Source organism: Rutilus rutilus, assembly GCF_951802725.1.
Source record: "Rutilus rutilus genome assembly, chromosome: 7".
In the NCBI taxonomy this organism is placed as follows: Eukaryota; Metazoa; Chordata; class Actinopteri; order Cypriniformes; family Leuciscidae; genus Rutilus; species Rutilus rutilus.
Window position 1 is genome coordinate 5,780,262 of NC_140221.1, and position 72,089 is coordinate 5,852,350.

Below are 72,089 nucleotides of genomic sequence, written 5' to 3' on the forward strand. Positions count from 1 at the left end.
TTCAACTCCTATTAAACATTTATGTTTTTAAATCGCTTATTACTAGAATGGTAGGGTACACAATGTAGCCTTTAGAAAATTCATAACAACACTTGTTTCAACTGTTACATAAAGATAAATGCATATGCTAAATATGGCCAGGATAGAATAGACAAAAAGTAACATTAAGATTAGATCAAAAGTAGTTTTTACTGTCATAAAAATGTGTTTGAAACAAAAAAAGCATGCTTGAATTGCAAAAATACAACCTGTAATATTTGACATGCAGGCAATTTTCGGTCCATTTTATTTCGCTTTACAAATTCGCTTCCACAAATTCAGTGGATCAAATTCGAGTACATTTACACTTCAAGTACATTTAGAGCAATTTAAGTCTATTTCTGTACAGTTCATTTAAAATATACTTTCATACTTTTTAAAATAGTTAGAATATATTTGAAGCTTAATTTTAATGTGCTTCAAGAACATTTCATAATAGAATTTGAGCTCATTAGAAATGTATTAGCATTACACTACTAGTTTATTATAAAGCTGGTTTTTTTTTTTTTTTTTTTTTTTTAATGGTATATTAAAAGTGCAATAATAATTTAATATAGATTGAGAACGACTCGCATTTTCCACAACTGAGGGCTTGTGGTTCAGATACTGTAGTATTTGAAGACTGCTTTGTCGTAGGATCTGTGAAAGGGAAGAAGAATTTATATCAAATTAAACAATGATTAAAATTTTTGTATCCATGTTTGAATATGTGTTCTTTTATCCTCGTCTGTCGTCACTATACAGCACTCTATGAGTTACATTGAACATAAGATTAAAAGAAGCCCAACACAACTTACAGTAAGCAGAGTTCAATAAAAGTCACTGATAGTTTTTTTTGCTGCAATAAAGCAATTCCCTTTTTCAATAGTACATTGCAAATATACTAAGAAAAAATGTTCACAATACAACTTTTAACACACTTTAAAATAATTGTACTTTAGTATATTTTCTACAAATATTTTAGAAAAATATACTTGAAGTGAAAATTCAGTTTATTTTTTAAAAGTCTATTTATTTGCACTTTATTAAAATTATATTTTAGGTATATTTTAACTGTTGGAAAGGATCATTGTAACAATGCATTGAAAGTATACTTTCAAAATACATTATAGTATACAATAGTATTTTGTACAAAGTATAGCTAAGTTTTATTTGTCTAATAATGTACATTTGTTATTGAAGACAAAGTACGCAATTTGTAGTATTTGGAATAAGCCAAAGGTATTAATGAGCCTAAACTTTTTACTCAAATATATCACACCACGATAGCCTCGTGGGCAAGTGCGCCGACATGTGCTTCGGGAGACCCGTCCCGGCTTGTGGACCTTTCCTTCTCTCTCTCCTTCTCTCTCTCTCTCTCTCTCTCTCTCTCTCTCTCTCTCTCTCTCTCTCTCTCTCTCTCTCTCTCTCCCACCTCACTTCCTGTCTAGATACTGTCCTATCCTAATAAAAGGCGAAAACACCAAACAAATATATATATATATATATATATATATATATATATATATATATATTAAATAAAAATAAATAATATATATAAATACACTTAAGGTATATTGCTTCTATGTTTCGAAGACACTCGAAATTAATTTGTAATGTACTTGTAACATAAATAAAGTACACTTTAATATCACTAATCAAGCATGTAATTAGTCCCTACACAGGCTACTTAAAGTATACTAATTATACTTGAAGTTGGTCCAATTTAGTACACAAAAGTACACAAAATACACTTAAAGTTATGCTTTACTACAATTTAATTACAACTAAAATATACTTAGTACAAAATTAGTTGTTTCAAAATAGCACATTTCAAGTTAACTAATCATTAACACACTTGAAGTATACTGATAATTAGTCTGGCTGCAAGTATACTTAGCATATTTTTTTCCACCAGGGTATGTTGTATATGTTATATGTTGTATATTGATTGTGGTTCATTTAAACCTAGGTTATTTCCCAGGAATGTGTCTACTGTGGTAAAAAGTGGTAAATCTCTGTTAAAAAGATTTAATGAAATTATAAATTGTGCAAAATATTGTATGCCAGGACAACTAGGACAGTGACTTGCAGCTTTACAAAAAAAAAAAAAAAATTAAATAAACAGATTTTTACAAGAATGACTCAAAGGAAGCACAAATTAACCACCTGAAATGGACACATTGCTACCATTTTCCTACCAAGACTGACCGAATCACCTTCCATTAGGCCTGATTCAAAAATCTTTACTTACATACTTACTTTAGATTAAACCATACTTACTTTCTTCTTTGCTTGTCTCTGCACTCAGATTTCAGTTTTTCTTCTATAGCAGCTGGTCTGAAAAACAACAAACATTAATATTTCACAAGAAAAAAACATAAATTATGAGTTTTATATATATATATATATGTATATATATATTTATGTTTTATATATATATATATATATATATATATATATATATATATATGTGTGTTTTTTTTCTTTCTTTTTTTTCTTCTTTCTTCAAACAAAGATAATTTACATCATAACAATAAAGCCAAATTGTTCAGGAAATCATAAATAAATACACAGCTTCATTTTGCAAATAAAAAGAATGTTAATGTAATGTTGTACATGTTATAATAACTAATTGTGTTTCAGATGCATTGGACAAAGTTTTATAGTTGTTTTAAGACAAGACAAATGTCTCCACATAGATTTAAACTGATTTATCAAAGTTTTTAGACCTATATAGGAAAAAACTAAACAGTGCTATTGTCACGTTTCCGTTCATGTTTGGACTGTGTTGTCTTTGTCATTAATTCATCTGTCTCACCTGTGCCCTGTTAATCACCTCATTTAGTTATCTCGTTTGTTTTGCCCCAGCTGTGTCTTATTTCCCTGATCTGTTTCCTTGTGTATTTAAGTCCTGTGTGTTCCTTCAGTCCTTGTCGGTTATTGTTTGTGCACCAGCACACTGTTTCATGTTTTTGTTTGGAGTTATCGCTTGTAAATAAACCTGTTATTTTGGTACTTCGCTTGGCTTGTCTCCTTCCTCACCCGGACCCTGACAGAATAACCGACCTTAAAAAGGAAAAAGATGGAGATATGTAGGCAGGCCTTTGTGGGAACCCGCCAAGCTGTGTTCCGGGGTATCCGTGGAGGTCACAGGGGAGGATATGGGCGATATGGGTCCAGACAACTTTTTCAGCACCAACATCCCCACATCCAGCCAGATCCTCATCCCATCAGTCCAGTAAAGCCAGAACCTGAGCCAGTCATCTGCACAATCGAACATATCTCCAGAGATGATGACTTCTCTGATCTCCCTCCTCTCATCAGTCCAGCCGAGCCTGCACTTGACGCCAGTCCAGCCGAGCCCGCACTTCACGCCAGATCTGCCGAAGCTAAGGCAGTTCGCGTCATGCCCGCCGCGCCTGAGATTGAGAGCGTCATACCCGCCGAGCCTGAGCCAGTTGTTGGCCCAGAGAGGCCAGATCCAGTTCCGAGTCCAGTTTCGAGTCCAGCCGAGCCCGCATTTCACGCCAGATCTGCCGAAGCCAAGGCAGTTCGCGTCATGCCCGCCGAGCCTGAGACAGTTGTTGGCCCAGAGAGGCCAGATCCAGTTCCGAGTCCAGTTCCGAGTCCAGCCGAGCCCGCATTTCACGCCAGATCTGCCGAAGCCAAGGCAGTTCGCGTCATGCCCGCCGAGCCTGAGACAGTTGTTGGCCCAGAGAGGCCAGATCCAGTTCCGAGTCCAGTTTCGAGTCCAGCCAAGCCCGCATTTCACACCAGATCTGCCGAAGCCAAGGCAGTTCGCGTCATGCCCGCCGAGCCTGAGACAGTCGTTGGCCCAGAGAGGCCAGATCCAGTTCCGAGTCCAGATCCGAGTCCAGCCGAGCCCGCATTTCACGCCAGATCTGCCGAAGCCAAGGCAGTTCGCGTCATGCCCGCTGAGCCTGAGACAGTCGTTGGCCCAGAGAGGCCAGATCCAGTTCCGAGTCCAGTTCCGAGTCCAGCCGAGCCCGCATTTCACGCCAGATCTGCCGAAGCCAAGGCAGTTCGCGTCATGCCCGCCGAGCCTGAAACAGTTGTTGGCCCAGAGAGGCCAGATCCAGTTCCGAGTCCAGTTTCGAGTCCAGCCGAGCCCGCATTTCACACCAGATCTGCCGAAGCCAAGGCAGTTCGCGTCATGCCCGCCGAGCCTGAGACAGTCGTTGGCCCAGAGAGGCCAGATCCAGTTCCGAGTCCAGTTCCGAGTCCAGTTCCGAGTCTAGTTCCGAGTCTTGTTCCGAGTCGGGGGGTCGGCTGCCCGGTCGAGCAAGAGCCAGAGCCAGTCTTCGAGCAAGAGCCAGAGCCAGTCTTCCCAAAGGCGTTTTCACCGCTGGTCCTGTCCAGCTCAGAGCCCTCTTCGCGGCTGGTCCTGTCCAGCCCAGAGCCGCCTTCATCACTGGTCCTGTCCAGCCCAGAGCCGCTTTTGCCCCCTGCCTCTTCCTGTCCGGTGTTAAAACCCTGGACTTTCCCCAAGTATTTTTTTTTGGGGGGGGGGGGGGGCATAGAGCTCCATCCTGGCCACTCGAGGGGCCACGGTCACCCAGAAGGGTCTTCACCGCCATGGCCGCCCGAAGGGTCTTCTCCGCTATGGATGCCCGAGGGTCCGACAGCTCCGCCGTGGCCACGCCCACAGCCTGCTCTACCCTGGTTCCCGAGCAGCCAGCTCCGCCCTGGAGGCTTCTTGTCTTGGGCAACCATGCCTTCATCTGCCTCCGGGGTCTTCTCCGCTATGGATGCCCGAGGGTCTGACAGCTTCGCCGTGGCCACGCCCACAGCCTGTTCTGCCCTGGTCCCCCGAGCAGCCAGCTCCGCCCTGGAGGCTTCCTGTCCTGGGCAACCACGCCTTCATCTGCCTCCAGGGCGCCCATCCTCCCACCCCTTAGGATGTTATACAGCGCGAGGACGCGCCTTCGGGGAGGGAGGGAGTACTGTCACGTTTCCGTTCATGTTTGGACTGTGTTGTCTTTGTCATTAATTCATCTGTCTCACCTGTGCCCTGTTAATCACCTCATTTAGTTATCTCGTTTGTTTTGCCCCAGCTGTGTCTTATTTCCCTGATCTGTTTCCTTGTGTATTTAAGTCCTGTGTGTTCCTTCAGTCCTTGTCGGTTATTGTTTGTGCACCAGCACACTGTTTCATGTTTTTGTTTGGAGTTATCGCTTGTAAATAAACCTGTTATTTTGGTACTTCGCTTGGCTTGTCTCCTTCCTCACCCGGACCCTGACAGCTATTTATTTATGCAAACAGCGACTAAAACTTACCAGTAACTGAGGGCAGTATCTTCAATTATTCGAGTCTGCTTCGACTTAGACTTGAAAAGCTCTCTGATTGGTCAAATTGAATGTAGCTTAACTGAAAAAGACGTGCTGTTACACTTCGTGTCAAAAATACGACTGGCACAGACAAGTACGTAAATTTAATACAAATCTTGCCTAGAATCACAAAAAAATGAGGTTCCAAAATTCACACGCCATGCAAACTTGACGAAGAAAAGTAAAAAAGGTAAAAAGGTTTTCTATTAATTACTTCCCTCCAAAAAAAACTCTGTCATCACTTACACTTAAGTAGTTCCAAACCATTTAAGACTTTTGTTCATCTTCGAAAGAAAAACTGAGATATTTTATTGAAACCTGAGTGATTTATATCCCTCCGATGAATGGTTCACCAAGTTCAAAAAGTTCATTGCAAAAAACATCACCTAATCCATATGAATCGTGTTGTTTCCTCCAAGTCCTCTAAAGAGACATGATCGCTCTATATAATTTAACAGTTTAAATTTATACTTCTAAATCTAATCACATTCAAGTAACATACGATGGCGATATCATAAGAACCAATCAGAGCCGTTCAACGTTCAATGTACTTCGAGTACACTTTTTAGAAATATATTAAAAGTGTGCTTATGTTTAGCATATTTCTTAAAAGTGTAACTAAGAATATATTTATTACCAATGTACTTGTAGTAGGGGAGAGCCGGGACAATTGAAATGCAGGACGGCTGAACCATTGAGATTTCCTGGAAAACCACACACGACATGTACGTTAAATTCCGTTAGCACGTACAGCATGCAATGCCTACCAGACCCGCAAAAACATTTCTTCTTTACGTCATGTCGTTTTGGAGTTAGGCCGCGGGGTTTTTTTCACGCAGCTAGCGTGTTTTATTCAATTGTTTTCAATGGGAGCGCCGCGTTTTTTTCACACTGAAACGCTGAGCGCTTGGCGTTTTTTATAGGTCACCGATAGTTGAAGAATGTTCAACTTTGGGTAAAACGCAGCACTCATCACTGTCAGTTTTACCCAACCATCCAATCACAGTGGAGGAGGGGCCGGACTAATACCACACCGACCAACCGCCACATTCTGCTTGTACAACTTCAACAACAACTATAATAACGGAACAAAATCATTTAGAACAAGAGCCAGAGAAAATATGTTACATTGTATCGACATTTTAATATAGAATCAACACAGAAACAAAATATGTGTGAAATGAGATACTAGTAACACTTTTGCGGATATTCCGTATCATAACAAGCAAAGTGTCTCAACTGAAAAAAAATGCTGCGCACTCTCAAGCGCCCATAGCTAGGTGTTTTCAGCAGAGCGCCCAGCGTTTTGAGCTGGCTAAAAACGCTTTGGTGGACACACGGCCTTAAAGCCGCAAAGCTATTTTTGAGCTCAGTAAGTGAATTCTTTCGTGCGGTAGCCTACTTTTTTTTGACTAACAAGTTGTATTCATGTGCCATTGTAATGATAATACGGCAAGTGTATACTGCAATCAGGGCCGTTTCTAGCCTTTTTGGCACACTAGGCGAGATTACTATTGAACGTGATTTTAAATCACGCAGCACAAACAGAATGTCTACTTAATTAAAGTCTTGTGCTATTTTATAAAGGCACAAAGCCTTATCACGGTTTTGATTTTAGTTCGTTGGCAAAATATAACGCTAGAGACCTTTATGCTAGGCTATACATTTGCAAACGGCGGATTCGAAATCGGGTCGAACGCGTCAAAAGCTACTTTCAAACACCTCACGCCCTAAGACCTATGCCACTGTAGATATTTAGAGGCGGGTGTCTTTTTGCCAAAAAGACAGGCACTTAGTGCAAATATAATATAATAGTAATAATAATAAAATATATATATATATATATAAAAAAAAAACCTCTTGGTTTGGTGGGGGCTCTCACTTTGCCTATGCCTAGAAACGGCCCCGACCGAGTTTTTTAGTTTAAGGGCAAAACAGGTTTAACTGGCAGGAGGCGCTGTCGGGACGGTTGAAACAGTCCCGACAGCGCCTCCTGCCAGTTAAACCTGGTCATAGCCTATACTGTTCATAGATTCATATACTGTTCCTAGACTTGTTTCTTTTATGCAAATTAATTTTCAATTACGCAACACGTTATCTCTTTAATAATCATCAATTGTCCAATCTTCAATCTTCAATAAATGTAATTTATCGTCTTCCGGTTGACCTCGTTTTCTTCATAATATGACTCAAGGAAGAAATGTAAGAAAATTAATTGTAAACGGATTTGTCTGTCTTCGTCAAAATAGCCTATGCACATAGGCTTATCGCCTATTGTTTATTAAACAAAAATGGTTAATATGAACCTTTAAATTAAACTAAAATAAAAAAATATATGTTTGTAACAATATGTACATAAGTTACTTGTCAAGTATTGTTCATAAAAACAAGCTTTAGATGAATAGTTGCCGTTCATACTGTTATGTTTCATCCATCCCACCCCTGTGTTTCAATCAAAGCACAACTACCGTTCAAAGTAAATTTTTACTTAAATCATTCTATATTTGTACCGAATAACACATGATACCAAGAGAACACATATGTAAGTTGTTGATAAAAAAAAATAAAAAAAATAAAAAACACTATTTGTAACCTTATCTTAGAAACCGACATTTATCTGAAAAGTGTTTCAACTGTCCCGGCTCTCCCCTGTACTTTTTAGAAATATATTATTAAAATATATTAAAGGGGTCATATAATGGTACATGCACTTTTACAAGTTGATTGTACTGAAATGTGTGTTGGCAGTGCCTGTACACAACCATCATAAAAAGATAAAAATCCATCCAGTGTTTTTTTTTTAAATCTCCTTATATGTTTTACCCATAGACTGTAAAAAAATATGGACGTAGTGTCCGTGACGTCACCCGTAGGTTTCTGAAGAGCATTTTTGAAGCCTAAAGTAGGCGGAGTCGGCCGTCACCATCTTGGCCTCGCGTCACCTTGCGTCACTCTCGGGGCGTGAGTGGAGCTGGAGGAGCCTGGCTATCTGAAACCACGCGCACCGCTCGACGTGATCGAGTTAGCTCCATAGGTTAGCTCAGGCTTGGGAGGTAATGCTATATGCTACTGAAAGTACCCTATGGAAAGTACCAAGTCTGCGACTGCACAGGGCCTCGCGCTAAAGTGACAGTTGATGATGTAAAGCCAATTAAAAGTTCCTGTTTTTGCCCTTTGAAATATTATTAAAAGACATGGCTACAAGTGAGACTGTGTATCGTGATTCTGTACTATTCTGCTAGTTGAAAATGTATTATGCAGTAATTATTACTCTGAGAGAGTGTGTGTGACAGTGATTTATGTGCATAATAGTTGGTCCTTCAGCGCGGCATCGCTCGTCAAGTTCATAGAGAGCTTATTCAGTCCATTTTAAATTCAGATTTTGGCCGCCTCTCAAACGGGTTAAACCATAGATATTACCTATGAAGTTCAAGTAAATGCGCTAGAAATCCGCGCTCATTCAATGATGTGCATTTATTGCATGGACAGAGAAAGCGCCGACACCTGCAGGATTTCATCTGACGGTACATAAGCATATTATAATCTATCTGTTCCGTGAGAGCAGAACGAACGAGCCTTTATATCTATAAACGTTTTTAAATCTGAAAACTCCAAAAACCAACGAAATTGTCAGACATCCATTAGAGCATGTTCACAGAGGAAAGCAACTGAAATATAGCGCTGATTGTTCTCTCGAACGATACTCGACGACAACAACGGAATCCTAAGCCGTGGGCGAAGTAATGGGTGTATTAAATTGTATGAAATAATCCCGAAAAAAGCACAAACACTGCAGAGGTGGCAAGTTCAGCAGCTAAAATCTGCAGAGGTGAAGTGACGCGGCTAACAGCAGACAAACGGCTAGCATTGACATCAGCAGGAATCCACCTGTCACTCAAAAGTGGACACACCCTTAATTATGCAGAACTTTAAATATTAATCAACTAAACGGTTGAGTTATAAAAAAATTCACCCCCCTCACAGTTGTTATGAAGGGCAAAATTAGCTGTATAGACCAAAGCCACATAGAGAACCAGGCTGTAAACATGCTTTTTTCTGCTGTAAAGTTGGTAATTTTAACATGGGGGAGATACAGATTTGACTCACTTCTGCAGCCAGCCTCAAGCGGCCAGTCAATGAATTGAAGTTTAACTCACTTCCGTGTTGGTTTCAAGAGAGAGATGGGGAGGTTGCCGCTTGGTTTTACCAGAGAATGTCTAATATGGCGAGAAGTTTCACTCTCACTACACTTCCGGCTTCTGAACTGGTTGCAGTTCCACTCTGATTCCATATGAGGGCGCTCACAGGACGAGTGCAGAATGAATGGAGGTCTATGGCGGTATACCCCTCAAAATCCACTTTTCTCAGGATATAATTTTTTGTCTAGTAATTTGAATGTTGTATTCGAAAGGAGATGCAAAGAAATTACACATTGCTGGGTGTTAGATTTTTTAGAGCCACTTATTTGCTTTAAAAAAGTCTTTCAAAATGTCAATGACGTCAGAATGCTGACGTCATTAGCAGAATGCTAGCGTGTTATGGGCAACAACAACTCAACCTGTAAGAAATCAAAACGACATAAGTACTCGTTCATTCAACTTTCGACCTAAAACCCATGTTGAACTTGCAAAACCTACAATCAAATCTGAGATTTCTCAACGGCAATCGGGTGAAAGAGACAAATTTAGCCGTCTAGCCCCATTGACTCCCATTCATTTTGCACTCATGGCGAGCGCCCCCCAGTGGAACTCTGGTGGTACTACAACCAAAATTCGGTACAATAGGGCTTAATAGGGAGTGGACAGGCTCTCCGTAGACGGGCTCTGGTTTTACCCTCTCTCAAATTAAGCCGTTCGACCTAGTGACGTCACACGGTCGGACGCCCCTCCCACGACTGTTGATTGACAGCAGCGTTTCAACACAGACCCGCCCTCGCTCGTGAGCGAGCTGTCTGTCATCAGAGTCCGCAGGTCATTGTTGCTACCCTCACTGGAGCACTGTCTATGAGCAGAATGGCGTCTGCGATTGTGGTGTTCTGTTCTTGGGTGTAATAAGGAACACAGCAGTCATTTTGATGTTCCTAAATCCGAACCATTGAAGACACAGTGGCTGAGTTTTGTTTTTGAAGGGAAAATGCCCAAAGCATTGATGCGGGGATTCCCTCGTGGGGATTCCCCACGACCAACCTCCATGCTTTCATGTTTGCGCGAATCATTTCACACCAGACAGCTTTACAAACGAGAAAAAAAGGGTCGGTACCAACGTGTTCCTGCTGAACCTCCAGAAGAAGTGAGTGTAATGTTTTATTAACCTTTAAATTAATCTTTGCATATCGCTTGCACGCTTCAAGATGAATGCATCTAAGGTTTACACTCAGGGTACATTACATGTTTTCTATGTACGACGTTCTCAATATAATTCATAATCCCACGTTTATAATGAACAACCAGTTATGGTTATTGTGTTATTATTACAAACGGTGTACGCACAGAACAGAGGGGCGGGGTGAGCAAAGCGCATTATCATTTAAAGACACATGCACTGAAATGGCGTGCTGAAAAGAGAGCTGTTTTTGACCAGGTAAAATTAGTGTTTTCTTACAATACTAATGAGAATTTTTAATTAAAGTATATTACAAACTTTTAATTTAGACCCTAAAGAATCATATGAGCTTGTACAAAAATGGCATTATATGACCCCTTTAATATTAATATATTAATTCAATATATTTTAATGCACTTCAAATAAGCATGTTGGGAATACAAATGTATTATAAACATACTACTTGAATTTCAAGTGTATTTTTAATACATTTAAGTCTTTTTCACCTGGGGTAGTACCAGGGTTTCCCTCAATATGTCATACTTCAGGATTCCCCTGTCGTCGGGACATTAAAACGCTTAATGTAGATTAACGGACTAAAACAGTGATATAAAAGACCAAAATAACTCAAACCTTATTGGTGATGTAGGCTATACTATATAGGCTACAGGCAAGCAGATAGACTCAGAATATGAACGTAACACACAAAATTTCACGCAAAGCGTTTCCCAGCGCTTCTGCCTCTCCCGTCTCCCTGGAACCCTAAAAAACGGGTTGGAATTGTAACCAGAGAAATTCCATTTTTCAAAGCACAAATGGTTCATATTTACTCTTCAAACCTCTGGAAATATGTCAGTAAACTGTGCAGGGTGGGGTCTGACATGCAGAGGAGGAGAATAGATGTTTAAACTGTGTAACCAGCAGATCTTTTGGCTCTGGAGTTTTAAATGAAACTTTTCTTAGGCTTTGATCCAAAGAGGGGTATTTCTTTACAGGTCAGCTGCACCGTTCCCCCACTTTTGAGACAAGAAGCCTGTGTCCAATTGGTCTGATCCTCTTGAACTTTGACCCTTGCCAGAGGAGAGACAGAGAGGCCATAGTTGTAAGTCCGTATTTGTTTGGAACTCCGGTCTGACTTTTTTTCTTCTTCTTTTTTTTTTTTTTTTTTTTGGGAGAGAAGAACATTTTTAAAGGCTTGAACATTTTCCACATGCGTAAGTAATTAAGCTCTGTGATGGACTCCTCCAAAGGGAGACAAATCCAACTAGATCTCTTCAGATTCTTCTCACACACAGCACATGTGTGCATGCATACTTCTTTTCTCTTCTTCCATTAATGCATAAAAGGGTAGAAAAATCTGTATTTCTGGTTTTTACATTTTCAGTTTACTATCCCATGCTCAGTGCACAATAACCACACAAGACAAGCTTTCTATGGATGTTTCTTGCTTTATTTTCTTTTGGGGGCCAAGACCCAAAGGCTAATTTTTGGTGGTCCTCAAAAGTAATTTGACCAATTTTGGGCTCTCTAGGTCTATATCCTCAGCACCAGTTTAAAAAATCACTTTTCTATTGCTTATAACTCTTGAACCCTTTGTTCACCTGATTACTCTTCTCATGATGATCCCAACTAATATCTTACATTAATACTTGGCTCAAATGGACTGTATGGACTCAGCTGCACATAAATGACTGAACCGAATTTTGATATTCATCTTGGTTCAAAAGTTATGATGACGCAAACAACTATTTCGACCCAAAATTGGATGAGAGATTGTATCTCGGCAAAACTGTGGTCTATCAAAACGAGACTTTACAGGTCATGAGATCTGAAAAATTGCTCCTGTTGATCATAGCTTGTGAAATGAATGCCCGAAAAGTATGGTCTCTGTGTCTATGAATTCCTTGGATCATGCTGAATCAATACCAATTTTCACACGAACTGCCTATCTGCCATTTCAAAATTTGTCATAAGTTGCAATGTCTTTTGAATGATTTATCATATCGGCAAAAAATTTGGTAAAGATAATTGACTCCATGCACTGAAGGTACCTGAGAATTTAAAAACAGCACTACCTGTTCCTGAGATATAAGGATTTTTACCAAAACACAACTTTCGAAAGCTTTGTCCAAAAATTAATTTCTATGTGTCATTACATTCCTTGTTTATGGCAGTTCTGATGATATATCATTTGTCATGGTCCTTCATTTTGAAGTAAATGAAAAACAGTTAATTTTTAAACTTTTACAAATCTGGTCCAATTTTGTCCAAAATCGACTCAGATCAGCTCAGAAATAAAAAGATTTCTGATATTCACTATCGTTCCTGATAAATACCTTTATGAAGTTGGCCATGCCTGCATTTGTTGTCCTGTGTTAATTAGTTAATTGGTTACCATGCTAAGCATGCTTGTTCCTTTTAACCTTTGAAGGTCTCCTTGGCATCAGGTCAAAAGTGTGTCTTATGTGGCACAGTGTGACAAGTGGTGAGCACTCAACCAGAAGGCTGCAACTTTCATGTTATGCATCTTTGTAACCGTGCATGTCATGTTGTATCAATTCTGTTCATAGTGCTAATAGTTTAGTTATTAGAATACAAAATGCAAATAGGCCTAAATGCTTCTGTCCGCTACCTGTTGCTTACACTTCTTAGTGATGTCCTGCAGGAGTACATCCATCTTTATCAAAACACACCAATGCCCTGAAACATGAAGAAGAGATTTCACAATGAAAAGATTAGAGTTAGAGAATATATCCGGATGGGGATTCAATTCTTGTGTTCATTAATTCCCAATCCTGCACACCATTTGCTGCTCTAATAAATCGGTCCAGAGTTTGCTGAGCAAGCAGTCTATGTGCCATTAATGCTCGCTGACCACTGCTCATGCATGGCATTAACAATTCTAGTTAATTAGTAAGAGTGATGTGTGTAGCACAGGCAAAAGCATTTAAAAGGAGAAACATTTTGCAAAGAAGGCAAGGTTTGTATACACTTAGTGCTTTTTGTGACAAAACAATTTATGCAAACTTACCTATTAAGGTATGCATGAATGCATGGGTAAAAGTTAAACATTTCACTTACTGTGAACTTTAAACTATGGAGAAGAGTGGGTTATACTGTGGACCCCTCTGACATCAACTCAAAACCTGATTTTACCAAGTGCATGGTAACATCTTTGTTAATTCAGGAACAACATTCCAATCAATCAATCAGATTTGAGGGACAAGTTTACAGTTTGTCAAGTTTAGGCTTACAACCAGGGGTAGGTGCTTCTACATCAGTGTTATTCACCTGTCATTTCCCTCTGATTATAGGGATAACTTATGGGTAGTGTTAGGTTTAGGGGTAGAGATATGGATAGAATTAAATTTTCAGACAGGAATGTTGTTGCTGGATCAAAAAAATATGGTGACCCAGGAACATATACTAACTGCAAAATCAAGACATCAACAGCCAATCATGTCACTGGATCCGAAACACACCAATTTTGAAATCCCTCATGCTCAGGGAGGATTAAAAGTCTCTCTCTCTGAAACAAAAGTGTGCTCTTATGTTAACAAAGTGAAAAAGAAATATAAAAGAGAGTTCTGAACACAAAGAGTCGCTCTGAAGGAAGCAAGTTCAGAAACAGCTACAGCAACAAAAACCTAGAACTTATACTGTAGGGCATTTTACATTCTGAACTAATCCTGAACTAATTTTGGCTTTAAGTATTAGTATTATAAGTATTAGAAAATCATAGAGATTTGGGAGTGGGCATTTTGTCTTGCCTCCTAACCACCGATCAAGTCAATGGCCCTAAGACTGCAGGAGCAATCTGTACACTATAAAAATCATTGTCTTTGGAAAGTCCCCATAAAACATGAAAACACAACGTGTGTGTGTTTGTGTGTGTGCGTGCATGCGCGTGGGTATGGTCACTTGTAACAGCCCTTAATCCAATTTTTCCATATAAAGCTCTATTTCAAACACTCACGGAGGACTATAATCTTCTGCCTCATTTATAATCCTAACCGCTACCTAACTGCGCCCCCCCCCCCCCCCCCCCCCAACCCCCTGCCCCTGCCCCCTGCCCCCTCCTCCTCCCCCCTCCTAATTGGAGTGACTGTGTGTGCACATTTTGGTTTGGTGTGGCATGTGTGTGAGAAAGAGAGTTGGTGGGAACCTTTTCTCATTTTGTGAGAGCCTGTTGTGCTTTTATCAGCCCCAAAAGTGAAAATACAGTCATCATTTACAATCCAAACCCCCTTTTTTAAAATTCCATGGAAAAGAAAATACTATATATGTATTAGTGCTGTCAATCGAGAAAAAAAAGAAAAGAACTAGATTAATCACACATTTTTCTGTGATTAATGGCGATTGATCACAATTAAAAACACTTAAGTTTTTAATATAAGTTATTATACGTTTTAATACTTTGTAGTGATTTATGTTAGCGGAAGTAAAGATTTTCTGTAAATAACACATTTTTCGTAAATAGCATAATTCTCAAAAACTACCTTTATGAAACTTTTATGAAAGGTGTTTTTTTTTTTTTTTTTTTTTTTTTTGGTTGCTTGGCCACCTCAGTTTCTATTCACTAACATCATAGTGACAATAATAATAAAATATATATAAATATCAGATAATCAACTTATTTTGTGTTTCACTCAAAGAACATCAAATTGATTTGGAACCACATGATAATAAATAAATGTATTTATACATAGTATAATAGTAGTATAGTATAATACTATAATAGCACATAGTAAATAAATGATGACAATTTGGTAATACTTTATTTCTATGGTACACTTTAGACATTTTCCTAACTATAAGTAACTTTGCAACTAAATGTCAACTAACTCTCATTAGAGTATTACTAGACTGTCTGCTTAATATCTGCTAACACTTTTTGATGGTCCCCCAACAGACATTCTACTGACTATAAGTAACTTTGCAACTACAACTCATTCCACTAAGCTGAACCCTAACCCTATCCTTACAGTCTACTACAGCCTACAAATTCTCTAATGAGAGTTAGTTGACATGTAGTTGCAAAGTTACTTATAGTTAGTAAAAGATCTAAAGTGGACCATAGAAATAAAGTATAACCCAGAATTTGTATTATTGAGAGAACTATTGCTTTAATACTTTCCATATAGTGGATAAATATTATTATAAACATTATACTGTACATTTATAGGTTTCCTTTTCTCATTTCAAATGATATTGTTACTATTTAAGACCATGCCTGGTTTCCCCTAAAAGTATAATGCTTTTGAATAATTGTACTCTTAGTCTTTTTACATTATTGCTGCAGGCAAATTATACTCAAACTGTCTTTCTCTGATCTGAACCAGTGCCAAATTCTCTGCATCAGAGCTACCCCTGCATCAATAACCCCTCATCTCTTCTAATCTCTTCTCACTGTCTCCTTCTGTGTCTCTTTCTCTCGATGTAATTATCAGTCAGGGTCGTGGGTTTGAAACACCCATGCTGCCCAGAATTACTTACAGGTCTTTAAGGAAAAGCTAAACCCTAAAATAAAAAATAAAATAAAAAAATCGTATTTTTTATCACAGAGCTACTTATTTTTGTCATATGGAGATTGATTAACTGAGGATGGGGTTCCTCTGAAGGGTCTTTCCATTCAATACCTATCTTATTATAATTTTTTTAAACAGTTCTCCTGTTAAACAATGACACACATTTTCTGTACATCTGCTTTGAATACATCTGTACATCTGCTGGAATCCTCATGCTTCTCTGGTCCTTCTCTTGTCCAACATGCTGTAGACCCATATGATTTGGGAGTTACTGGAGAGAGGAACGAAAAAAAAAAAGAAAAAAAAAAAAAAACCTGTAGGTCTATCCATGTAGCTAAAATATTTTTTTGGCTTATAGAACAGTTGCTTCCATGTCAAGAGTAGAAAGCCCTCCAACCCTTTATTTTTCTTCTGATTTTGAGCCAAATAGGCACAGTGGTCTAATTGTTAAGGAATTCACAGGGGTAGCTCCATGATCAGTAGGGGGCTTTGGGTCAATTTCCTGATGCTTTCCTTTCCAAATAAACACAGATGACTGACCTGGCAAGCAGAGGTCCTCAGAACTCTGAAACATTCCACGTAGTGTAAACCTGTGTGTGTGCTCGCATATGGCAGTGAATGGGGGAAAAGGAAGGTCCCCCTTTGCTTATTTACACAAAATAGTTTGTGATAGCTGCATGTAAACCAGAAATTCTCATAGACATTTGTTTCTAAATAAGCATCTGTTTTTCTTTAGGTCTGTAGTCTTTGGTTTGTCAGATAAGCTTTTCTATCCTGATGATGGTATAGCTGGGATGCACACATTTTATTTATTTTCATAGTCCTGACCAAAAGTTAGTGATTATATGTATATCATCTGTTTTTTGCTTTGTTTGGTTTTTTCTGGTTACAAAACAGTGGTTTTCAGCTGACTTTGCCTCAAATACTAGATTGTACACTGGACATCAAATTGAATCCCAACCAGTGTTTGAGTTAACTTTATCAAATTTGTGACAGTGACGGATAATTTAAAAGAATTTTCATCATTTTAACGATTAGACTAAGGTATTTGTTCTATAGCAATTCCTTACTTTTCTTTACTTTAAAGATCTAGTAAGAAAAAAAAAAAGTCTAAATGTAGGCCTAAATGTGAACAACTCTTTATTAAGAAATTATCCCATAACAGTTACTGTTATAAAAATGTAGTATCTTGCATACATATTATAAATCATGAATATGGATATTTTTAATTATTCAACTGGGGTTGTATTGACTACCATCATGTTGACTTTGTGTGGTTGTTGAAGCCTCAACTTGTGTGTTCCTTTACACTTGCATTACATTGACTCATGGATAATAAAAAAATAATATTTGTGTTCATTTAAAAAAAAGAAAAGAAAGAAAGTCATATACATCTAATACAGAGTAAATACAGTAAACAGGGTGAGTAAAAAAAAGAATAATCACCGGCATGCCGACGTGGTCATGTTCCCATGCGAAAAAGTCACAGTGGTACCCAAATTCTCAACAAAAAAAAAAGAGCAGTTCCTCTATCCCTGGGTCTGAAGAGGGCCCGGAGAGTAGTGGGAGGAGAGAATCCTCACCACTCTCATCCGCCTCTTCTATCGCCAGCGGGCAGCAGTGTGCGGTTCGAGAAAGCAACCAAGCCGCCTCCTGCACCACCTGCCCCATGGAACCAGGTAAGTGTTGCTCAGTACACTCAGACTCCGCTACGGGCCGCCTCCCAGAGAGAGCCTCCCGAGCCGAATCCCTGTGTTCCACCTCTCTGCCCCACTGCGGGTACGGCTACGATCCCTTTGGTCCCGCTTGTACGGTCTCTGCGAGCCTGGTTAGCGCTCCCCAGTCTGTCTTGCTGGCTCTTCCGGACCATCAGGCTCGGCTAAGCGACTCAGTTCACCCAGCATCCCCCCAAGTTTCGGGCCATCCACTCCATTACAGTGAGAGCAGCCAATGCCCATGTCTTGCGGGCGGAGATCGCAGTCCTACTGGCAAAAGAAGGCGATAGAGCTGGTCCCTCCAGCCAGTATGAGGTCAGGGCACCACAGTTTCTACTTCATTGTACCCAAAGAAAGTCATATACACCTATAGTTTCACTCGAAGTAGATTGGGCTCTCTAGCGAGATTCCTATCCGTCGGTCACAACGTACATCTCCGTTCCCTCCTTCAGAGAACGAGGGTTACCATATGTAACCGAGACGTTATTACTAGTGCATGTAACAAATGTAACAAGGACACTGTAAAATAAAGTGTTACCCAAAATGGATGTGTTTGTGCAAAAGATGAACAACTTCAAGGAATAACATCCAAATAATATATCATGTTCAAAGTAAAGCTCAATAAACAGCATTTGTAGCAATGTTGTTTTACAAAACGTAAAAAAAAATATATATATTTATTCTTTAAAAACAAAACGCTGGTTTACAGTAAAGCCACGTTCACACTGTTTTGGTCACGATTTGGCTGTCTGAGACAAATGTTGAGAATTTTAAAAGATTCCTCTGATCCTAGGCCAACATCTTAAGTCTTTGATCGCTAGTTTGACATGTTCGCCAACCGCTGGTAAAGACCGCTGCAATCAAATTTGACCTCAGATCAAATTCTGTCAGTGTCAGAAGTTTTGAGGCACCGCACTGCAGCGTGGGTTCTCCTACGACAACCGTCAAATCCAAAACCAATATGAGTGCCGAACCTGATGATGCAATAAGTGAGACAACAACCATCACGTGCTCCACACACATTGTCTTTTTTTTTGATAAGTCATAATCAAAATGAACGTTAGTGATTGTTTTTTTGTTTGTTTGCTTGCCACCATTTTTATTCCACACGTAAATTCAGCTCACACAGTCTCTGAACGTGTCACGGATTGATGATGAAAACTCCTCCTTGCATGCGTCTGTTTTTAACGCGTCTTGACTGCCATACAGTCTGACATTGACACCTGAGATCCTATGTGACATGGCTTACAGCGGGGATCTGACAAGCAACCGTCTTAAAGGACGATTATAAATCGTACAGTGTGCACCGGGCTTAAGGCACTTAATGGAAGTAAATGGGGGAACATTTTGGAGGGTATAGGGTCGGCCATCATCTATTGACTTGGATGAGGTCCAAAATGAAACCGTTTAAACACAAATCAGTCTGAGATCCCATGCCATGACTACTTAAGTAGACCAAAGAAGGATCTGAGTCCTCTTTCAGGGACAGGGACAGTGTGAATGTAAAGAGAACTGGCTTTGTGTAGTAAGCCTCGATCTCCTTCATCCAGCCCTATCAGAGGTATCTCTTTAAGAAACACTTTTTATCTGATGTGAGGAAAGTTTTTTTATTTTAAATACATTTCTGTATACAAATGCACACTGCACAAACTCAACCACTTTTAAAAACACACACATAAAACTAGACAGACTTCATGTCAGATCTCACTGAGCGGGCTCATGGAGGTCAGCGGTTGACTCCCACTGGGCATATATGTTCAATCTTTTGACCTACTTCAACCGCATTTAGAGCCAGAAACCAACTGTTAAACCCTGCATTTGTAAGGAGTAACCATGAAACCAAAATGTATGTTTTCCTTGCTTGTGGCCGATCCATTTACTGCAAAGCCTCTTAGATTCAAACCTTCGCTGGATATTATTCCCTGCTTTTGTTAGATGCTTTTTTGGAATAAAAAAGAAATTAAGAAAAAGCGTGTTTCAATATTTTTTTAAATGTTATTTTAATAGTTCAAGAATAATGATTTCATTACACTTTAATTACAAAGTGACCTAATAGCTTTCCAGGCTAAGGCCACTTTTTTTTTTTTTTTTTTGGCAAAACATGGAAAGCAGCCTCAGTAGGATGGAAAAGAAGTTATTTTCCTTGGCATCCTACACTCCGCTTCCACTGTCATTTATCCCGTAAAGGATGCCTTGCAAAAAAAAAAAAAACATGCCTTGTCTTTTTTTTAACACCTATTTCTTAATCATGATTTGCTGGGAAATGTGCCAGGTGTGCAATGTGTCTGAAGAAAATTGTGTGTTTATATCTTTTTACAGTGCAAGCCACAGTCGCATCATTGCATGTTATATAAAGTTGTAGTTGTAGTGTGTTGTTATGCGGTCGCTATGCTTGTTCTGGGTGGTTCATAGGGGATTTCTAGGTGGTTTCTTAATGGATGCTTACTGGTCCAAATCAAAAGGCCTCACTCCCAAGTCTTTAACTTCTGGTCTTTACATATGGCTTGTTTCCCTCCTTCAATGTGGCTGAAGCCATTCAATAACTGTGTAAATTTATTGTTGTTATTCAATAATAACCTTCCCCTCTAGAGAACTTTTACTCACTGTGACCAGACCTTTGTGTCAAACAGTTGATGCCATGATTTTCATATCGGATCAGATTTTCCTTTTCAGAAGCTGACTGGAAAGTCAGGTGGAACACTTTTATGATACTTTGGTGCTTTGGGAGCTTGACAAACCTAGTTCTCATTTACTATCATAATGTGGAGAGAAGGAAATATAGGCAAAGATATTCTTACAAATTTAAAACAACGTCATAGAGGTTTGGAATGAAATGAGGTTGAGTAAATAATCAAAGATGTGTTTTTTTTTTTTTTTTTTGGGTGAAGCTTAGCACACCACTTGCATCCCTCTCAAAGCAACGTGTGAATAATTAGCTTATTTAGTGTTAGGTTATTTACAAGGACCACAATCATGTTACAAGATTTTCTCTCATGCTACTCACACACACATGCAAAGCTATATAATTGTGTGCCAGTGAACCCCCAAATCCCTCAAGCTATACTTTCTCACTGGCTAGATGTAATATTTACATATCATTCTGTGCCAGTTTAAACATCCAGTCTTTGCCAATACAGAATCAAAATAAAAGGAGCTGTTTTTCTTGACTAAAACTCCTTACTAGTCACTGATGTCCCCACCAGAAAGAAAAAAAGAAGAAAAAAAAAAAAGAAAGAAAAGAAGGTGGAGTGGGGAAAGCCTTGGCAATAAAATTTGTGGTTAACACTGCTGTGTGGGATCATACAGCGTGTATATGCGCTCGCGTGAGTGTGTTTTAAGAAATTTGAGACCCTGCAATTCAGATCATTTCTAAAAACTTACATTGACTTCTAAGGTAATAATGAGCTTTAGAGCTCACAGAGTTTTTAACTTTAGCTTTCTTTTTGTCCAGACATTCTTTAGATTACCAGCTGTTTCACATAAATGTACTGGAACAAAGGTGATTTTAACACAGTCCAGTTGATGTGATATGTGATACCAGGCATCATGTCCACTGGATTCAAATGTTGAGTATAAAGAAACTGTAACAGGTGCCTTGGGTCTGTGTTCATCGGTTTTACCATATGGACATATTTGCCATAATTTTGAAGTTATTTTCTGTTCCCTTTGTCCCTCGCTGCATCTGAAATTGCAAAGAGTAGATTCTGCGTTTGAATTTGAATAGAGTGAAAGTGAAGTTTGAATTTTGAAAAAAGTATGCTTTACATAGTATAAACGTGGGTAGTATGAATGCAATACTTATGGGATAATAAAGTGTCCATCTAATGCGGTACTATTTGCCTACTTTTTTTTCCGAATACTACGTATTTGGGACATACTACTCTTTTGGTGTACTGTTTTTCACATACTATATATGATTTCGGACACATCGTCTGTGTTCTCTTCCTTTGTTTAGTTTCTGTTTGCTTTATGCCTTGTTAGTTTCCATAGCTACCCTTGTCTGTTACCATGGCTACAAATTATGTTTTTTTTTTTTTTTTTTTGTGCAAACAAAGTACTGACTTTGCTTCATAAAATTGAGGTAAAACCACTATATTACTTTAAAGGGATGGTTCAGAGTAATTTCAACCTAGGGTCCTTTGCACCATGACCTCGAGCCAAACAAGTTTGTAAGTACATCAGGAGTTTATTTAAATAACACTTGCCTGATGGCTCATGCTACCGCTAACCTGGACGTCGAGGTCACTTCCGTGATTTGGGAAAAGCCCGTAAAAGTCCTGGCAGAAAGCGATACATAAGGATGTCGTGTAACGACGCCCAGTTCCAGGAATGCACTAATATTTTGTTGGTAGTACCAGTTTGCAACAATTATTAGTTAACACTACGTTGTCAACACATCGGAAAAAAATTCCACTTTTCCCCTTACACTTGTGAGTTTTGCAAAGGACTTTTACGAGTTTTTCCCAAATCACGGAAGTGACCTCGACGTCCAGGTTAGCGGTAGCATAAGCCATAAGGCAAGGGTTATTTAAATAAACTCCTGATGTACTTACAAACTTAATTTACAAGACACAACCTTGGATCCATTAGCGCCTGCACAATTCGGCTGATATCTCTAAATAAGCTCTAACTTTAATAATGTGGGGAAAAAAGGCTTCTGGGGGGGTGTTTGGCTCGAGGTCATGGTGCAAAGGACCCTAGGTTGAAATTACTCCGAACCATCCCTTTAAGCCTTTGACGCACAACATGGGTCTAAAAAGACCCGACTGAGTTTTCATTTTCTATATCTTTGCAAGAAATTAATTTTATCATTCAGTAGGTATTCCTCAATTAACTTGTTTTAGATCATTAAAAATCCTAATTGAAATTTTTTATTTCTTAATTTTTGAATAAAAATCGTTTTTGTATCGCAACCCTTCTAATGCGCAACATGGGTCTAAAAAGACCCGTATTCATTTCCTATGTTTCTTTGCTGAATCTTTAAAATATATGTATTTTATCATTTGTTATTCCAGGTATTCATTAAATATCTTGTTTTTGATTTCCACAAATCATTATGTGTATGTTTCCTTTTTTACTTTATAAACAAACACAGTTTTTTTTTTTTTTCATCAATTTTACATACATGGGTCAAAAATGACCCATATAGAAACCTTTGATATTTGCACATTTTTGCAAGTAGGAACATTTACTGCAGAATACTATTCACCTGCCACACATTTCACAACTCAACACGGCTGCTTTTGTATATTTGATGCAAGTCTTATTTTATTTTAACCACAGAAAATATTTTATATTTTGTAAAAGATGGACATAATATTTGAATATTAGGCTATGGTTACCTTGACCTTGTAATCCTAGTGAGAAATTACTTGTGAGAAGGAGAAACATATCCAATACTATTAGCTAGCTAGCTGGTGACATATTCTAGCTAGCTAATGTTAGCTACACTAAAAAAAAAGATTGCAGAATATGCCCAGCTGCCAAAGACAGAAAAGTCAGCAGCTGGTGTTCCCAGTGCACCAGGCCGGTGTGCAAGGAGCACAAACGTGTAGTTGCATTTGTGAGGCATGTAAGCACTAAGATGGCAATTTGAGATGCCGCTGTACCAGTGTGATTTTATTTTGTTTGTTGTATTTTCTTTTATTTGATCACATTCACCACAATTCAATACAGTTACACAGTTCAATTTCAGTGTTATCAGTTATCTGTGATATGTGAATGCTATGTGAGACAAAGTGGCAAATAAACATTTCAAGTGTTAAATGTGTTGTCTAAATGACTGCTAAAATGATTAATTTGACAAAATGTTGTCTTTATTCTTTCGTTTTATCATGCTTGATAAGTAAATTTGATATAGTAACACAAAACCTAGAAAAAGTTAAAATAATAATTTTTGGTAATTGAAAACAAGAAATTTTTAATATTTATAAATCATGGAATTTATAGATCATGGAATATTAAACTGATCTCAAAAAAAAAAAAAAAAAAAAAGTCCAGCCATGCATGAAATAACATAGGAAATGAATATGGGTCTTTTTAGACCCATGTTGTGCATTAGAAGGGGTTTCCATAGCTTGCGCATCAAAGGGTTAAAGATGTCTTTCCTATCGTTGTGGGCCTCGAAAGTGTAAGTTGCATTGGATCTCTATGGAAGGACAGATTTAATTAAAAATATCTTAATTTGTGTTCCGGAGATGAACGAAGGTCTTACGTGGAGCGACACGAGCAATTTCAACTTTCTTTTAGAACTTATACAAGATTTAACTTGACTTTTGAGTTGATGACTTGTACAGCAAATTTGATAATGCTAAATTTAAAGCAGCAACAGAACTCAAGTTTTTAAGTTAAAATAATCTGAAGAACTAAAACCTAAAGGATCATATTTGTTCTCTACAACAAATATTTGTTTACACCCATTTTTTTTTTTTTTTTTCAAGAGTGAGCTCACTCCTACTATATGAAGCATTTATCGATAATGGCGGCTAGCATGTTTTGCTCGTGTCAAAAAAACATATTTGCATTTCCAATAGAAGATGTTTACTATCAAACCCTCACAGGTGATTGGTTGTTTGTCCACTATGCTTCACATAGACTCTCATGTGGGAGTAAGCAATCCCATGCCAATTTGTGTATATGTGTGTGAATGGGGATTTGTTAGAAGTCCTTTCATGCCAGCTTTCCAAAGTCTGCAACAAGGCCCTCAGGGGATCCTAATATGCAAATCAGCTGTGGTGAAATTGAAATGTATATGGGATTTATTTCCTCTCGATAAATGATAAAGCCTGCCTCTGATAAATAATAGATGGGACATCAAATATTCATAGCATGCAGCAAGTAGATAGAAATACAACGATGGGCCACTGCTTACTTCCCCATGCTTTAATATAAATAATAAAACAATAGTGCAACAAATCCCAGCAGTCCAATTAACACTGTCCAAGAGGAAAAACTAGCAGAAGAATGACAGGGACTGTGTATGTGTGTGTTGGGGGGGGGATGATGATTTGTGGGTTTGGGGGGGCTTTGATTATCCTGCTTTGGAACACATATGCACATTTACATACATAGACACATTACATTTTTTTACTCATGCATGCCACTCACATAAAAACAACTGATGCCGCATCCATTGTTCACAAACACATCAGTGCTGCAAGTTTCCACCATACATGTACCCTTACTCACACACACACACACTGTCTCTCTCTGATGTGCCACAAACAGTTGTCGGCTGTCAACCATTTCTCATGCTGACAGCCACGCTGGTACAGCATGCGCTAAAAGACATATAGCTTTAATTTGTGTGCATGGATTCTCAAGTTTACTCTTTTTGTCTGTAGTGACAAATAAATCTCCTGAGAAGGATGGCCCACGAAGGAAAAGATGCCCGCAGAATAAATTAATTCATAGTAAAATTAAATGTATAAAAAAATGCATCAAGCCGGTCTGCAACTTCATTCAAACACTAAAACACACAAACGCTAATCATTTGCCATTAGTATAACCAAATTATACATAGATTACTATTCATAAAATTATAATGTTATATAAAGCAAGTTATATGATAAACTGTACGTTTAAAATATAATTATTAATGATTTTGATATTGTAACGTTAATGCTCTGTTATGTATTTTGGTTTAGTTTTTAATCTGTTAGATTGTTTCCCATTTGTTCCCGTCTACATTAATCCGGATACATTTGAAAACGGCATTTTCGTTTAAAAACGCTCTCTGTCCACACTAGCGTTTTCCAAAAGTTTCTCATCCACACTGAAACGTCGGAAAACGCTAAATTCACCTTACTGCGCATCTCGCTCTCAGTCACCATATGTTTGGTCTAAAACACAACTGCCCTCATGTATTGCCACAGGACAGCAAATGTGAGTACATTTTCTGTCATCTTTGCAGGACTGTGACTTGAAGAGTGTGCAAAGTAACATATTTTAGTAACAGTGTGAAAGTGAAGAGCACACACAGTAACAGACACAATACCGGTATATAAACATGAATATTTGAACATGACTAAACTAATCTTCTCATTATCTCCCTGCTTTATATACCCTTAGTTTCCTCAGTTTCTTTGTGGTATTGTTTGTTTGTGTAGTTGTGATTCTGATACTCATGCGCGTGCTCCTTACTTTAAATAAAATACTCTTTATTTATCTTTAATTTGTGCGTGACGTGTTCATCTAAACGTGACAAATGTGGGGTTAAATGGGGTTTTAGGCATTCCACTTCATGTTGTGTATAAGAATATTGTCGATCTATATAGACAGAACCATCAGCAGACTATAGCATTCAAACAAAGTATGATTTGAAAGTCATGTGTTATTTTTAACTGTTGCGCAGGCTGATAATAGGTGATCTTAAACATTTCAAGTGCATGCGAATAATAAAAGAAACTGATGTTTGTTCCCAATTGACAACAGGCAAATGTGCATGAAGTAATTTTTAGGCTATAAGGATGAGATTTGATGGTGTTTTGTGAAAAGTATTTTATGAAAATGGAGTACTTTGTTTGTTTGCCTTCCATTTTTTTCATCTGTGCCTCATCTTCTACACTTCTTTCCCCAGTGAAGTGAAATGGAGAAACCAATCTAAAATCCATCAGGATCTTCCCAAACCTGCCTACTCCGCCCCCCTCTCAGGGATGTGGCGGTGTGTGTGACTGTGTATTGTGACCGTCTGGGAATTGGATGAGATTGCGTGTTTAGCAGGCCAGCTGGCTTGGCTGATATGAATTGTATCCCCCCCCCACCCCCCTCTCACGCTCACAGTGAGAGGTCATGACCTTGCGTCTTGACGGACTGCATCAGCCTATTGTGGGGCACTTTAATCCATTAAGTGACAGCCAATGGCAAGGTAGAAGGGAGAGAAGAGAGCAGGAGTATGAGGGAAGATGCAATTCACAGGCTGTGAGGGAAATTGGAAATTGAAGGGAAAAGGAGGACGATTTGAATCCATTATTGATCATAGGCATGGAAAGCCTCAGGAATGTGACATGGCTGCTTCGAAACCCAAATAGGCAGCATTACAAATCATGCTAAATCTTTACGATTACACAGATAAAATAGCGATTTAAAATTACGTTCAGGACTTAAACTTTTTTTTTTGTGCTAATAATAAATGGTGCAGATCCTTTTGATGACAATATACAAGAAGCTTGTAACTCGAACATTTCCATTTCGGCAGCGTGGCCTTTCTTAGCAATAACACTGCAGGCAGAATTACAGCACCAAATAGAAAATGCACTGCAAACTTCAACATTTTTGGAAATGTTGACTTTTATGAAGCAACAAAACGTAAGGGATTGATCTAGCAATTATATAAAAGACGTTTGTCAGCCTTGATTTAAATTAAACAAACGTTTACAGACACACAACAGCACTTTCGTTCTGTAATTCTGACAGAATTCAGACAATTTAAGAATTTAAGAATCTATTTAAAAACAGGAATACTTAACAGGGGGTTAAAGAGTAACTGACCTCTAGTGTCAGTAAGGTGACAGTATCTTAATCACTGAGAAGCCCAAAGTCATTACATCTGCATTTGGCCCATCCTCCACATTATTGATCCTGGTCCATTCCTATTACCAACCACACCTACCCAATGAGGTCTTGCATTGTGGACAAAATGAGTGAATGCTCGCTCTCTCTCTCTCTCGCTCTCTCTGTGTGTGTGTGTGTGTGTGTGTGTGGATAGTAATAGGATAGTAATACCAGTATATTTTGACCTTATGGGGACATTTTTTGGCAATCAATCAAATGTGATGGGTAGGTTTAGGGAGAGGGTTAGAGTTAGGGGATAGAATATACCATTTGTACAGAATAAAAATCACTACATGTCACTACAGTATGTGTGTGTGTGTGTGTACTGGATATGGGTTTGGTGGAGTACATGTGGGATTTTATTGTTGTGTAAAAATATGTACTACTAGCAGTGATATCCCTGTTTAGGAGCTCAGACATATTTCCTTTTGACAAGAATCCCACTTTTGACTTTGACATCTAACGAAACATACACAAAGATTACTTCTGACATGAAGTGTGTCTATCTGTGGGTATGTACACACTCAGAGCATCTGCCTCTGCAGACATACACTGCCTCTGGCCACTGCAGTCATCTGAGACATGTTCATATCATTTGATCAACGGTGGATGGAGCAAAGGAGGTTAAGGACTGAAAGGGATGTGATCCACTTGTTGGTTGGTTTCCTTACAGGCAAAATCCCATAGGCTCCCTTATTGTCCTTTTCTTACCCCCTTCTCTATAAATCTTTTTTTCCTTTTGTCCTGTCTTCTAGTGGTTTAGTCCAATGTCTCTATTAAAGGTAAGTAAAGCTTATAAACTATAAAATGTTATTCTGCTTTCCAGAATTCATTGGGCTGTCCTCTTACACACAGCCTCAGAGGTGACCGCTTAAAAACTTGTAGTTAAAGGTTGTTCAATGCTAAGAGGGGCTGTGGGAAGGTGAAAATATTAGCTGACATTAAAAACAGATGTCAATTAAACTTGACAAATAATATCATTTTAATCATCTACGTTGTGTCTTACAGAATAATAAAAATAAAAATAGGGGTATTTTTGTGGCCGTGAAGGGCTTGTGTTGTTTTTGCTGTGTGCAAATCTACCATCTGGCCCAGATACAGACTGGATTGGGCTGACAACAATAACCTCAACTGTCATAGAATCACACACATACACCATTGTGGCAGTGACTAAAGAAATATCAAAGAGGCTGACAAAGTTATCACATCTGACATTAACTTGATCAACAATTCTATGTTGGCAGGTGAGACGAGTATACAAGACGGCAAGACTAAGTGAGTAAAGCAGGTGAGTATATCCAAAGGTAAAATTGATAGGGGAGACTGAAAAGACTTCGGGTAACAAAGACGAGAGTGGAAGACATCGGTATTGTCGGTATTATGAGAGCAGGAGCATTTAGAAAACTGCCCGAGCAAGAGACAGGTGGAGCTGGCGAAGATGCATACAACCACAAGGTAACCAGTAGATCTGGGGACCAGGGCTGCGTTTAAGTCCAAATTGGCTAGCTAACTTCCCTCTGTCTCATTACCTCGATGTACGTCATTTATGGACCTGTTAAAAAATTGTATATAAACATTAAATATTGATATATTTATATTACATATAAAACATTTTAAAAATATAAACGAAAATAAGACTGAAAAACGAAAAGGATAAGAATGCAACAAACTATAACTGTAAAACAAAACAAAAAAAGTCAGTAGCTACAATTATTAAATGCGGTTAAATGTCAAAACTCCAATATCAAACTCTAGATTGTGTGGGGTGGGGGTGAATTAAGCACAGTCTGCAGTGACATCACAACAGTGTTGCATTGTAGTCTATAGATCTGCCTGAAGTGTACATATTGAGTAGACTCGCTGCCTTAGTTAAAATCGAGGGTTTGTCAAAATAAACTTCATTTGCTGCCCACTTGATGAAGTTGAACGCACAAATTCGAAGTGCTCAGTGAAGTTTACAAGTGTTTGTCTAAAAGTGGAGTTAAACGCTGCCCATGGTGGACCAGATGGAACTACTATGGTTGTGGCGAAGGAGAGGAACTTAGTCTCTGTGGCTTTAAGGCCTTCCAGGCCGTGACAGGGATAACTGAACTTGAGACCACCCAGATCACCAGGCCATCAGACTCTGGGATGACCGGAGTGAACTGTGGAGGATCTGGGGAAAAGGATCAGCATGGCTGAGGTCCTCCTCCAATTCTTCCATGGTGAAGTTGGATCCACTCAGTTGAAGGGACAGATTCTGAAACTGGCAGGCAGCCGTGATCTGAGGGGTTAGTTAAAGGGGTACTTCACCTCTGGGAAGATGAATGTGTATTTAAAATAGGTCATTTAAGTAGAAGAAATGTGAAGAAATTTTTGAATTTGGAGCTTTCTAGCCTGAGAAAAGCCAGAAAAAGTATTTTTGGCTTATGTGGATGAAAGACAACAACTCCCAGAATGCACTTGCTTCGCTGCCTTAGGAGGCCACGCCTATCGGTAAGAGTGCGCAGTTGTTGAAAACAACAAAGCTAGCCTACGTGATGAGTTTGCGAGGGATTTAGAGAACGTCCAAAATGTCGGGGATTCGGCTTTTGCGTTCTACAGTCGCCATTCATTCATCATGTTTACTGTGGCGAGCAGGACGAGGCTGACGGCCGCGGGAGAACAGCGCGAGGCCGGTGGCGTCATTACTGAGAAGCACCGGTCTCACATCTCTCACGGAGGAGCGGGAATTTTTCTTAGCAATGGTAAAACGCACATCAACCGATCACTTGTTTAGCGTTCATGTAAACACTACATTCAAATTCACCAATCGGAATGAATTCAGTTAGATTGAAACAAAAGGTGTGCATGTAAACAATGAATGGCGACCGCAGAAAGCAAAAGCTGAATCCCGGACATTTTGAACGATCTCGACGGCCGGACAAGTCCGGGAAAAGGAGGATGGTTACTTACTCAGCTTTCTCCTACTATTCAGCTTTCTCCACAGAACAAGAGCCTGCTAGCTTAGCTTCCAAAGAAAGACGGCTGACACTGTGTACATTCTGACTGAGTGAGATCCCACCCTGTATGGGCGGGCTGAAAACATGCGGAACAACGCCATCTACTGGCTGTAGTCTTTAGCCTCTGGCCAGAAAATCCTCCGATGACGCAAAATGACGATTTTTGCGTCATCGGAGGATTTTTTCCAGACAAAAAATACATAAATCTCTTGTCTCAGGGGGATATGAGGGTGGAAAGCATGGTAATTCGAAAATACTACAGGTTTTCTACTAATACAAAGCTTAATGCTAAATCCTGAAGTAACCCTTTAACTAAACTAATGAGAGTCTCATCCTCATAATTCTGTGCATTGGTCTGATAAAACACATGAATGTTTTCCTTGAGGGAACGGTTGTCCTGGCTGAGGTTAATAAAGCTGAATTCTGGAGTAATGATATCCATCCCTGCTGAGTTCAGTGTGATGGTCTGGTCTTCTGTCACGGGATTCAGACACAGAGACAGAAGATGAACTCAACAGCAGGATTTATTGAAAGGTCTGTGGGATGAAAGGAAATGCAGGTAAGCATATTGATAATGGATGGAACAAGGACAGCACTTAACTTGAGATCAGCAGTTCTACAGTGGCAGGTGAGACTGAGTGAGAGCAGACAATGGAGAACAGCCGAATGAGCAGAAGGTGAAGTAATCCAAGTGAGTATGTAAAACAGGTAAAATTGTGAACTGTCTTTGGGTGACGCAAACATGACCAGACAAAGGGCGCTTTCACACTAGCACTTTTGGTGTGCACCTGGGTTCGAATGACGAGAGTTCGGTTTGGTTGGATAATGTGAACGCTGTCATCCGAACTCAGGTCCGTTTAAAAAGTGTGGTCTGGGGTACGGTTCATGTGAACTCAAGTACGGTTCGCTGCTGATATGAACGCAATCATACCAAATAGCGGAAGTGATGATGTATAATGTGGTGTGTGTGTGTGTGTGTGTTTACACTTACCTTGACGAAAAGCGGGATTGACGCACTGCAAGCAGAGAGTTGAATTCTGCTTGCCTCTGCAAAAATCGTCTTCGGCGGGAATGATTTTAGTACTTTTGCGGCAGACTTTTTACTTTTGCGGCTTTTCTTTGAAAACAAAACCAAAGGTTCTAAAAAAGAACAAATACAATACAATACAATACAATACAATGTTTATTTATAAAGCACAATTTAAAAACAACCGAAGTTGACCAAAGTGCTGTACACACAGAGAGAGAAAAAAGAAAATAGTAAAAAGACTAGTAATAATAAAATGTAAAAATAAACATTTTACAATTTATAAACACCAATTATAAAATGGGTATAACACACGAAAGTAAAATCATGAAACAATGAGTCAAAATGTATTAAACGCCAATATAATAATGTGAAGCGAGCAATTCTATCCATTTTGACGCCTTTTAATTCATAGCAGTTACCAAGCAACACGATTACGCGCCAGCTGCAGCTTGATGACGCAAGCGTACCGCGGTTCGGATACAAATAATATAATGTGAACACAGTCCATTGGGGGCAGGGGGAGGGGGGAGCAATCGAACTCGGGTTCGGAACAGGCAATCGAACCAAGTGTGAAAGCGCCCTAAATGCTGACATTAATGAGTAGGTAATTGGTGACCAGGTGTGTGCAATTAGAATGTGGATGAAAGTGAGCAGAGTGTGTTGGTGACTATGGGTGCTTCTCAAATGAAAGGCTGCATCCTAGTGAGGTTGTGTCCTTCCTAGTCAAGTCCTTCGCAGTCTTGTAGATTAGAGTCCTCCTAAGTATTAAAAGCATGAATGAGAACTAGTAAGTGCACATGGCTATGTCATAAATTTCTACATCCCCACGGTCACGGCAAGAAAAAATTATAAAAATAATTAAAATTGGCAGCCGAGATATCCAGCTGTACTAGAATGTAGCCTTCCGATTGAGAAGCACCCTGTGAGGAAGGTGAGGGAGAGCTCTGTGTAGCCATGACAACTGAGTGTGTAAACATTGAAATGTGCAAAAATGTTGGTGAGTTAAAGGGATAGTTCACCCCAAAATTAAAATCTGTCATCATTTACTCACCCTCAAGTGGTTTCAAACCTGTATGAGTTTCTTTTTTTCTGCTGAACTGAAAAAGTATTATTAAAAAGAATGTTGGAAACCAAACAGTTGATGGGCCCCGTTGACTTCCATAGTATTTTTATTTTTTTATTTTTCATACTATGGAAGTCATTAACTGTTTGGTTACCCATATTCTTGAAAATATATTCTTTTTTGCTCAGCTGAAGAAAGAAATTCATAAAGGTTTAGAACAACCTGATGGTGAGTAAATTATTTTTCCTTTTTGGGTGAACTATCCCTTTTAAAAATGTCTAAAACATGAAACTCCATGTTTCCCCCTCCCTCAAAATGAAAAAATAAATTATCAAAAATATTATCAAATGCAGTTAATGCTTATTTTTTCTGTTTAGAAACTACATTTGTTAATTTTGATCTAAGCATTGAGTCCACTTTACTGGATCTGTGAACAAAAATGTAACTTCCTCTTTAACAAATATTTTGTACATAATGGTTCTCATAATGGCAAAAGATAAAAAAATAAAGATAAAACTTTAACATTAACACTCACTCATTACAAAAAAAAAAAAAAAAAACATGAGAAAATATGATTGTTTAAAACTGAATTTAGAAAATAATTTCAGTACATTTTATAAAAAAGCCTAGTATAACCAATTATAAAACTAAAACTATTATACAACTTAAAAAAAAAAAAAAAACATTTTAACATAGTTAACAGAAGTGTGTGTGTGCTCAAACAGTTGACAGTAGATGATTCAATTCCCAACTAAATTAACATGCATGGACTGATAAAAAATGTATTCCATCAATGCAGTGTACTTTTTTTCTCGTATAAAAGCATTTGCTAAATACATAAATCTAAGTGAAAATACCCTTAGAGGACAGTTAACGATATGTTGACAATACAAATCTGCAGTATCTACTAGCAAACTGTGCTTGTTCAAAGAATGAAACATGAGTGCCCCCTAATGATTAGGTCTTTTCTGTGCTACAGCATGCCTCAGGATCCCTAAAGATCCCTCTAACCCCCACACTTAACTTTAAACCTAACTATATTGGGGAGTGAGAGAAAGAGAGCAATAATAATCTGGCAGGGGCGGGATTTTGGCGTAACACTGAGATACACACACTGCCAGAGAGTCCCCTCTTCAGCCCCTAAGCTGAAAACCCCTGGTTAAGGATATTCTCATTATCACATAAATGTAGCAGTAATCACCTACACTTGCAGAGGAATGTCTCATGTTGTGACACAGACAGAGAGAGAGAGTGACAGAGAGACAGAGAGACAGAGAGAGAGAGAGAGAGAGAGAGAGAGAGGTGTTAGATAAAACAAGACTTTTTTTTTTTTTTTAGCTCACGTTTAGGTTTTAAAGGAATGTTGTGGGTCCAAGTGAAAGGGATAGTTCTCCCCAAAAGAAATGCTCTCATCATTTACTCACCCTCATGTATATGACTTGCTTTCTTCAGATAAGCACAACATTTTTTATTTAATTTTTTAGGAAAATATTCCATCTCTGTAAATCCAGTGAATGGTTGTCACTCGGTTTGCACATGAACTGAACAACCAATACTCTAAAAAACACTGGGTGAAAAACAATCCAATTTGGCTGGGTAAATATAGGACATAACACATGTTGGGTTGATTTTACCCAGCAAATTGGGTTATTTAACCCAGCATAATGGGTTGATTTAATCCATCATAGTTGATTAATTTTTACTATAATACGAACGTCTTTTTTTTCCTTCATACATGAATTAATGTATACAGATTAACTTAAATCCTCTAAACATTTTTTAAATACTCGATTCAACCACTGGCACCAATCATATTTTACAGTATAGTATATTTATATAATTTTTAATACATATTGCCAATATTTAACAAATATTAGAAGTACAAATTAAACATTTATAAGTAGCCTAATTAATGTACACAAATCTGTATTTTACCGAAGACATGCACCATTTTGACGGAGCTGAACTGCTCTCTCCTGAAGAGATCGCAAAAAGCCCGCCATACATAACTCAATCCCTGGGTTGTTACGTCTGTCCCAGGAACTGGGTAACACATAAACTATCCAAATACTGAAAAATAACCCCCAAAAAATGTTCACTTCACAAAGACTGAAGGCAAACAAGCTCAATATAAACAAGACCAAACCAATTAACTTAACAAGCCACAGGTGTTAAACATAATCAATCAATAAGAAACTAAGGAAACAGACACAAGAAACAGAACCAAAACATGTGAAAAACCCACCCAACAAAAACACAAGAGCTGAACCGCTGTTACAGTACATTACGGCGCTGGTAGGATTTTCTTTCCAGCTCCAAATGTGTCATTTCTATACTATAGATTTGAATGTGATTATATGTGTAAGAGTATTAGCTTTGCTTCATTTTACTTTACAAAATATACACACTAATACATGTCAGGCTTCAGGCTGGATATAAGCATGCTTTTGCCCTTTGAGGATTTTTGTATATATGTATGTGTGTACGTCTAACAAAGCCCCACCCACCCCAACCCTTTCAACCATGTCAGGCACAGCTCTCTCTGTCTGCAGGGGGAGGGGGCTGGGGGGGGAGAGGGGATGAGATGTTGGCAGGCGAAATGATGATGATGAAATTAAAATTCTGCTGCCAGCAGAAGGGGCTCGCACGATTCCACCGCCGGGCCGGGCCACATCGATCCGTTCCAGCATTTGACTTTCAACCATGACAAAACTGTGGGCAAATTAATTGTTCTCCAGGATATTAAGCATCAGAGTCCATTAATCCTCTTTGGAGCTGTACGCCGTTCGAATACTAATCAGCTGCTAACACTCATCCACATCCCTTCTGCTTTAGCCCTACCTCCCTAACTTCATAACTCTCCTCTTCTTCCTGTTCTCTATTTCCCATCTTCTCTGCGCTTCTTCGTTCTTCCACACACACACACACACACACACACACGCACACGCACACACATTACACCTCATATGTTAAACCTCAGCATTGTTGCTTTATCAGTGAATGAGTAATATACATTATAAAAATGGAATTAATAAAATCAACTGATACCAATCACTGCAAAAGCCTGGATGGATTATTTCATTTTATTTTGATGGTCCCTTTAACACATTCTGTTGACTATGTAGGTGTAATGTTGCACCTGTATGTCTACTAACTCATTAGAGTGTTAGTAGAGTATTCGTAGACTGGTAGGGTTAGGATTAGAATAAGTTGACATGTAGTTGCAAAGATACTTATAGTCAGAATGTTTGTTTGGGGACCATCACAATAAAGAGTTAGCAGATATTAAGCAGAGAGTTTACTAATACTCTAAGGCGAGTTAGTTGACACATAGGTGTAACGTTATAGTCAACATAATGCTCAAAAAGTACCATCAAAATAAAGTGTAGCCGATGTTTTTTGAGTAGAAGGGTCTCTCTCCATTTTCCTCTTCCAATGCAGCCTTGGGTATTCCTAAGAAAATTGTCTAAATGACCTTATTAACAGTACGCCTGCGTGCACCGTGAATGATCATTTTTATTGCATTTTTATTGTCCTCAAGTACCTATTGTAACAGTGATCACATATTCATGCTCTGCATACATGGTAAGCATTTCTTGAACGTTTCATGGCAGTGTCTGCTAGTCTCCAACTCTTTACATTTCATATAATGAAATTTGAGAACATTACACAATTACAGTGAGAAATATTAAGACATTGCTATACCGATCAATTTATTGTTCACTACTTTTGATCATTACTGTTAAATGAGCAAATGAAAATAAACACACTAGCCAGAGGAAGTGTACTCTTCTCTGGCAGAAGCAGCTTTTGCTATTTTTCACCCGTTTAACTTGGAAAAAGTCCTCGCAACCGAAGGGGTCTCTGTCCGCTTGCGCTAAAAAAGAGCTCTGCCCCCAATTGTTTGTCTGTCCTTTGCTCTAACTGTTTGTCTGTCCTATGGAGTGAGTCTGTTCCCATGCACCAGAGTTTTGAACAAACAAGAGACAGGATCACCAACCTCATGGACCACAAGAAAAAGCATTTTCCCAAGACTGCATCTGGCAACTATGGAGTATTTAAGTATAATACTGCCTTTTTCATTAAAGTTTTTTCCAATTGCTAACACACTAAAATGACATGCACAACACAATTATTTAAACTGACACACACAGAGCAAAACCTCTTCTCAAGTCTCCAAAAGTCTAAACACATTTTCTGCTTTACACACATTTTGCAATTCAAAATGGCACTTTTTAAATGCACTGAACACGGTTCTCTGCATAAGACACAACAATCTGACATAAAGTCACATGTTTGCCATTTCAAAACACTGCCATTCAAAATGACACTACATGAGGTAATTGGCCAATACATGAGCCACCTGGCCAAACACCTCAATGGTTAATTGTTAACACTTCAATATTTTTCAGTTTTACTGTTTTTTTGTGAGCATATATTTGTTCAGTCCAATGTAAATATATATGCTGTGCATATGATGGACTTGTTTGGTGAAAAAAAAAAAAAAAAATGTGCGTGTATCTGCAAATATTTCTGTGCATGTGAACAATCTAAAGAATTTTAGTATTATGGCAAAGCATACTAAAGATGAGAGTGCTTTTCATTATGCCCAACAAAAATCTGGTAATATGAATGAAGTGTGTGCCATTTCGTGCAAAAGTTTGATTTTGATAATGCTATATGGTGTTAATCTATAAGAAAACTCAATTAAAGACCTACTGTCTGGATCAATACATGATTCAGACTATTTGTTTACCAAAATGTTCATGTTAAATGATTCAAATATAGCGAAATGTATTATTTATGAGCTAAGCCTTCACCTATTCATAACATCACAACCAAGCGTGCCTGTGGTTTTTTGAGGTTAAGAACTTATTCTATTTCTTAATGTTTCATAAAATGGGTGGGTCTTATTCAAGTATTTCTATATAAATCGTTCATATATCTATTTGAATGTGCATTATTCAATTTTTCAGTGAGATTACCGGTATGTACATATAGTTTTATTCTCAATTTACACTGTTTGTGTGTCAGTATGTCCATGTGTGTTTTTTTTTTTATATAAAAAAGTTTTTTTTTTTTTTTTAAAAGTATGCCATCATAAATGTTATATAATAAAATAATGCTATTTAAACAAGTGTTGGACAAGTGTTGCTAACATATTTTGCTAAATATATTCTTGATGTAAGAATTCGTCTCCATGTTGGTGTAGGCGAAAGAGGCAATCACAAAATGTACAGGCAGCTCAGCTTTCACTCCACTCTCCAAATTACAAAGTACCATATTTTAAAAGTCATACTGACATTCCAAGCAACTGCCAAGAACAACCTGAGCTAGGCTTATTTTGGCTCCAGATAAGAAAAAGGAGACAAGGAGAAAAATAAAGGAGGAAGAGTATGAAATAATAATAAAAAAAACAGCTTTAGTCGCCCAGCGACCAAAAACATTTACACAGCTGGGGTACTGGAACTTCCAATCTGCGTGCAATCCCAAAGCCTGGTACTGTGTGGCTACAGAAAGGAGGAAAACCTCGTAAATGTTCCCTTTGTTTTGGAGAATTGTTGCAACAGATGGTTAAAAAAATATTGCATTTCAGGTGCATCAAATGTAGAAATAAGACATTTCGGTTCATGATAATAGATTCTAGTTTCTTCATTGCTGTTTCACTTAGATGCCTTTCTCTATGGTTTTAACCAAAGGAGGGCATATTTTACTCTGGTTTCTATTCAGTGCTATATTTTGAAAAAGGTGGAACTGTTTACCATGGGTGAGCATGGTAAAGAGTTATATGTCAAACCTTTTTATTTGCACATAAAATATGAGGATATTTTATTATCCATCCATTCTCCAAACCACTTGTCCTATAGGATCACAGGGATGTTAAGAGCCTATCTCAACATTTCGAACCACCAGGGAACCACCCTGGATGTATGGCCAGTCCTTCACGGCTAGGGCTAACGCACATACTCACTCACACTTGCTGAATTTAGTACCTTCATTTTATCTATCCTGCATATATTTGGATTTTAGGAGAAACCAGAGCACCCAGAGGTAATATTATTACACTTAATAATATTAAAATAATTGTATTCACCTTTATAATGAAAAAAAATATATATTATAAGATGTATTAATTGTATGAATATGTTAATACTCATGTGTCAGCGTTCTGTCACTTCGGTCTGTTTATTCTTGGTTTGGTGACAGAGCTCTGACACTCCTTCTGTCTTGTCGTTGTGAGCGTGCGGATCCGGTACAATCCTCTCTCCACGTGAGTTGTTTTGTGTGCAGAGCGTGGTGTTCGGATCCCGGCACTTTGGTTGAGTTGATTCGGACATTCATGCTCCGTGTGTTTTTGTCTTCTGTTGTGAGCACACGGGATGACCATTTGCTCATTCTCCGTGCATTCTGTCTTATTGTGTGAGCGTGTGGTTTGTGATGTTCACAATACACGTAGCCTTCTCATCTTTGCACCAATAAAAAGACACTTTAACAATTTGTTTTACTACCAAATGACATGAAATATCTAATTCACGAGTTCACACTTACATATAATTTGAGGGGGTAAAGTTTAATGCGTATTTGGCGTGCTGTCCGGGGGGAGGGCTCCGAGCTCGGAGTTCGGCCCGATCCCAGAGTACTCCCCCCCTATGTAAGTGCTTAGGACTAGAAGCGTGGAGAAGGGGTGGTGGAGGGATGCTGCAAAACTGTCAATGGATCAATGGATTGAGGTGAGACTGCTCTTACCATTGATTGCTGAGTGCTCTCCACTTGTGTTAATTATCTGAACGTGCTCCTCCCGAACTTTGTTAATAAAACATCATTTAATTTAACTTACAGTGGAATGTTTTCCTCTATCTCGTGATTTCGGGGCACATGAACCTAATGCATGATGGGATACGCTTAGCCTTGAATACCACTCCGATGCGGTATTCAAGATAGTGTGCGTTTAATATGCGTTCAGGGCACTGCACTTTGCCATTTTTTAGACATGGGACAGTCTCACGCACTTACTTTCTGTCGCGTACATGCGTTCTCAAGTGGCCAAGAACGCAAGTGTGGGTATTTGGAAAGGCCCATTCTCCTTATGTTTGCAGTCCTGTGCCAGATCGCCGTTTAAGGTTTGCCGTCATTTTTAGTCTGTGTGCCTTCCCTATTCCACCTTGTCCAGTCCAGTCCAGTCCAGTCCAGTCAAGTGATTGGAGAAATTAAGCTTTTCAAAGCATCGAATCAATTGCTTCTCAAAATGATTCACTATTTCAAATGGTTCAAACAACCACACGCTAGTGACCCTGCTGGTCAGAACAGTGGAAATGCAGTGAAAACTCAGGCCAAACATGCATAAAAACACCTTTTACAAACACAGTGCAAGTGTTTTATTGAAAGTAAAATCTATCAAATGCAATTAACTAATCATTTAATAAGATTAAATATCAAGTGTAATCTGTGTAATATGTGTTCTTTTATCAATTTTCAGGGCATGTTTTGTTTTTTTGTTCCATGGATTGCTCAGCTAAACAGGCCAATACGAGACCTTATATACTAATGTCTAATTAAAATGTGCACAAATGTATAAAACTGATCACAGATCAGGTAAAACCCTTAGACACTTGTTCAATGGTTCGCCGCTGGTGGGTGATCTCAGTGAATCGTCCCACTGCGGTGAACCATTGAAATTTCGAAATGTTTCAAAACAGTTATGACGTTAAGAAGCCCCGTTTACCGAAATCACATGACTAGCAGTTTGAATTGAATTGAAATGCTCCGAACCACTGATTTGAAACAAACGATTCATGAAGGTCTCGAAGCTTTATGAAGCAGTGTTTCAAAAGCACACATCACTTGTCCAGTCCAGTCCAGTCGTCGGTCGTGTTTTTCCCCCATGGGGTAGTTTTTGTTGTTTGTTTTGTTTTTGATGAAATAAAAGCCCATCTCTGCATCGAGTCCTCGCCTCATCCCTCAACGCCTACTCTGACATCATGTAGTAAACACCTGTAGCCATGCATGGAAAATGGCCTGTTTGCTGCCAAATAGCATCGCCAAGATGTTTTATTATTAACAGTAAGGCTAGTCTACTTGCCAAGTCCTCATAAAGGAGTCATTTATATTATAGGCCTATTACCTATTTTGAAAGATCAAACTGTTAAATTCCACTGTATTAGTCCAGTCTCATTTCATTTAAAGACACTGCGACATTTGATCGCATTAGCATCAGAGTGCACACTTACATATGTTAATTACACAGGCTAATACAAATAATCTTTTGTCAGGCACTCTCTTCTGCACCATCTCATAAAACATTAAATGGATAAAACAGCATTTTTTAAGCTTTCACACAATATATCAATATTACAATTCTGAAACTTCAGGGTATGTGTGCGCCAACGCCACTTTTCAATTTACTGATAATACCCGAATTCAGATTTTGCCAATTTTTCTGGGTCAACATATTTTGTTGATCCTCAAATAACATTCCTGTCAGAAAATGTAGTCCTAACCATATCCCTACCCATAAACCTAACCTTACCCATCAGTTATCCCTAAAATCAGAGGGAAATGATAGGTGAATAACATGATGTGGAAGCACCTAACCCTGGTTGTAAGCCTAAACCTGATATAAACAGTAAACTCGTTCCTTACATCTGATTGGTTGTTTGGAATGTTTTTCCAGGATCAACAAAGATGTTTGGGCATCGCGTTCACAGTTTGGCTGAGCAGTCGTTGCGTGGCTCACTAATGTATTAGATTTCTTCTAGTAGTAGCACCGTTTTTTCAGCAGCAATGTTAATGTGTCAGCCTTTGAAGAATCTTAACCCAAAGTTCTGTTTGTGTGAAAGAGCTTTATACCTAAAGCTAATTACCATACAGAAGATATCACAGGGACTTCCTGAGAAGAACACAGCAGGTGACTCCACATTAAGACCTTAGCAAATGGGATCCCAAAACCCTGTGAAGATAACCCAACCAATAGCTGTGTCTCATTTTGAAGGCTGCGCCCTCTGGTAGTCACATTTGTTTGCTGCATATATACGCCATAAAGGATGTCTTATTTCAGAAACTTAGCCATAATACAATTTACTAAAATGTACTGAATTTAATTTTTACATAAATTACTGTAATTTCTTTCTTACTTTGGAATATAATGGAAGTGAGATAGCTTCAATGGTTTATGGTAAAAATTTGTATTCCATTCTAAGAATGATAGAGTCCACTGGATGCTTTTATCTTGAAGTTCTGATCTTGTGCCAATGGTGTGTTTTCTACGAAACAGTTCAGTGCGGTGCGGTCTAATTATTAGATTTCGTTCCAATCACACATAAGAGAAAGGGGAAATTTTCCAAAGGAGAAGATTTAAAGCAAATAATTGCCAGTAAAACTGTCCTTATTTAATGTTGGCAGGACTCTACAGTGTTTATCAGGGATGGCATGTTCATGTAACAGCCAGTAGGTATACCATTTTATCATTTTGTTGCTATGCAACAAGAATTGTTGGTGTAGAAATGATTAAAACCCATGCAGATTACCTACAATTGAACATAAGCAGACATATCAAAGCAAATAACAGCCACCAGCCATCATACGAAACATTTATTAAAACACCTCAATAAATATCAGTTCTCTTACTTACACTGAGGCAAGTGAATCATTAGCCTGTTTGTATGCTGCCTCCCATGGGAGTCATGTAGAGTTACATAGAGCTCAAATGCTTTTTTTTCTTTCTTTTTTTCTAACAAAGGTCCTCCCCTCCTTTTCACTAGTACTTTCTGACTAGTCATTTGTGTTTTCTGTATTCATTTATGTATTTATTTATTTATTACAGAGTGCTTCTGAATAGTAAGCATCCCAGTGTCATTTCTGCTGGTTTCTATTATAAATTATGATTGGATACATTTTTTATATTTCAGGCTATGGACTCTTCAAACTTAGTTTGTTTTCATTGCACCAGCCATACTGCTCGTTCTGTGTGTGATTTCCTGTTCTGCCATAACCAGCTAAGAGCCCGGATCACAAACCCATTGTGCAAAGCTGGAACCTTTTGGATGGAAAGCTGTGGGCCATTCCCCCAAAAATGTCCAGGAACTTGCAAATGCCTTGGTGGAAGAGTGAGGTAACATCTCACACGGCAAGGACTGGAAAAATCTGGTGTAGTTCATGAGAAGGCTGACCACACCAGATACTGACTGGTGATTAGTGCAGTCTACTAACTGTCTTTTAATATTGACATATGATGTCACATACATGCATCAAATGAGAGGGAGAGAAACGGAATAAAATAGATACAGTGAACAAATGAAGTCAGGGTCTATTATAGGAGCAAACGGTTTGTAGCAAATAGTTTGTTCTGGCAGCTTGCCCAGATGTTAGTCTCTGAAACCCTGTAGCCTATATGTACACTGAGCAACTTAATAAGCACATAAACCGCGTGCATGTATCCAAACAGACAAACAAAGCTACAGATTTTTTAATCACAATGTTGAAATAAGCAAATATATACAGTTCTCTATGTGAGAGGTAAAAGAAAAAAATGTGTGTGTGTGTGTGTGTGTGAGAGTGAGAGAGGGAGAGAAAGGGTATTTGTATGAGGGGAGGGTGGGCTGTCAAGATGTGCGAGGGATGTGTCTGAAAGTGTTTGCATGTCAGAGAGTTTGTGTGTGTGCGCGCATGTTTGCGCTCTCTTGCAGAGTGGAGCCTGCCACAGACATCAGCCCCTATATTTGCATATTCATGGATCAATTTGCACTTGCCTATGCAAATGTATGCAAACATCATTTCAGAACATTTCAAAAATAGAAACCAGCATGCAAAACGGCACTGGGCTGTTTAGTATTCAGAACCACTCCAAAATTAATAAATAAATGCAGAAAACACAAATGAAGAGGCAGAAAGTACTAGACTATCAATGTGGAAGTTTAGTTCTCATAAGTTAGTTTAGATCACACTCATCAATAATCAAGCCCTCGCTTCTCCATGGTTTTATAGTCTCATTTTTTAATTCATTACAGGTATATTCAACGTTTTTTCAAGCATGGATTAGTTGCTATAATATAATAACAAAATAATACCATTTAATCCCATTCTTCTTGTATAAGATCTACCTTTTTCTAAATCAAATTACACGTATACAGTTTTGATTCTTCTGCCCCTTATGGATAAGCCACTTATATTGTCTTTGCTTCCTTGGATAAAGGTTTTCCCAAAACCTGAATGAGTGGCCATGTGGGAGGGCTCTGAGAAAGCACTTTGCTCCCCCCAAAACCCATTCATCTTTTGGCTCGCAGGAGGAGATAATCTGCTCACCTGGCACAGTTGTATTTCTAAGGTTCTCTGGGGAACCAACGTCAGTTCAACTGGGTTTTTATCTTCTTTCACTGGTTTTCAGGATAAACAGCTCCACATTGAATGCTAATCCCCTTCTTCTAAACCCCTGCTCTGTTTTCCTTTCTGTTAATGTGTCTCATGCATGCTTTCCTTTTTTTCTTATTTGGTTGGTCTGTGGTTTTTTTACTGTAAAGTGTGTAATACAACTTAGTCATTTGTAGACAGGCATCCTGAAGAGTGTAAACATTTGTGATTGGTGCTTCCAAAAAAACATCTGTTTGGTTGAACAGACCGACATTTCCAACTTCTGCCTCAACCAATGGCGTGCTAATCAACCAGATTATCCACAAAGAGGATTTTAATGCTCATCAAAGGGTCTTTAATGTGGTGTACATTTTACAACACTGTTCCAGATGTAAAAGCCAAGGACAATCCTTTGGTCCTTTTTTTGTTTGTTTGTTTGTTTAATGCAATTATATTGGCCTTAATTGCTGTTTAAAAGAGATCCTTGTGCCGTTATCGGATTTTCTATTTTTAAATATCTGCACTATATAGATAGCACTGCATATTTTATTTTATTATTGATACTAGTTAAGAGAAAATTTATATGAGCATTAAGTTTCAGCATTTAAATTATTACACATCATTTTAGTGTTTGTTGGGGTGTGGTCACTTTTCTAACCAACTTTCATTTCATGAGTTTTTACACTTACAAATGATCAGTAAAAGAGTGTATGCATATTTGGAATGCTGTCCGAGGGGAGGTCTCCGAGCTTGGAATTTGGCCGAACACAGAGTACTCCCATGCTATCCTTGGCTTGTATAGGAACCAGCCGATAGTGAGGAGTCGGGGTGGCGATAGGCCTCCTCTCATGCTAAAAGAAGTCTCCAGATATTGCGTATTTTTTCCTTTCCACTGACCTCTTAACAGCAAAAACACATGAACACATGTGTGTGAACACAGAACACAATTTTCCATTTCACTGTGCCACTTTTCCATGTTTTTTCAATATAAACACACGCTAGACAGACATATTTAACAGTTGTGCACGCCTTGCGTCTTTTGCAGCATCTCGAACATAACATAGCGTTCTAAAAACGCGGTGCTCAAGTCAGAAGTATAGTTAAACTTTAAAAAAATTAAGCGTAGTGTCAGTTCTGGCAGGTCACGTTAGTCAAGCTCGCATCAGCTGACTCTCAGCTGATCCACATCTACCTATAGGAATACAACCCCTATCACTGTATACATATATAAGCTCCTTCAGTATTATCAGCAGCTATCGCGTTCTCAGGTGATAATTACCCTCCTCCATCCCCAGCTCCTCCTCTCATTCGCAGTCAGTATTTGGCCTTCTGAGTGCCCTTTGAATCAGAATAAATTCTCGAATGATGTTGTACTTTAAAATCTTGAATTAAAGGGTTAGTTCACCCAAAAATGAAAATTCTGTCAGTAATTACTCACCCTCATGTTGTTCCAACCATGTAAGTCTTTCGTTCATCTTCGGAACACAAATTAAGATATTTTTGATGAAATCTGAGTGCTTTCTGACTCCTCCATAGGCTTTCAGAGGGACCCAAACTCGCCGGCCCAGAATAGTTATTAAAAACATTGTTAAAATAGTCCGTGACTACAGTGGCTCTACATTAAGTTTATCATGCGACGACAAAACTTTTTGTGCGGAAAAACAACAAAAATAACGACTTTATCCAACTATTAGTGTTCTTCAATGTGGGCCTCTGACGAGAGTTCACGGGAGCGCCAGGACGCATGCGCGAGAACTGAGATTACGGCGTTCTTCTTCTACTACTACGTGTTACTGGCTGCTCACTCCTTGGGAGTATTACCGCCATCTACTGTACAAGATGATATAAATATCCAACTGTGTCGGATACGGGTGCGGGTCGGACACGGGGGAAACACGGGTCTAAAACAATCACATGCAAACGTAAAAATATATGCATATTTTTAGGAACACGTCTACAAAAATATTCCTGTATTTCAAGTTGATAAAATAATTTAAAATCCACATCAGTTTATTTGTGCCCACGCGCCACGCCCTCCCAGGAATCTATAACGTTACCTACTTTCAGTTTTAAAAATTCATCATAACCGCGCGCGCGCGATCTGCTTGCACTGCAGTCGTCGAGATGGATGCTGAGGAGTTGAAGATTGTAAAGTTGTCGACAATACGTCATCAAAAGTCAAGTCCAGTGTGTGGGAGAAATTTGGAGTTATCTGAAGAAAACAAAGGCTTTGCTGCATGCATTTTCGTGTTGGATTATAGCCGCAAATGTGGAACTTCGTCGCCGAGGAAGCGCGCAGATAACTGTGGTAACAAAGCAAGCAATTCTGTCGAACAGTATTTTTCAAATTTAAGGCGTGTTTGAACCCAAAATTGTCTGATGTGTAGGGTAGACGAAACTGCGTGGCAGATATAGTGTTGTAGCCGCGTCTGTTAGGTTACTCAGTTTTGTGGTACTTATGTATGACCTGGCAATAATTGTAATTGTGTCTATAATGTGATTGGCTAAAATGATTTTATTTCGGGTGCGGGTTGGGTGTCGGTTCTATTGTAAGCGGGTCGGGTGCGGATTTTAATTAGTGCTGTTGACGGAAAACGGGTCGGATGCGGTTTGAAGCACTGCGGGTACAGGCGGGTGTGGATTTACAAAATCGGACCCGTGCAGGACTCTGGTCCCGACATCATCGAGACCTAAATCACAATAAGTGTCGAATTCAATAGCTTACATACAGTGCGCGTCTTCCTCTACTTATAAACAGACCGTTTTGCGCTTCCGGCAATGTCGGGACGTCATCTTGTACAGTAGATGGCGGTAATACTCCCAAGGAGTGAGCAGCCAGTAACAAGTAGTAGTAGAAGAAGAACGCCGTAATCTCAGTTCTCGCGCATGCGTCCTGGCGCTCCCGTGAACTCTCGTCAGAGGCCCACATTGAAGAACACTAATAGTTGGATAAAGTCGTTATTTTTGTTGTTTTTCCACACAAAAAGTTTTGTCGTCGCATGATAAACTTAATGTAGAGCCACTGTAGTCACGGACTATTTTAACGATGTTTTTAATAACTATTCTGGGCCGGCGAGTTTGGGTCCCTCTGAAAGCCTATGGAGGAGTCAGAAAGCACTCAGATTTCATCAAAAATATCTTAATTTGTGTTCCGAAGATGAACGAAAGACTTACATGGTTGGAACAACATGAGGGTGAGTAATTACTGACAGAATTTTCATTTTTGGGTGAACTAACCCTTTAATGAGATCTGCAATACATTCATGTTAGTTCTGTTCGGTTTACCCTAAGGGAGGTTATTGCTGCTCTTATCCATGCTAGGCTGCATGGATGCGCAGGGAGTTCTTGCTCAGAACAGAACCATACCACCAATCCAAACTGTATGCTAGTTGTCAATTGTATTTGATGATAGTGGTCCTGACAGAAGTGCATCTCTAGACCTTTTGCTTTTTCTTTTTTTTTCACTGACCTGCATCTCTAAAACGCGGCGCTCAAGGTAAAAGTAGTTCAACTTTTTAAATGTGCATCTCTAGACCTTCTGGGGTTTGTTTTTTTTCTTCACCGACATGCTAAGTGCCAGGGTTTTTTTCCATTCCACTGTGCTAATTTTCAATTGTTTTTCTCTGTACTGTAAACACGCGCTAGATGGACATGTTTGATCGTTGCGCTTGTATTTCGTGTCTTTTGCACCATATCAGCATTCTAAAAACACAGTGCTCATTTTAAAAGAAGTTCAACTTTTAAAAAATGAGTGTCTAGACTTTGCATTTTTTGTTCCACTGACCTGAATCTCAAATTTTTAACTACAAAAACACATTCTGTGTAAACCGGCACTTACTTTTTACTGTGTGGGTCAGAAAATGGCCACTGGTTCTTCGACATTTAGGCTTTAAGTGATTAAAATTGAATGCATGACTGCTATTAGTGGTATAATGTTACGGTTTAAGAGTTGTCTAATAGTTGCCACATGTGCAGACATTCTGTGTGTACCGTGAGTGCAGTGGGGTGGGGGTTGGGTTGCCAGCTGATGTTGAAGGTCCTGAAAAGACTGTGAGGCAAACAAGAAACTGGTGTTCCTGCATATGTGCTTGTAATTTGAAAAAGACAGAACAAGAGGGACGACCTCACAAAATCTGTAAGGTCAACCATATGAGATTACATCACTACTCTGAAATGTGCAAGCCGGAGAAAGTGGGACACGCTCCAAATTTTCAACAGTAAAGTAAACATGTTGGGTTAATTTTATTCTTTCTCCTTTAATCTCATGTTTTTGGTGAGCAATTTGCTGTGTATAATATTGAATACATATAGGCTAACATGAATAGCATGTGTGCTCTGCTGTCCCTTTGTTTCTCTAATCGAACAGAGGTAGAGATCTTTTGACTCCCCTTACGAAAAAGAAGTATACTTCGAGTTAATTTTATGAAGTATACTTAAGTAATGTCCAAGTATATTTTTAAGTATATTTTATGTAGTAAGTATACTATCATACACATTGATATCAATGTGTACTTTCAATACTGCTTGGGACTAAATTGGCCCACTTTTAGCATATAAAAGTATACGTTTAAGTGTACTATAAGTGTAAGAGTAGTCAACTATTTAGTTGACTATTTTAATACAATACATTTTTTGGTTTATGAAAGTACACACTGAAGTGTACTCTCAGTAAACTACTAGTTTAGTAGTTTATACTGCAAGTATACTTGTAAGTTTTCATAACATTATACTTATAGTTTACTATTTATATATTATTTTTGCACTTGCAGTTTACTACTATGTTCAAATGTAGATATTACTTTTATACTTGAAAAATATCTTTAACTGTACTTTAATAAAAAATAAAAAATAACATTTTATTAGCTTCATGCATCTTTTTTTATCAACACTTGAATGTCGGTAAGTTTCAGTGAGGAGAGGCAACATTTTAAACAGAAAAGTTGAGAAAATCACATTTTTGTCAAAGACTATGCCTTGATCAGATTCAGAACGATGATCAAAACACAGATGGAGTAGATCGAGTCCAACACCCCCAAAGCTTCACAGTCGTTTTCTCTTCATGGGTTACGCTTCATTTCATTTGGTAATATTAGGCAGTTTTTATTTACACGCTGTTTAATGTTTGATGATCACGTTATTATACATTTGAGTGAGCAATCTTCTATCACTTGTTTCAGCTTCTTCTTCTCCTGTGTTTTGATCCGGAGATTCTGTACTAGAAGATGTGTCATAGCGCCCCCTTACCATATAACAGTGAAAACATGAATAGCTGGAAAATTCAGTCAATAGTGGGGAAAAGTAGAATTAGATTAGAGTAAATTCTTATGTACACTACCAGTGGACTAGCCTACACAGAAATTCAGATACGCAGAATTAGAAACATATCTGTTTTATATAAATATTCTAATCAATATTTTCAAACAATGTAAGTTTCATAAGACTGTATACGAAAAACTATGTAAAAAAAAGTATATTTAATATACTTCTAGCTCCTATCTCTTTGAATGGGGAAACATCAAATTCTCCAAAACTGTTCGCCAAGCTTACGATTACATTTTATATTTGAAATCACCAATGAAATCTGACAACAACTGTCTCATAAATTTTGTTTCTAAATGTTTGAATCATGATAGAAAATTTAATGTTTTAGGTTGGATCAAGCTAATGTGCATGCGCAGTGGAAGCGCGCATCTGAATGTTATAGGAACTGGAGCTTCTAACAGCAGCTGCTGTGACATGATGACTTTACCAATTGGGTATTGGCTCTTATTTAGAAGGCGGGACTTATTCCGCCATATTGAGTGTTGCACTTTTCCCCATTCGAAACAATACGAGTGACGCGTCTTGTGTTATTCTATAGTCTTTGATCAGTATTACTGGGCCACTATATGTCTGTGTCTTGCTTGGCAATCATTCCACTTCTAAAGAACTAAATTGCTTTGTGGAAGAATTTATTTTTTTATCAATAGCATTACATTTTTGTGTCTGTGTATTTATTTAGTGAAACCTTGCCAGGCATGTGGAATAACCATTTTATAAAAGCAATAAGCCTGTGAAGCTGTGATTTACAGTGAATTTAGAATAGCTAAGGGGGTTTTAGGCACTCCACTCTGTGTAGTGCCTAACAACGGCCCTTGGCTGTTCTAAATTCACTGTTAATCACGGCTTTACAGTGCTTATTGCTTTAGTATATTCTACTGTGGTCCCAAAAAATTATATATAATATGATGAACTACACTGGTGGTTATTCTTCTAGGACTCATGCGTGAACATGATGAGAACGGGCTTCATACATCCATGAAACATGACCTTGAGAGAAGGTTAAAAATAATTTGAGAAAAAAAAAAAAGAAAAGAAAAAAAAAGTAAAGTTCTGAGAAAAGTATATTTGTATGAGTTTAAGTGTACATGTTCATTTTATGACAGGATGGTCAATGTAATGTCATTTTATTTAAACATTTCATTAAAAATTGGTTCATACACATAATACACCTCTTCAATGATGAAAATTAGAGGGATACATCAACCTACAATGAAAAATCTCTCATTTACTCACCCTCATGCCATCCCAGATATATATACTTTCTTTCTTTCCATTAGCACAAATGCAGATTCTTAAACTGCTTATTTGCAGGCATTCTGAAGTACAGATTTATAATGTTGACTTATGAACCTCGCTATATTTTCATTCTCTCAGAAATAATTATGTTTAATTCCAAATGATTTACAAACATTTGTTCTGTAATACAAGAATACGTTAAAATGAATGAGAAGGCTGTAGAAATATATATGTATATGGGGGGGGGGGGGGGGGGGGGGGGGGGGGGGGGTTAGTGGAGGCAACTCATACTCTAATGAAGGTGGGCAGAATAAAATCAGAGTGCTGGGGTCCATCGCATGGCTTCCACTTTCCCATCAGCCTGCCTTGATTGAAAACAGAACAGCTGTGATGATTTAATTTACATGTTAATAACCAACAGGCCTGACAATAAACGCCTTTTTATCGCCGCTTACATCTCCTCCCTACAGAGGGAGGGTAGAAAGAGGGGAGTAGTGAGGGAATGAGGAGCTAGTAATTAATTGTTTTAAGAGATTCTATTAAAATACAATTTTGTGCGATAAATGAATGTGGCCTTGCTGCAGACAGAGGAAGAAGAGAATGTAAAAAAAAATTAGAGGCATTATCATGTACATACTAAACTTCTCTAAATATGCTAAATAAGGTTGAAGATGGGGGAAGATTCCCCCCCCCCCCCCCCCCCCCCCAAAGAACAATGTGCATTTACTTAAAAAATTTAGCATATTTAGAGAAAAGTCATGATAATGCATGTTATTAAGGGAAATGAATAGAGACATTTGCTAATTTAACAAAAACTCTAAAAAAGACAAATATCTTTATTATCTACTTGTGTTCTCTCCAGATACACATTTAGCAATGTGTTATTAAAGGAAATAAACAGAAACGTTTGCTAATCTGTAGACAAAGAAAGATGAAAGTAGTTTCTTTTACTAATGTCTATTAATCCTTGCAATGAATAGGACCGCTGAAAGAGCGAGTGAAGGAGAGAGTTATGTAGGATTGTTTTGTAATGCAAGTTAATTGAGTTTGGCATTGTAGATTAATTGCACACTGATGCTCTTTTTGCATAATCCAGATTTTATTCAGATGGGTTTTGAATGTCTGGACAACAAAAAAGGAGATGGTTTGAAATGCGATTCCAATAAGATTTTTACAGATGCGTCTCAGTCTGGATGCTCAGGCTGTTTAAAACAGATTTCAAATTGTCTTTTGCATCACTCCTAATGCGACATACAACGACACATACAAACCGGTCATGGAAATGCTGGAAATATTGATACATTCATACACACAGTATATTCATATATACTAGTCTCCACCATTGCGGAGTTTTTCTTGTGCCCCCTATTTGGAGAACAAGATGATGCACCTCCATTTTTCCTGCATCCATTTTGAAAGCCTCGCCACATGCCTATGTCTTGGAAAATCTGCCAGAAAAGATCTGATCTGAGAAAAAATCAGATTTGACTGCAGCCTGAATATAGCTTAAGAAACACTGCAGCAGGTGTACATTTAAAAGTATGCCCATCTTCCTGCCTTATTTGTAGATGAAATGCATTGTTTGATCTACATTAGCTACGTTTTTAACTCATGTTGCCAGATAATAAAGCCTATGCCTTACTTTGTGTATATCAAAAATGTAGGAGAACATGTTTTCTGTGGATTTTCACAAATTGTTTTGTTTGAGGAAAAACATGAAAATATAGCCTATTGTTATGGATTAATTTTTGTTAATTTGATTTAGTTTAGGTGGTTTTCTGTTATCAATCTGGCAAGCTTTATCGTTATTCCGCTTGGGCGAGCACTTCCAAGTAGATAAACAGCTCAAGCGTTATGTTTACCTCAAATGACAAGGTTATTTATATGTATGTTAATATTATGAAACAAATCCCCACTCTCATCTTCTCAAATGGCTTGGGTATTGCAAAGCACATTTTATATGGAGCACATGCCGCTGCTGCATGCACCCGTATCCTGGAGGGTTTGGTAATTTACACATAGAAGCACGTATTGACAGAGAAGAAGGGGGATAATAACGTTGTCATATAATTATTTAATATGAATTTGTTTGAAATAATAAAATATTGTTAAACACCTGAAACGATTAGTGGTTGGCATATTTTAAAATAATTTGTGTCTTCTTGGGTCCATTCAGTAAAAGCACATTTATTTTAAATTACCTGAGAACCAAGGCGTCAAATATCAGACCCAACCCACGTCTGAGGCACTCGTCAAAGTTTTGGACCTTAACCCGCCCAGGTCTTGGGTCGGACCTCAGGTTTTTGGATTCAAGAGGACCCTTGAAGGCTTCTAGTATGTAAGATGTTAAAATACTTTCTCTTAACCCAGTTTATTGTTCATTGACTACTATTAGTATACCATTTATGGGTTAATCTCCCCCAAAAGTGTAAACATTGAGCCTCCCAGGCACCATCAAAACATGAATAGCAGTCTGCTCAGATCCATCAAACTCTTTCCAGCTCAACCTATAGCGTGAGTTTGGGGCGTGGCTACTGTAGCAGGCGGAGCCAGAGGGTATTTAGTCATTGTGGGAACATGACTTATGCGTTACATGGGAAAATAAATTTAGTTTTGGTTACAGAAGTGCAAGCCAAAATTCACTGTATTTAGACCTTAAAGATTAAACAGGTGACATAGAGCATTGCGAAGCTACGCACTACAATAGACGCTTGAATATAAAATCATCATGCACCCGTTCAAAAAGAAAATAATGTTTCAGCTTATATGGTTTACTTGGACGTATAAAGTGTAGACAGCCTCAAATAGTTGTGGCTCGTCATGTCAAAAATGTGCCTAGTACAGATAGGATGGGATTATTATAAGCAGGGCGCTCACGTTAGCTGTAGACCGTGTATTAGCTACTCAATTGTTTACTCATGACTCATAGAAACACAGCTAAACAAATTCCTAATATGTTGGACTTTTTATTGAAAGTATCCAACTTTTACCTGTTGAGACATGACTTCACAAGAGCTGAGATGTTTGAGTTAGGGGAGGTGCAGAGCATGAAAGGGGTGTTTGCAATATATGCTTTATTTGTGTAATTCTGCTAAGTGCCACTAGTGTCACAGAAACTACCTTACGTTTAAATAAAGACATCCACACACTACAAGATAATCAGGCCAATTTTGCACCCAATTCTCCCTTCCCACAATCCTAGGTAGAGTCACAAATCACGATTATCTTGATATTTCTACAGATTTTCTTATCAGATTTTCCTGTGGTGTGAGGCGTGTTTAAGAGTGATTGGTTAATTATAATAATAATTCGTTACATTTATATAGCGCTTTTCCTGAGACCTCAAAGCGCTTTACATAGATGGGGGAATCTCCTCAACCACCACCAATGTGCAGCATCCACTTGGATGATGCGACGGCAGCCATATTGCGCCAGAACGCCCACCACACACCAGCTTACTGGTGGAGAGGAGACAGTGATGAAGCCAATCAGTATATGGGGATGATTAGGAGGCCATGATGGACAGAGGCCAAGGGGCAAATTTGGCCAGGATGCCGGGGTTACACCCCTACTCTTTTTCCGAAGGACATTTTTAATGACCACAGAGAGTCAGGCCCTCGGTTTAACGTCTCATCCGAAGGACGGTGGATCTGAATTGAAACATTTATTTATGATCAGAAATCCTGTTGTGTGGGGGAAGCCCAGAGGACAAATACACACACACTTTTTAGATTGTCACATGGAATGAAATGATACCCAATCAGAAAGCGAACTTACGGAAGACAGATGTGATAAATTATGATTTTTTTATAATCATATTTGTGGTCTCTCACATTTTAAAAATCTTTTAGTGTGGGCCAGCTTTAAGTTGTTCACCCCACATGCAGCCTGACAACTCTGATGCTCTCATCACCTTCAGCATCGCGGGTAACCTACGCAATGACATCAAGAACTTGGGCACCAAGAAAGCAGTATGTGTGTACTTTGCCTTTTATGATATGAGGCACCCATGTTCTGGATAATGGAGTCTCCAATGATCACGTCATTGGAGTCCACTTCACAAAGAGGGGTGAAGTGGCTTCTGGTGGACAGCTCGAAGACTGGAGTAGGCAGAGATAAAGAGGTCCTAGCCTAGGGTCTGGTCCGCGCCATATTGCTTTTTTGAGTGAATAGTCCCCCTGTGGTGAAAATCAAGCTTTTAATGTTGTTTATATGGCTGTGTGGTGTTTTTAACAAGCCATGTACAAGCCATGTGCAAATTCTTAAACACCATTACTGAGTATTTTCTCCTTAAAACTGCAGTGAACCAAAAACGCGGATTGAAATCGTTTCTGATGCCACAAACCACCTTGTAACCAATCATGTCAATGTGTGATCGTCAATGAGTGGATCATACCTGAGCTGGTACTAGTGAGTGGAGGCGGGGCTATTTTGCATATTAATAGAATGTCTCGGTTACGTATGTAATCCTCGTTACCTGAAGGAGGAAACAGAGATGTAGTCGTACGTTATGACTGATTGGGATCACGCATAGGGAGCCTGTCATCTTTGAGTATTGTTAAATCGAGCCAATGCACATTGACGTGCGTGAATTGCATCTCGCGCTCCGCCCCACAGCGCGGGTATAAACACGGAAGCGGATGCACGCACCACTTGTTTTTGCTGAGGAGCCGAACGAAGCCCGGAGTCAGCGGTGGTCCAGCAATAGTGGCGATGTGACTACGTATGATGTAGTCGTACGTTGCGACTGATTGGGATCCCTATTAAAATGCCACTAGTGCTGCCACCTTCCAGTGCCTAGACAAAAGCCTCCTGATCCTCCCGCATATTGAGGCGGAGATCTGTTTTGGTCCGCTGTTTTGGGAGCCAGCGGCGGAACAGACACACACACAAACAAAGACTCCACCCAGCCTGAGCATCCTCCTCCATCCCTGAGTGGCCCGCTCAGGAACGCTTTCGCTGTTGCTTGCCACCTGGCTTGGCAGCACCTGGAGCAGGCTGGGCACCCCTACTGAGGCCGGCTCCACGCTGAGGCCTGGCTGGAGGCTGCTGCGGAGGCCCGGCGGGAGCGGGAACGGCGGCAGGGGGATGCCCTCGGTGACGAGCAGGCAGAGGAACTGCCACCGGCGGAGGGGGTGTAGGGAACAGCGAGCCGCCGGGGCAGGATGTGCCAGATGGCCTGCGCTTGGGCGGCAGAGAACTGTTGGACGCAGCTCTCCACCGCGTTGCCGACCAGCCCAACTTGGGAAACTGGGGAGACCAGGAACCGAACCTTGTCCGCATCCGCCATATAAACCAGGCTGAGCCAACGATGGCGCTCCTGGACCACTAAGGTGGACATCGCCAGACCGATCACGCACGCCACAACACTCGTGCCCCGGAGGGCGAGGTCGGATGCGGTTCAGAGCTCACCTGAGCGCACGGTCTGGGCTACCCTCGTGCATGTCAATGAGTGCCCTGGCCTGATAGACCTGTAGCAGCACCATGGCACGCAAGAGGAGGCGGCTTGCCACAGGCTTTGTAAGCTCTGCCCGTCAGAACGGACGAGAACTCACAGGCCTTAGGGGGAGACGAGAATCCCCTGTCCAAAAGGCAGCGGCTGCCGGACACCTTCACCGCTCCTCCGTCAAGGGTAGTGAGGGGGGAAAGCTATTCGGGCAGTTTCTGGCAGAGAAAGGTGACTTGGTAAGCTCTCCATGCACTTCAGGAAAGAAAGGCACTGGGGCGGCGAGCTTAGAACCAGCGTGGCCCGTCCCGAGATACCAATCAACCAACCGAGACTGTTTGGGACACGGTGGAGGATTCCACTCGAGCCCGACAGCCTCGGCGGCCCGTTTCAGCATAGCTGATGTTTTTAGATCTGGCTTGGGCAACATTAAACTCCCAGAGGGAGATAGCGCAGCCGAGTCATCATTTCCAGAGGTCAGCTCACCCTCCGATGCTGCAATCGGCATTCTGTCCTCTGGAGGGGCCCCGAATGAAACGGCTGGTCGGTCCATTACAGAGGGACCAGTGCGCTCAACAGGGGGCTCCACCGGCTGCGATGTGATAGAGGAGTGAGGGGCCCACCGGGATTGGTGACCGGGTGGGGAAGCCTCACTATGATTCTCTGATCACCCATCCTACACGGCACCATAGCAGGGCGTGGTAATGGGAACTCCACCTTCACGCATGAAGGCGAGTCTCTATCTCAACACCGTGATAGTCATATTCTCGAAATGAGAACATGAACTATCCACAAAAGCTGCTTCAACGTGATATATATATATATATATAAACAACAGCACTCTTCAGAGACATCGACACAGATCGGCTCCGAAGCAAAAGTCAAGTGGTGCATGCATCCGCTTCCGTGTTTATGCATGAGATGCAATTTACGCATGCCAATGTGCATTGGCTTGTTTTAACAATACTCGAAGATGACAGGCTCCCTAAGTGTGATCCCAACGACTGGACTACGACTACGACTACGTCGAACGAGAGTGACTGAAAGGGAATCGCATATACTAAATGTGGCAAGGGTGTAGAGTTACATTCTAGCTATTTTATAGGCATGAAGAATGTTATTTTGATGATCAAAGATGAGTTTTAAGTGATAAAATTATTGACTACAAGGGGACTTTAACAAGTTATCGTATATTGCATTTTTCTTGAATATTGTGCAGCTCTACCTTTTAAGCAAATAAACCTACAAATGCCTTATAGTTTCTGTGCTTATTAAGCTAGGGTGTAAAAAAACTAATCACTTCCTCTTTAAAAAAAATGTAAGTGCTTTGAAATTCCTAGTCCAAACATTAGATGAGAACGAAAAATCTACTTTTCTTATAATTAATTCCTCAAACACTGTTTAACAGACAAGCAAACCAATTCCCCTTCCATGAAGCAAAATTACAGATATTTTTTTTTCAAAAGTGTTTGCAGTCAGCTTCTTTCCTGTTGCTCACCCTTCCTACGCACTTCTGCCATGGCACTGTGGGTGCAGAGGGAGAGAAAATGGAAGCACAGAGAAGGCTTTAAATTGTTTGTGCTGTGGGCCTTGACAGCGGTGCGGGGTGGCCTCAGTATTAGCTAAGGATAAAGGTAATGGGATTTGTGGTGTGAAAATGGCATTTCACAGGTTGCTGTTGATGAGAGATGCCTTTTTGTGAAAATGCATGCCTTAAAGAGCTGATAAATATCTGGGAGGGAAAGAGAAAAGATGGGAACACATGAGATAAGAAAAGGTTGATCCATGTAGAAGCTCGTCCAAAATGAAAGTCTATGCTGCTATTTATAGCAATGGTAGCAGGAGAAAAAAAAAAAACCTTAGGAGAAAGCAGGACCATCTTAAAGGGATGGTTCAGAGTAAGATCAACCTAGGGTCCTTTGCACCATGACATCGAGCCAAACACCCCCCCAGAAGCCTTTTTTCCATTGGTTGAACATTTTTAAAGTTAGAGGTTATTTCGAGATATCAGTCGAATGGCTTAGTGCAGGTGCTATTGGCTCCAAATTTGTATCTCGTAAATTACCCCACTAATAATGCCCAGAATGGTACCAAACTTCTACAGTAGTACAAATAGGTTCTGTACTCATAAACCGAGGCATTGGAAAGTTTGTAAGTACATCAGGAGTTTATTTAAATAACACTTGCCTGGCGGCTCATGCTACTGCTAACGCGGACACAGACGTCACTTCACTGAGTTGAGAAAAGCACGTAAAAGTCCTGACAGGAAGCAATGCATAAGGATGTAGTGTAACGACGCCCAGTTCCAGGAATGCACTAATATTTTGTTGGTTGTACCAGTTGTATAACAATTATTAGCTAACACTAAGTTGTCAACACTTTGAAAAAAAAAAAAAATCGTCGTTACACTACATCCTTATGCATTGCTTTCTGTCAGGATTTTACGTGCAATATATATATGCATATATAATAACAGCATATATATATGCATATATATATATATACACAGTACTGTGCAAGAGTCTTAGGCACATTAGTATTTTAAAACAAAAAAATGGTTTTAAGTCAGTTATTTGTATCGATTCCTGTAGTGTGTCAGTAGAAAAGTTTACATTTCCAAACATTAATTTTACTGTTATTTATATATAATTATACTGTTAATTGTAATATAGTGCGATTTTTGTATGCTCAAGGAATCTGACGACAGCCGGTATGATCCACACAGAGATCTGATCTCACCGTCATCGAGTCGTTTGGGATTACATGAAGAAACAGAAAAAAACTGAGACAGACTAAAGTAGAACTGTGGCAATGTCTCCAAGACACTTGAAGAAACCTGCCTCCAAAGCTACAGTACTGTGAAAAGTTTTACGTCATTGTGTTAAAATGCTGTAGTGCGGATGCTTTCAAAAATAATGTTATAAATAGATTTTATTTATCACTTAACTTCTATTAACTAAATCAAATCCATATTTGGTGTGACCACCCTTTGTGTTTAAAACAGCTTTTGTCCAGGTACACCTGCACATAGTTTTTCAGGTAGATTTGCAGGCAGGTTTCTCAGTTCTTCTGGATTTAGTCTGTCTCAGTTTCTTCATGCAATCCCAGTCGGACTCGATGATGGTCTCAGTTTTTTTTCTGAGGCTTCGCGCCCTCCACGAGTCACAGCCCGCCAGAATGGGTGTGACTTAGCATATATAAGGAAGGGCTCAACAGGCTGAACTCTGATTTTCATTTCTTCAGCGAAGCTCTACGCATCGCTGGACTCTGAGAGAAGCCGCTGCCGTTGAAGCAAGCGACCAGCAAGCTTAGGACAGCGTCTGAGGAAGCCGGTCGTCTTCGCCGCCTTCAGCCATCCGTGCCTGCTACGCTATCCGGCGTCATATCCTTGTTCTGCTGTGTGTGTTCGCCGCTGCGACACACACTCTCTCTTCTTCTAAAAGAGAAATTTCTTATGAGGCGTTGTTTCAAATGCCTCGCAACTCTCACTTCCCGCTCTCTCTTCCGCTGTTCGAGCCGCGCAAACTGCGCCGTTCACAAAGGATGTCAGAAGCGGACGGTCACGGGGCTAGCTTCCTCGTGCTCTCTCCCTCTTTTCGAGCCGCGCAAACTGCGCCCCTCACAAGGGATGTCAGAAGCGGACGGTCACTGGGCTAGCTTTCTTTACATTACAAGAAAGCTACCCCGCCCTCGTGCCCCGTTCGCCACCGGTGAAAGGAGAAAAGAGAGTGTTTTAGTCCCGCCAAGGCCGGACCAAGCTCACACATTTCTCAGTCCCCTCTTAAGCTCAGGCGACTGGAAATATTAATATTGCAGTAAACGAGCCTGTTATAATACATGCACGTCTGCAAACTAACGCCGACGCAAAACATGATGACGCTCTCTGGCTACTCGCCCCTCTTCCCGCTCTCTCTCCCTTTGCTTGTGCCGCGCAAACTGCGCCGTTCACAAGGGATGTCAGAAGCGGACGGTCATGGGGCTAGCTTTCTTTACGTTACAAGAAAGCTACCCCACCCCTCGCGCCCCGTTCGCGTGCGTTCACACTTACGCGAAGCCTCCGATGCTGCAATCAGCATTCTGTCCTCTGGAGGGGCCCCGAATGAAACGGCTGGTCGGTCCATTACAGAGGGACCAGTGCGCTCAACAGGGGGCTCCACCTCGCGCTCACACTTACTGACAAACACTTTACCCCCGGCGCCGCTCTCGCGTCCCGTTCTTCGCACAATATGTTCCCCGTCCAAAGCCACCGGGACATCGTGTGTAAAACGGCCAGCCATCGCTGACTGCGAGCCGCCGTATTCGAGCACCGAGAGCGCGCGCACTGCGCCCGCGCCTCCGAATCAGGTTCTCGAGCCCGCGGAATGCGGCAATCGGAACCCGGAGGCCATTCTGCCCCTAGCCGTACATGCAAAAGCATGGGAAGCTATTCCAGGCGCGTCAGAATGGGTGCTGAGCACAGTAAAGCAGGGCTATTCATTGCAGTTCGCTCGCCGTCCCCCGCGCTTTCAAGCACGAACCGAGACGAGAGCGAATGGGGAAGTAGCACACCTACTTCGTGCAGAAATAGCTAAACTTCTGTGCAAAGGGGCCATAGAACCGGTACCTCCTTCTCTGAGCGAGTCAGGCTTTTACAGCCGTTACTTCCTCATGCCCAAGAAGGACGGAGCTCTCAAACCGATTTTAGATCTGAGATATTTGAACAAAGCTCTTATGAAAAGACCGTTCAAAATGCTCACAACCAGACAGATCCTCGCGCAGATTTGCCCGGGAGACTGGTTTATTTCCCTCGATCTGAAAGACGCTTACTTTCAGATTCAGATAGTACCCCGTCACAGATTCGCCTTCGACGGTCAGGTATATCAATACACCGTCCTGCCGTTCGGCCTGTCTTTAGCACCCCGTACATTCACGAAGTGCATGGACATGGCTCTCGCTCCCCTGAGATGTCAGGGCATGTGGATTTTGAACTATTTGGACGATTGGCTGATTCTAGCACAGTCGGAGGAAGAACTTCTTTCTCACAGAACAGTGCTTCTCAGCCACCTGGAAAGCCTGGGTCTCACGGTCAGCTGGACCAAGAGCTCATTACTGCCCAGTCAGTCAGCCTCTTTTCTGGGTTTAGAACTGGACTCTGTGGCAATGACGGCCCGGCTGTCGACACAGCGCGCGCGCCGTGTTCAACGCCTGGCCGCGTCTTTCCAGATGGGCAGCGCCGCACCTCTAAAAACATTTCAGAGGATGCTGGGTTGTATGGCATCAGCTGCAGCAGTGCTTCAGCTGGGTCTACTGCGTATGCGCCCGCTGCAACGCTGGTTAAACGCTCGAGTGCCTCACCGAGCCTGGGCGTCCGGCGGCATACGAATCAGAGTGATTCAGCGCTGCGTTTCAGCACTGAGACCCTGGTTAGCGGCCGACTGGTACCAGCGGGGAGTGACAATGGGAGCCGTCTCACACCGAAAAGTTATCTCGACAGACGCCTCCAACTTAGGTTGGGGCGCTCTTTTCGAGGGCAGACCGGTCTTTGGCCTGTGGTCAGACCAGGAGAAATGCCTCCATATAAACTGTTTGGAGATGATAGCAGTCGAGAACACGCTCAAGCGTTTCCTCCCACACATACGGGGCCACCATGTTCTAGTCCGTTCGGACAACATGTCCGTGGTGTCCTACGTGAACCACCAGGGCGGTGTCAGATCCAGGATTCTCTGCAAACTGACAGAAAGCCTTCTAGTGTGGGCTCATCGCTCGCTGAGAGCCGCGCACGTACCGGGCCACAAGAATGTCGGCCCAGACAGACTGTCCAGAGACAACATTCCCCCGGGAGAATGGTCTCTGCACCCTCAGACAGTCCAGTCACTATGGCGCCTTTTCGGCAAAGCGGAAGTCGACCTTTTTGCGTCAAAAGACTACGCTCATTGCCCGAGATTCCTCTCGAAGAGCGAGGACGCGCTGGCCCAAACCTGGCCCAGCTGCCCGCTGTACGCTTTCCCTCCGATCTCACTGTTACCACAGGTAATCAAGAAGATCAGGGAAACGCGCCACTCAGTGCTCCTCATAGCCCCGCGATGGGAGAACCAAACCTGGTTCCCAGAGCTGGTGAGGCTGTCGCACGTAGCCCATGGCCGATCCCGGTGAGGAAAGATCTCTCCCAAGCCGGTGGATCAATTTGGCTTCCCCATCCAGAGCGCTGGTCTCTGCATGCGTGGATAATCAACGGATACCCGTTGCTTTGCCAGAGGGGGTCGTGAACACGATCACGCAGTCTAGAGCTCCTTCTACGAGAAGACTCTACGCATCTAAATGGTCAGTGTTCTCCAAATGGTGCGCTACAAAGAGCCTGGATCCACGCACGTGTGGGGTTTTGTGGGTGCTTTCCTTCCTTCAAGAGCTGTTGGACAAGGGCAGGTCCCCTTCCATGCTCAAAGTGTACGTTGCGGCTATTGCAGCGTTCGCAGAGTCGACGCGCAGCCGTGCGATAGGAAGAAACGAGCTCATCATCCGCTTCCTTAGAGGAGCCAGGAGGATGAACCCCCCGCGGCCCCCCTCGGTTCCTATTTGGGATCTTTCTTTGGTCCTAGAGGCCCTGAAAGTGTTTCCCTTTGAACCGTTAGAATCCGTGGACCTGAAATATCTCTCGCTCAAGACCGTTTTTCTGATAGCTCTGTCTTCAGTAAAACGTGTGGGGAATCTACACGTGCTATCTGTTAGCCCCGCAAGTCTCGAGTTCGGACCAAATGACTCTAAGTCATCCTCAAACCGAGACACGGTTACGTCCCCAAGGCGATTGGCACTCCCTTTACTGTACGTTCACACCGCCGCCGGCGAGAGCGGCAAAATTCGCTCTCTCCGCCCTGCCACCGACGCCGTAGAAAGATTCGGGGACACTCTGACGCTCTGACGTAGATTAGAATGAGTGATTTTTTTCCTCTCAGGCGGAGGACTTCTACATTCCGATTGGTTGCCGCTGGTTGCCGCCGAACCGCGTCATAGCTTATTACCATAAAGTTGACTTCATTTCAACTCCTCTCGCCGCTCTCGCCGTCCAAGACGCGCCGCGCCGCCCTCGCCGGAGCTCGCCGCCGGCTCTCATTGAAAATTAATGGCTTACAGCCACTTTGACGCTCTCGTGACGCTCTCGCTGCCGGCGGTGTGAACGCACAGTTAGGGCGCAGATCATCTCCCTATCGGCTCTGCCAGCATCCGATAGCGAGGACAGTGATAACCTCCTATGCCCCGTCAGGGCACTGATAGTTTACATCACACGCTCCGCCGCCTTCGGGCGTTCTGAGCAGCTCTTTGTTTCGTTTGGCGGGCGCGCCAAGGGTCTCGCCGCCTCGAAACATAGCCTATCCAGATGGATAGTGGACGCTGTCGCAGCAGCTTATGCGTCCAAACACCTGCAGTGCCCTATGGGCATCAGTGCCCATTCCACGAGAGGCATGGCTTCATCGTGGGCTTGGTCCAGCGGGATTTTTATCCAAGACATTTGTATGGCGGCAGGCTGGGCCTCCCCCTCTACATTCGTGAGGTTTTATAACCTGGAAGTTCCCGCCTTGCAGGCTAAACTTTTATCAGTCTAAGTGATGTGTATGTTCTGCCCAGTTGTCATGTGCAGGCTACTCTCATGTACTACTAGCTCTTCTGGTTGAGCTGCACTAAGGGATGAGATTCTCTATACATAGACCGGCGGAGCCGCTCTGTATTTCCCAATCATATGCTTGTGCACTTGTGCTGGTCCGCGTTGCTGGCCACCTATTCTCCATACAGCTGCACAAGGGGGTGATACTCTCTATACACAGACCGGCGGAGCCGCTCTATTTTTTTCCCTATGATGTGCGTATGTACTTGTGCTGGCCCGCGCTGCTGGCCGCCTTTCTCCACATGTTTATACATAGACCGGCAGAGCCGCTCTGTATTCCTATGAAGTGCTTATTACATGTGCTGGCCCGCGTTGCTGGCCGCCTGTTCCCGCATGTTGTGTTCCCCCGGGCTTCCCTGGGACTCATGCAGTGGATGCTCGGCGCGCACAGCGTTGACAAGTGGTTCCCGTAGCGTAAGCAATACGAGAGAACCTCTCATAAGAGAACGTACTCGGTCACCTAACGTAACCTCGGTTCTCTCTAGAAGAGGGAACGAGTATTGCGTAACCTGCCGTGCTCGCGCCACGAGCTTATTCGCTTCAGTCAATGAAAACCAGAGTTCAGCCTGTTGAGCCCTTCCTTATATACGCTAAGCCACACCCATTCTGGCGGGCTGTGACACGTAGGCAAAGCGCCCTCATTGGGCGTGACGTCACGCAGGGCTCACCGATAGGCTGCAGCAGTTGCCGCAGGTCAGCCAATGAGCACGCTTATACAGCCTGCTATGGTCTGCTGGCTGCCGCACTGCGTTGACAATATATACAAAATTAAGGATAATTTTTGGCTTCAGATCTCGAGAAAAGATGACTTTACTCGTAGCGTAAGCAACTTACGCAATACTCGTTCCCTCTTCTAGAGAGAACCGAGGTTACGTTAGGTAACCGAGTACGTTTTTTTCTGTTTCTTCATGCAATCCCAGACGGACTCGATGATGGTGAGATCAGATCTCCGTGTGGAGCACTGGATTTTCACTGGATTATTACAATTAATGGCAAAATTATTGTTTGGAAATGTAAACTGATATTTCCTACTGAAACACTACAGCAAAAGATATGAATAACTGGCTTAAAACCATTTATTTGGGGCGAAAATACTAGCGTGCCTAAGATTTTTGCACAGTACTGTAAATATATAACAGCAGCATGTAATGGGAAAAAAAGAGCTTGTTATTGTAAAAGCTAATTTTGACTTGGGTAAAATGGGTAAAATTAGTAGCGTTATTACTTTAAGATATTTTCTACCCAACAGTCATGAGGGAGAATATATAATGACAAAAAGTTTTGGTTGAATTATTCCTCTATTAAATATTTTAGGAGGGTCTATTTTTATGAGTGAAGCATAGTCTCATCAATGATTCTCAGTGAAGAAATGTCATCTGCAGTTGTGTTTGAATTGTGCTGTTTATCAAAAAAGAAATAAAACAAGGCAAGAAGAAAGTATTAATCACATCATGTGTGTTTGTGACATTAGCCACATACAGTGGGTACGGAAAGTATTCAGACCCCCTTAAATTTTTCACTCTTTGTTATATTGCAGCCATTTGCTAAAATCATTTAAGTTCTTTTTTTTTTTTTTTCTCATTATTGTACACACAGCACCCCATATTGACAGAAAAACACAAAATTGTTGACATTTTTGCACATTTATTAAAAAAGAAAAACTGAAATATCACATGGTCCTAAGTATTCAGACCCTTTGCTGTGACACTCATATATTTAACTCAGGTGCTGTCCATTTCTTCTGATCATCCTTGAGATGGTTCTACACCTTCATTTGAGTCCAGCTATGATTGATTATACTGATTGGACTTGATTAGGAAAGCCACACACCTGTCTATATAAGACCTTGCAGCTCACAGTGCATGTCAGAGCAAATGAGAATCATGAGGTCAAAGGAACTGCCTGAAGAGCTCAGAGACAGAATTGTGGCAAGGCACAGATCTGGCCAAGGTTACAAAAAAAATTCTGCTGCACTTAAGGTTCCTAAGAGCACAGTGGCCTCCATAATCCTTAAATGGAAGACGTTTGGGACGACCAGAACCCTTCCTAGAGCTGGCCGTCCGGCCAAACTGAGCTATCGGGGGAGAAGAGCCTTGGTGAGAGAGGTAAAGAAGAACCCAAAGATCACTGTGGCTGAGCTCCAGAGATGCAGTCGGGAGATGGGAGAAAGTTGTAGTAAGTCAACCATCACTGCAGCCATCCACCAGTCTGGGCTTTATGGCAGAGTGGCCCGACGGAAGCCTCTCCTCAGTGCAAGACACATGAAAGCACACCTGAAGGACTCCAAGATGGTGATAAATAAGATTCTCTGGTCTGATGAGACCAAGATAGAACTTTTTGGCCTTAATTCTAAGCGGTATGTGTGGAGAAAACCAGGCACTGCTCATTACCTGTCCAATACAGTCTCAACAGTGAAGCATGGTGGTGGCAGCATCATGCTGTGGGGGTGTTTTTCAGCTGCAGGGACAGGACGACTGGTTGCAATCGAGGGAAAAATGAATGCGGCCAAGTACAGGGATATCCTGGACGAAAACCTTCTCCAGAGTGCTCTGGACCTCAGACTGGGCCGAAGGTTCACCTTCCAACAAGACAATGACCCTAAGCACACAGCTAAAATAACGAAGGAGTAGCTTCACAACAACTCCGTGACTGTTCTTAAATGGCCCAGCCAGAGCCCTGACTTAAACCCAATTGAGCATCTCTGGAGAGACCTGAAAATGGCTGTCCACCAACGTTTACCATCCAACCTGACAGAACTGGAGAGGATCTGCAAGGAGGAATGGCAGAGGATACCCAAATCCAGGTGTGAAAAACTTGTTGCATCTTTCCCAAAAAGACTCATGGCTGTATTAGATCAAAAGGGTGCTTCTACTAAATACTGAGCAAAGGGTCTGAATACTTAGGACCATGTGATATTTCAGTTTTTCTTTTTTAATAAATGTGCAAAAATGTCAACAATTCTGTGTTTTTCTGTCAATATGGGGTGCTGTGTGTACAATAATGAGAAAAAAAAAAGAACTTAAATGATTTTAGCAAATGGCTGCAATATATCAAAGAGTGAAAAATGTAAGGGGGTCTGAATACTTTCCGTACCCACTGTACATATTCAATGGAAAAATGGAAGTCAGTATGTCCAGTAAATGTATCTGGTGTCAGTGCATTCACCAGAAGATCCAGTACATATCAGGGATGAGCATCTTGACGTATCAGCTGGCTTCTCATAAACAGCCTGAGAGCTCTAGTGTGAATAGAAGGTTATTTTTGGAGCCTGACTAAAATGCTAGAAGAACTCAACTGACAAGAAAACCTTCGACAAGAGAAAAGAAAATGAGCCAGGAAGCAAAAAAAAAAAAAAAAAAACTGTAGAAAGAAAAGATGGCCAGAGAGGTTCAAATAAATCCCAAGAAAAGAGGCAAAGTGGCCAGGTGAGAGATCGAAAGATAGAAACAAGGATGTAGCAAATAACTTGACTAGATAGAATGGTGGCTGTGTTCGAAATCACCCCTTATACCATCTTTCCCCTACATCATTCCACTAATATAGGTCACTTGAAGGAGTGAATGAAAATGAGTGAATTTTGAGACTGAGTGAGCCAGGCGGGATGCCGCTTTTGCATTAATTGTGCTCACTGTTTAATAATCATTTGAAACTTAGCAAACGGGCAGCTCCAGTAGTAATGAAAAGATTTATCTTGAAATCTGTCTTGGAAACTATAAACTTTAATTAACAATTGATTAATCACTTAAAAAGCAATTTATGCCTGTATGCTATTACACTGTAGCCACATTGGACCAATCCTTTGGAAAATGAATGGATGGATGATTCAGCTGCAGGCGCCATCTTCTGGTCAGACGTGGGACTTTATACGGTGTGCGACTCTCATAGTGCATTATGGGTATTCTTTAGCCATTGAGCATACATCGGTTGTATACTTGTTGTTTGCGGTGCATTGTGGGATTGAATGAGTGCACTCGAAAATGTCCACTGTGGTTTCTGACCAGGCCAGTAGTTTATGATGTCACTTTGTAAAGAAATACTAAAGACTGAACTATAAACTGAACATGAAGTACGCATGTGCATGACAAATTTACAAATTTGCGGTTTTGTAGTTTACACAGAGACAATAACGGTATCGTTTTCAAAAATGTGCACTTTAAAACACACCCAAAATGCCACTATCGTGAAAATGAACGGCCAAAATGCATTAAAAGTTTTCCGTTTTTAGTTGAAAACGGTGCCGTGTAAACGGCCCATATGGCATGGTTCACACTAAGCAATCTTCTTGAGAAATCACCAGGCTTTGTGTGCCTTTTTAATTAAAATGGCACCTGTGCAACCCATTCTTCAATCTCATCCTGTCAATTGACTCCAATTACCTTTAGAGAACATAGAGGTTTACTCACTTTATCCAGACTGGCCAGTCAATAATCACTCTGTATTTTTAATACAATTCAATACAATTTTAAAAGTACACATTATTAGCTAATTCAGATTGTGTTTGTCTATAATTGTGACTTAGATCAGTGGTTCCCAACCTTGGTTCTGGTGTACCCCAACAATGCACATTTTGCTACTTCAAAATGACCCAGAGTACTTGCTTGAGCAGTCTATTATGAGTTGTAGCGGTTGTTGTCATGCAATAATCAGAATGGAGGATTACAGGGAACCATGTAAAAATATAAATGAAAAATGCAAGGTTCTGCATTAAGCATGGACAAGTTCGTGAAAGGACTGCCAGTGCCATGTAAACGTAAAGCAGGATATGAATCTACGTAAAATTCAGATACCAAAACAACGTGTCTACACCAAACGCTATTGGCACGACGCGACAAAAGCAAATAGAACCTATTATAATCAGTGATGCCATCTACTGGATGCGGCACAACACAGCAAATCCTTGACAAATCCAATTTGAGTTATATGTGCTTTGAAATTCTATTCAAATCGCATTTCTGGAAATCTGTTTCAGTCTGACCGTTCTAATCATATTTTGCCGGGTTTAGGCCTATGTCACTTTCTCACACCACGTCAAATGTAAACATGTCAGACATTGTTATAGGAAAGTCGCTGCAGAAGCAAGGTTGTTGTCATGGATCCAGCTAGTTTGAACTTTGTTTTCATTTGCATTGTTTCTCCCTGCTTTGTTTGTTGTCATAGTTACTAATTTGATTTTGCCATCTTGTTCAGCTGTGTTCCCCTCATTATCCTGTGTATATCAATTCTTGTGTTTCACTCTTTGGTTGTCAGGTATTGTCTATTTGTCGGTTGTGTTACCCTGTTAGTCACTGTCTGGATTACCTGTGGATTATTAAAGACTGCTTTGAACTTTCATCTTCCTTGTCGTGCATGTGATTATCACTAATGAGTTCTGACAATTGTCTTGCTAATCACAAGTCATCACTAACATATTCAGTATGTTAACATTATTTTAATTTTTTTCAACATATTAGTTAATGCATCAGATATAAACTCCTAATGAATGTTTTAACAGCATTTAATAATCTAGGTGAATTTTAATTTATGAATGTGCTTTTGTTCATTGTTAAATTATATATTTTTTGTAATACATCAACTATTATTAATTTATACAACTTGAAATGTTGAAATATGTAAGTGTATGCAGAAATTAACATGAATTAACTTTTCAGATTGTTTCTGTGATTTCACATTTCCAGGGAACTGTTATCTTGTATCTCACAAAGGGAATATAATTCTGTTTAAATGTAAATATAAAATGATTGTGGTTCTCTGGTATGTTTTATCCATCCATTCTTCAAACCACTTGACCTTTCTCTAATCAATTGTCCAAAGAACAATATACTGAACCTTCATGCCTACTGGTCAACATCAACAAATGACATTGCCCTGCTTTTTATATATCACAGGTGTCCATTATTATGAGAACAACATATTATTTAATATGATTTAAATACATGTAGTAGTATGTGGATGGGGTCTTAATAAATTCCCAGTATGCCTACTTGGAAATAAACACACACACACACACACACACACACACACGCACACACACACTAAAATATCTTTTAGGTAATAAAGCTGACAAAAGTGTGTATTTTTATGCATATCTGAAATATAGTATATAATGAGGGATTATAGGCTGTAATAAACTGGCATAAGGTCCTATTTTTTTTAATCCCAGTCCATCTCCATCACACACCCACATAAATAAAGCCAACAGTTTAACATTGCTCTGTTTTCCACCGCTCCAGTTCTTCACCAGACAAACCAAAATTATATGTCTTTACCCATAATTAATTCACCATTCATTATACCACACACTGCATTGATCATCAACCCCATTACATTTAACAATTAATGATATCTTGTAAAAATTGGATATTAAATGAAGATATCGTGTTTTGATTCTTACCATCAATTAGGGTTGTTATCGGCTGTTACAATGGGTTTGTATTTAGTGGGGGTGTGATGTGCAGCAATTAACAATTATACATACACTATTGTGTGGCCTCTCATTTAAAAGCACTCATCAAACATCAGTATCCGTTACATTTTAACCGATTGGAAAGGGAAACGGATGTAGTGATTGGTAAAGTAGTGCGGCATGGGCGAGTGCGTTGTGTAGTGAGTTTTCAACAGGGGGCTGTCAGTCCTCTGCCAAGTGACAGTCTTACTCACCTGAAGGAATTTCCCAGCATCCTTTTTGTCGGCCTCCTGTAAAGGCATACTAATTGCCACCCCACTGCTATTCCCATAAACTCAAAAGCATAAATAACAGATGGTCCCAAACAAGTCAAGAAATTTCATTTCTATGCCACGATTTTATTTTGCATTTAAAATGCATTTTAATCCAGATACTGTTATTAATCCATATTACCCAATGAGAGTTACTGCAGTTATAAGATTAGTAAATGGTGTGATAAAACAGAGTATAACATTTATTGTGACATGATTCTTGGACCAATACTGATATATGTTTATGGTCTGGCCAATCACAGTTTTCAGAAATAATTCAAATAAGTCTGTAATGGAAAAATGGCCCAGATGCAAAGGGTTTCTTTTAAAAACAAATTTTCACAGGGCTACACATTTCAAATATCATAAAACAAGGAGTAGGAGGTTGCAAATAATAAAACATTTCAAAGATACCATGATTGAAATGATAAAAAGAGATGTCTGGGTCCGAAATCGTTGTTAGATGTGGTGGGAAAATTGTACATCCTTTATAGCCAATGAATGGCTGTACAACTTTCGGGTGCGAAAGAAAACTTTTAACCATATATGCGATCCACTCCAGTCACTGTGATTTTGCCATGTAAGATATGTTCCTGGATCAATATATTTTATTGGTCCTGCAACATTCTTGTCCTTAATAAAGTTAGTCCTAACCCTAACCTTACTCCTAAAGCTAACCCATACCTTACCCCTAAAATCAGAGGGATATGATAGGTGAATAACACTGATGTAGAAGCACCCAACCTTAGTTGTAAGCCTAAACTTACACAAACTGTAAACTTGTCCCTCAAAACAGTTTGGTTGATTGGAATGTTGTTTCAGGAACAACATGGATGTTGATCCAGGAAAATGTTGTGCTCTGCCCTCGACTGACTCGCAAAAACACCCAGCTATGTGCTGTGACTCCCATGAAGTCATGATGGTGACCTGTGAATGCAGATACGATGGCTAGATTGCATTTACATTATCCAATCATAATGCATCCTTGACTACATCTGTACCAGAACACACAGGTCGGATAACATTCCAATATTCATAAATGAGTTTACACTTTTCAATGTGTATGTGGACAACATCCGGATACAGGTCACATGTTGATTCCAAGTGTAAACGAGCCCACACACACACACACACACACACACACACAACAGCTAAATACTGTTGTCATCCCTTATATTTAATAATCAACTTTGCTTCCTCAAAGTTTACCTTTTGCAAATGATTCATAATACGTAAAATGTCATAAAAATGTTGTTACTTTTATTTATATTTCACCAAATGCTAAAAAAAACACAAAAAAAAAAACACACGCTTTCTGAATACATTTGATCACATTCTTCTTTTCTTTCAGCATTGCCCTCAGCAGCGCACCACACTACGGTCCATGTGACCTTTCTCAAAACCTCACCTGACGTTGCCCCCAGTCTAAAGCTTGAGCATTCGTAACTGAATGCACAGATATACCTGTCACTCACTTACCATGTCATCTCAGTGAAAGAACCTGACCATCATGTGCGGTCAAGCTCAGCTACAGTGCCCAAAGACATGTAGAGCTCTCGATGAACCATTCAGTTTTATACTTGTCAGATGCTTGAAATGAACACTTTTTGATTTCTTCCTGAGTAATTTTGTAGGCTGCAAAAAATCTGTATGCAGTAAACGGGAGTAGTTACACTGAGTATGTCTTCTTTACAGAAGCTGGATGTCGAGCTCCACTCATGGCTCTGCAGTGAACAGCCTCGCAGTTTTGCACTGTTTTGAAGGTGTCCTGCCAATTCCTAATTTTATGTACAGACATCCTGAGTAAGACACACCTGTGAGTCTCCAGGCAA